This window comes from Amborella trichopoda, chromosome 5 (genome assembly GCF_054954075.1).
Source record: "Amborella trichopoda isolate Santa Cruz 75 chromosome 5, AtrichopodaSantaCruz75HAP2 v2.0, whole genome shotgun sequence".
Taxonomy (NCBI): Eukaryota; Viridiplantae; Streptophyta; class Magnoliopsida; order Amborellales; family Amborellaceae; genus Amborella; species Amborella trichopoda.
Genome location: NC_142340.1, coordinates 18,131,946 through 18,204,034, shown reverse-complemented (window position 1 = coordinate 18,204,034; position 72,089 = coordinate 18,131,946). Strand labels below are relative to the sequence as shown.

General features: G+C 36.7%; 2 protein-coding genes across 2 annotated transcripts; both read left to right on the top strand.

Annotated features, from left to right (window-relative positions):
* Positions 1-23,975: 23,975 nt before the first annotated feature.
* Positions 23,976-25,631, top strand: LOC18448204 (alpha/beta-Hydrolases superfamily protein). Its single transcript, XM_011630225.3, is given in 1 exon segment — positions 23,976-25,631. A coding segment is annotated over 1 exon segment (1,302 nt). The 5' UTR covers positions 23,976-24,038; the 3' UTR covers positions 25,341-25,631.
* Positions 25,632-60,773: 35,142 nt separating this feature from the next.
* Positions 60,774-71,588, top strand: LOC18448202 (transmembrane 9 superfamily member 7). The gene is made up of 7 exons (XM_006858278.4): positions 60,774-60,933; positions 67,493-67,657; positions 67,771-67,880; positions 68,048-68,156; positions 68,236-68,348; positions 69,574-69,721; positions 69,900-71,588. The coding sequence occupies exons 1-7, from the start codon at positions 60,835-60,837 to the stop codon at positions 71,055-71,057; spliced, it is 1,902 nt and encodes a 633-aa protein (XP_006858340.1). The 5' UTR covers positions 60,774-60,834; the 3' UTR covers positions 71,058-71,588.
* The last annotated feature ends 501 nt before the right edge of the window (positions 71,589-72,089 follow it).

The following is a 72,089-nucleotide window of genomic DNA, read 5'->3' as shown; positions in this document are numbered from 1 at the left end:
CTATAGACATGAATGAAGAGACGTTCCTGATCCCCAAGTGTTAACATAATTTCATCCAAGATGACACTCACACTCAATTTTCTCATCCTCCTTATAGAACAAGCATACATTGATAATAATCATTCCTCTTCTACGAAGTTGATCAATAGTGAATAGTATTCTATAAGCAAAAATCCGTAGTAATGATCTAACTCTGAGAGGCACCTTGGACTTCCTGAATTTGGCCAGATATTTGTTTTTCCTGACTGTACCACTCCTTCCAAATTTATTTATAAAGAGATTTAAATGAGGAGGATCCTGACGGCTCAAGACTGCAGATTAATCTATCTTTGTTCCAAGGGTTAAAACAAAAACAATACAAGGCATCCATAAGTGCCAAGAACTAGGCTTCAAACTATTGGTCCACCCTTCTGATGAAGAGTGTAATATTCCAAACAGGTTTGCCTTGTAAAAGGGAAACTAGTAATGCAACCATAGCTCTTTTATGATTGAATTTATTATAACGATCTGGAAAAAGAAGTTTAAGAGGATAATATCTAAGCCACTTAGCTTGCGAGAATCTAATGTTTCAGCTATCTCCAACGAGCCACCTGGAGTATGCCAGAAGAGGCTTCTGATGCTTTGGAGGCCTTTTCAGACCCTAGAAAAATTACCAGATCTCAAGCTTCTTCTCGCATAGGGGCCATTAGGATCTTGTCTATACTTGTCGAGGATAACTTTAGCTCAGAGTTGGTCTCCGTGCATGGATAACATCTACCACCACTTAGTCAGCAAAGAATCGTTGATTGCCCTGAGTCGACGGATGCCCAGGCCACCCATCTCTTTAGTTTGGCACACCGAATCCCACCTGACCATGTACATCTTTTATTTTTTGTTGAATTCACTCCATAAAAAATTACACATTAGAGCTTCAATCTTGGCAATAATAGCGACATGTGCTTAAAAGAGAGATAAGTAATAAATGTGAGTGTTAGAGATAGTAGCATTAATCAAAGTCATTCTACTAGCAAATGACAGGTCTAGCCATCCAATTTCATCTGAGCTCTTTGAATGAGAGGATCCCAAAGGGATCTCGGGGCATTGCCAATAAGAAGGCATCCCCAAATACTTTGTGGGGAATTGCTCCACCCAGCAATCAAGCCAGGAAGCCCAGTCAGAAACTGAAAGAAATTGACATGGTGGAGCAGTTAAGCCCCAAGGTTTTGGATTTGTCCATATTGACACGAGCCACTAAAATTAATATACAACTTAAGAAAAAGCCAGATATTGTGGACATTAGCATTAGAGCCCTCCAAAAGGATTAGAGTGTCATCTGCATATTGCAGTTGACTAATGAACAAACCATTAGGCCAAGTGGGAAAACCCCTAATGAAATTAGAGTCCACCAAGCCTTGCAGCATTTTACTGAAAGCTTCAGCCACTATGGTAAAGAGGGAGGAAGAAAGCCCTGAACGACATTTTACTTTCTCTTACAGTAAATATTCATTTCTTATTTTATCTATCAAGCCTTCTTTATTCACAAGAAATTCTAAAACCATTAATTTCCTTCCTTTAATGCAAGAAGGTTTCTCATCACAAAAGGAAAGCCAACTAACATGGGATCCTCTCATCACAAATAGAAAGAGAGAGAGAGAGAGAGAGAGCAATCCCTATGGGTGGAGCGTGCCACCTTTTGGTGGCCTCTCATGGGCCCTACCCAATAGCCTATGTGTGAAATAGGCCTCCAAATATTTTGGAGGGTCCAACATATTTTTATAAAATATTAATTTTCATTTTAACGATATTTAAATATCTTAGATTATTTAAAATATCAAAAGATTCAAAAAAAATCAAATAAATATTCTGAAAACAAATAACATAAAATAAATTAATTTTGATGGGAATCAAATACGTATAGGTTAAGGATTTTATCAACGCATAGGAGCACTCTACCTTCAACTGTGGACCATGATCCATACTAACTTTCTCAAATAGACCTACCAGTTCCCATGGTCCACTGCATGGGCTCATGATTGCAACGCCAAAGTCAATCAATGGGCTAGAGGATATAATCCCAATCTGTGGATTTCAGGTTCTCCCCTAAAGACAAACTATGATCCGTTAGACCATGATACAACCACAACTGTATGGTGCATAGGGGTACTCTCTCGCGCATCTACATGATTCAACTTCAATGTTAGATCTCTATCTCAATATGGCTATGTACATGTCGTGTGATGATACAACGATGAGGTCTTAGCTTTGTCTCTATATACTATTCATGACACACAAGGGTCATACAGTCCCTTAGCTCTTACTCGGGCTTACTTTAACCTCATCAAGGGCCAACCCATTAAACTCTTCTCGGTTTTAACTCTATGCCCAGGTGCCTTGGTTTTCTTCAACTCGGCTGGCCTAGAATGTCGAGCCTAGTCCGAGTATCAGTAAAAAGCTTTTGCCTAGTATGGTCCACAAGAAGACCATACTCCCACTGAGTTTATGATTCATTTATTCAAAATGTTTTATACAATCTCTCTTAAAGCCTTTAAAGGCCACATAAACCTAACAAGTATTGCATTATAGTTTTCATTATTTTACTCAAAATATATAAATATTGTGAACATGTCTTATGTTTTTATTGTTTATTATCCATTATATTCATTTTATGATCAAAATAAAGTTTAAAATGCAACTCATTGCAATAAGATGGATCTTTCTAACTCAAATTTTTATAGTGAAAAAATGAAGCGTACATTAGTTTTGGACCTTTTGATTTAATAAGGGAAAAACAAATTAGGATTGTCACAGTGACCTATGAAGTTTTTTTTTGCTTTTTGTTTTTGTTTTTTTTTTAATTTACATACCATTTTACTTTATGATTATTATGAATAAAATGGTATTAATGATCATGAAAAAATTTATAAGCACTTCTTCTTATAAAAAATAACATCATGAAGTTCATAAAGTAACATGTTGCTACCGTCCTATTTTTAAAATAACAATTTGTTTTTTCAAAGGAAAAATACAGAACGCAACATTTACCTTTTATACAAGGTGGTCACAATACTTTTGACAATTGGATGTAAAGTTAGGTGGCTGCAATTAAGCTCAAACTTCAAAAGAATTTTTCTCGAACTTCGTAACGCATCCAACCTATCAAATTTCACATCAAATCGTTATAATGAATTCTGACCACCCTGTATAAAAGGTAAATGGTCTTATTGTATACAATCCATTTTCGAAAGATCTGTGTAACCGAGTTTCAAATGAAAAAAATCCTCTTTAAGTAAGCCTCATGCTTTACAGAGCATGTGCATAATATGAATGTGCAACTGCTTGACGATGCTCTAAGCGTGAGTTTGCCTTAAGATTAAGATAAAAAAATACTTTAATTTTTTTTAAGCCTATGTTGTTATTGTTATTAGTATTATATATAAATGATTTAAAAAATCTAAACTTTTAAAAGTTGCACCTAAACTCTTCACACAAGTTGAGTGGGCGTCACAACACAGTGTCGCCAAAAACATAACAACACATTGCGATGCTTTAAGCAACATTTACTTAAGTTTGTGAAATGGAAATTAAAGGTATATGCGTGAGACGCAATAACTTAAAACTTCGGAATTCTCCTAAAAGGGTTCAAATCACATATGGAACACGTGTTTCTACTAATTAAATGTTAACTTTGAATCTCAATCAATTTATACAAACAATATTACCTTATCAGCTTAAAAAAAAAAACAACTTATCACTCAAATTAGAAAATTTTAACTTTGAATCTCAATCAATTTATACGAACAATATTACCTTATCAGCTTCAAAAAAAAAAAACAACTTATCAATCAAATTATAAAATTTTTGATTCCTAAGTTTCATCTGTTCTTATTCAATATCAGTCCTATTAGTTGTTCTCACATGTTGTTAAAATTGAAAATATTCCCTATTACCGTTTCTTAAGTATATTCAGAGCCACTTAGAATTGATCCGACACAAATTGAGGGCAGTACAATATATTACACCTACAAACATAATACATTGTACTACTCATAAACAATATTTTGCTTATGATTAATATAGATATTATATTTTTAAAAACCTTGTGATTTCTCTTAAAAGAAATTAAAAATCAAGTGCAGAACACACTCCACCTTTTCCGGTGGGGAAGGGGTCCCAACCAATATGGCACGGCATGCCGTCTCTCTCTCTCTCTTAGGTTTGAAATAGTCCTTTCGCTGTTTGTTGTGACTCGTGGTAATATGGAAATTTCCTAACTTGTGAGTAGGGTTTGGAGTTTTGAGTAAAGTCCCATACGAGAAACTTTTTGACTTGTGAGGATGCTGCATAATAATAGACCCATAAAGCAAGACACAAAAACGAAATGAAAAAAATGTGATCCACAAGAGAAAGGAACCCAGTAACTCATCCTCTCCCTCCTAACCCCACAACCACAAAGGTCTGGTCCTTTAGCTTCTCCTGACCCACAATAATTTGTTGTTATTGTGACCAATTGTGCACGTACTTGAACACCCACAAGTTCAATTTCAAGCAGTGTAGGAAAGCACGACTCGGCCATGGGCCATGCTAAGTAACTCGAGCAAGAGTTGGGTAGGTCTTGTCCAGGTCAAAAAATGTTAAAAAAAATTAAAAAATTGAAATTAAATAAAACACCTCTAAATTAGGTTAAAAAATAGGGGAAAATAGATTCTGAAAAAGCCAATTTATAATGAAGGGTATTGTAAAAATAATCTAAAAAAAATATAGAAATTAATGTTCATGGCCAAAACAATTCTCAATTTTTACCGAAAGGATAGAAAACATCAAAAAAATTAAAAATAATTCTTTTTTATTTTTTTAGTTTTTCTGAATTTTTTAAAATGTCAAGCTTGACCACCAAACTCGAGATACTCAGGCTCACCAAGGTGGCGAGCCAAGTTACTTTGTCGAGCCCAATTGCCTCACTCGTTGGTCAAACAAAGATATCAAGCATGGGCATTCATTCCATAAAAAACAATCGGGTCCGTTACTTTCCCAACTGGGCTTGGGAGCTATCAGGGAAATTGGTCGGGACAAGAGAAAAGAGAATCTTGAGGTGTAGGATTGGATTGGATTTTCAGTTCTGTGAGGCACCACCTCTTTCCTACCGAGAAATGAGTTTCTCATGCTCCCATGGAATCTATTCACTAATCATAGACTCGTTATTCTATCAAGGCCAAATATGAAAGGAATTCCAAATTGATCATCAAAAAATTTCAAATATATGAACCATAGTGGGGAAAAATCAAGACCAGCGTTCGACTAATCGGCAAGTCTGCGTGGACTCACTTGAGTAACGGGGGCTCTCTACGGTGGTGACCACGAGTATCCCCAAGTTGGGTGTTCAATTCGAGGATCTTAAAAATAATTCAAAAACTTATAAAAAATTAAGAAAAATAAGATATCCATTTCTAACATATTTTTGTACGCGTTATATCCTTTTGGTAACGTTTGGAAAGTATTTATGCCATGAATATTAATTATTACATTTTTCCATATCTTTATTATTATTTAAAAAATATCCCCATCACAAATTAATTTTTCAAAGTTTTTCTTTTTTAAAAAATATTTTTTAACCTCATTTAGATTAGTTTTCTTTATTCTTACTTTAAACATGTATTTACTGTTTTTTAATTTTTTAAGAAAATTTTAATAGATTCTTTGCCTAGCTTGTACTTGTCCGATTCAGGCCAGTTACCCATACGATTTCTGGGTTATGTAGACCTGGCCCATGGCCCATGGCCTGTTTCACTTGACGTTCTCTCTCTCTGTGTCTCTCTCATATGCATATGGAATACGTTCATTTGACGAATTTAATCTAAAAGACAATTCCAAGTCAAGTATAGAAAGGGACGTATGCACTTAATTTTCTAACTCTATTGTCCATGTGATGTAATGTCAAACTCAAGAAAGATGACAGATGCTCTATTTTCCAACTAATTACTGCACCCACAAAATTTTCCAACTCTTTGGCCTACTTGTGTTGTAATGCCAAACTCAAGAAAGGTGACAAGTGCTCAATTTTCCAACTCATTACTGTACCCACAAAATTTTTCAATTTTTTGGCACACTTGTGTTGTAATGCCAAACTCAAGAAACGTGGCTGGTGTTCAATTTTTCAACTCATTATGGTACCCACAAAGATTACATTTTAGTGGTGATAGAGATTTTGTGACTGTACATGCATTTTTAAACTCTCTAACATGTCTGCTAACGTTCTCTCTATCTACATTTGCATTGCTCTTTTAACATTCTACAATCCACATTGCTCTTTTAACATTCTACAATCCACATTACTCTTTTCCCTCAACTGAACCGTAATTTGTGCCTTTCTAATTACAAACCCAGTAGACAAAATTACTTGTAAATAATGAAACTTGACTAAATATTTACTTGCATCATAGAACTTTTCTTAAAAGCTGCACGTGCATTTTTGAGCCAGTTACCTTGACCGATTGCAATAACTCCATGTCCGGTTTCCTCGGCCTGTTCATGCAACCGAATACCAGTCGAGATATATGTGGTGGAAAATTTGTGAGATAGCTACAATCCAAGCTCTGTAATTTCGTTCTCTCAACCGTCGAACACGGCAATCCAGAGTCAAAAAGATATACATGGCCTCTCTCTCACTCTAAAATCAGCCATGCTTACAAAAGCACGCGGCTATCTTACATGCTTAGCAAAATATCATACCCCTCTCTCTCTCTCAGCCTGTATGCTGCTATCTTACATGCTTAGCAAAATATCATACCCCTCTCTCTCTTTCAGCCTGATTGTGCAGATGGAAAGACCAATAAATGGTTCTGGCATTGCTATTTTTCTCTCTCTGCTCATGCACATGCAGATGTGCAGTGGGGAGTATTGCATAGAATCTGAAAGGTGAGCTCTTCTCCAGCTAAGAGATGGCTTTCAGGACCCAAAGAATCTATTGTCATCATGGAAAGGTAGAGACTGCTGCGAATGGAAAAGAGTTGACTGCGGGAACAATACACATGTCATCAAACTCGACCTCCATGGTGCTTATTACCCCAATGGTACGATTGCATGGTTGAGTGGGCATACAGACCCAGCATTGGTAGAGCTCAAACATTTGTCTTTCCTCTCAACTTAAGCGTTAATTACTTTTCTTTTAATCCTATACCAGAGTTATTGGGTTCTTTGACTGAACTCAAAACTCTAGATCTGTCTTATGCGGGTTTTTGGGGCAAGATTCCTCCTCAACTGGAGAATCTCACAAAACTCCAACATCTTGATCTTTCTGATGCTTATGGATTTCTTAATGTGGACAATCTTGAATGGCTTGCTAATCTCTCTTCATTACATCTCCTTAAACTGAATCGAGTAAACCTTTCGATGGTAAGCCTAGATTTTTCTAGATTGATCCTTGGGTTTCCTCTTCTCACGGAAGTAGAAGCACGATACTGCAATCTCTTAGACTCCATCCCAACTCCTCATTTACCAAACTCTTCTTCACTTCGTTTACTTACAAGAGTTCTTCCTTGGGTGGCTCATATTGGTAGCCTTGAACACCTTGAACTCAGTTGGAATCATTTGCAACATTGGGTCCCATATTGCCTTGCAAACCTGGAGAACCTAAGAGAGTTGAACCTCTCCTATAACCAATTGAATGGGACACTCTTGGAAATCCTTGGAAACCTTTCTAAGTTGCATGTACTTGTTGTCACTGGTAACCAATTGAGTGGAACACTCCTGGAAAACATTGGAAGCCTTTCTATGTTGAGTGAACTAGAGCTTGGGTGTGTGCTGATGCAACAAGGAAAGGTTGTAGCCTACACCTCCAAGCAATTAAAGTCGTATGAACAAAACTATCCCACACATGATACTTGTTTTCTCAAAAAGAGCTAAACATGAGACAAAGAAGGTGGGTGGACTTGCTCAATGATTATGATTGTACCATCAACTACCACCCTTAAGTAGGAAGCATGTGGTGTCAATGGCTCACATGATGGCCCAAGGGATGAAACTATTAGAACATGCAGTAGAATGACACCCAGTTCTGCCCCTTGAGGATACGAAAGGAATAATCTCCTGTATAAGAGTAGAACCCCATCTCTTTCAGCAAACCAGAGTAGCACAAAAAGAAGATCCTCAGTTCATAAAGATTTTCAAGGAAATAAAGTCGGAAGGTAAGGAGGATTTTTCTTTGGGCAGTGATGAAATATTAAGATTTAAATGTCGGGTTTGTATCCCTAACAATGAGAAAGTAAAAAGGGCCATTTTGGAACAGGCACATCACTCTCATTATACGGTACATCCAGGGAGCACAAAAATGTACGAAGATTTAAAAAGAGTATTCTGATGGAATAATATGAAGAAAGATGTAGCGCAGTTCGTCTCTAGGTGTCTGGCATGTTAAAAAGTAAAGACTGAGCATCAGAAGGCTGCTGGACAGTTGCAACCCGTGCCTTTGCCAGAATAGAAATGAGAACACATAACTATTGATTTTGTATCAGGCTTACCTAAATCAAATACGAGGCATGATAGTATTTGGATTATTATGGACTGACTCACTAAAGCTGCTCATTTCTTGCCGGTCCGCACTACCTATGCCCTGAACAAGCTAGCCGAGTTATACATCAAGGAGATCGTAAGACTGCATGGGGTGATTGTTAGTATTGTATCCAACAGGGACTCTAGATTTACTTCAAGGTTTTGGAATAGTTTGCAATCAACCATAGGGGCCAAACTCGCTTTCAGTACAGCTCTCCATCCTCAAACTGATGGACAGTCAGAAAGAATCATTCAAACCTTAGAAGATATGTTGAGGGCCAGTGTTACAGATTTCAGAGAAAACTTGGATGATCATCCGTCTCTAATAGAGTTTGTTTCTAACAACAATTTCCAGGCCAATATCCAGATGGCACCTTTTGAGGCACTCTATGGGAGAAAATGCAGATCACCCATATGTTGGGATGAAGTCGGTGAGAGAAGACTGTTAGGGCCATAGATTGCTCAAATGACCTCAGAAAGATCGCTCTTATCCGAGAAAGGCTTCGAACAGTTCAAAGTCGGCAGAAGAGTTATGCCGACAACAAGAGAAGGGACCTCGAGTTTATAAAGGGTGATCGAGGTTATGGATCATGTTTATGAAGCATGTTATACTACTGTGAAATTCCAGGAGCATGTATGTTTTTAAACGAGGCTTTTAAACAGTCAAATGAGGTCCGAATGACCCCAAATTGCTGCCATTAGAAATATATATGAGTCTAATAAAATGTTCGTGTTTTCCCTTTGCTGAAATTCGTTACTAAAAAATGAAGTTATATTCCAAAGTGTATGAGCATGTCACTGTCGACTATTTTCCTGGATTTTTCATTATCACTGCTGTTTCTATTAGTTTTAACTAATCAAACGAAGTCCATTTCCTATCATACCACCTCCATTTCAAAGATCTTTGAGTGGGATAAAAATTGCATGAAGAAGGTATTTTGCCTCCTAGATCGGAAGTTATGTATCTTTTTATGAAAAGATGTCACTGTGGACAATTTTGATAAAGACCAAAACTATCACTTCATTTGACACGGACTTTTGGACAACCAAATGGAGTCCAAATGATTTCAAATTGGCTTTATTAGAAATAGATATGTTTTGGCTTGAACTTTTATTTTTAAAATTGTCTCAAACTCTTCACGATTTAAGAGTTATAATGATACAAAGCAGGGTATCTCGCTGTTTCATGTACACAGCAGGGTACCGCAAAAAAACCCTCAACCTCTTGAACTTTTAAGAGGGCCAATGAGACCCAATTGTCTTCAAACACCCCCATTTCAAAGGTGGGTGTGTCTAGTATAAAATTCATGTTGGAACCATCTGTAAATTCCAAATGGACCAAATTTTATGATCCTAATTATGGGTACATGACATTGCCTATAGTTGCAGGAAATTGAGCTGTAATACTTTACTGTGATACTGCCACTGTTACTGTGATACTGCCATTGTTACTGTGATACTGCCATTGTTACTGTGATATTGCCACTATTAGTATGATACTGCCACTGTTACTATGATACTACCACTGTTATTGTGATAATGCTACTGTTACTGTGATACTGCCACTGTTATTATGATTCTGCCACTATTCCTATGATACTGCAACTGTTACTGTGCTACTGCCACTATTACTGTGATACTGCCATTGTTACTGTGATACTGTCACTGTTACTGTGATACTGCCACTGTTATTGTGATACTGCTACTGTTACTGTGAGTCAGTATGTGACTGACCACTATGCAATAGGACACCTATTGGTAGTGGGGACCATTATTCTATGGCACACTGTGGTACTGGCATACTGTGATATACTAACCGCTGCGCATTGGGGCATCCATTGGTAGTGGACCATTACTGAGGAAAGCATTATGCAACTGGCAAACCATGATATATGATTGTAATCTGTTATACTGTGACTGACCACTACGCAATGGGTCATAATTGGTAGTTGGATACTGAATGCCGACAACTATTGATTGTACCTCTACCCCAATGATAGAACTGGGATCGAGAGGTAACTGAGAGATTGAGGGGGTCGCACCCCCTAATTATTTCTGGCACTATGCATTGGGTCACCCAATGGTAGTGTAACTCTCTCTCGCCGGAAGGGCACATGAGAGGGTCGTGTCTTGCAAGGCCTCTGCTTATCAAATACCCCAAAGGGCGCTAGGGACGTGTGTGTGTGTGAGGGCATTACGAAGTGGGGCACCCACTTGTCATTGTCCTCCCTTCTAAATGAGGGTAGAGGTTTCAAGCTACAGGATTGGCTTACCCTGAGCAATGGGACCTCTACTTCAGTAGCAGGCCTCTCTAGTTTTCATAATTGTGATTGGCTAACCTTACTATTCAGCCTAAGGTGTAATGATTCATAACTTATATGTTGTATATTGAACTGCTTTTGCCTCTTATATGGCTAGAATACTGAAGGGAATTCTAGAGGGTTTCCCCTTGATACTCTGTGAATAAGGATGCACTACTTTCTGTTATCACTGTTATTATAATTGAGATGCAATGGTGTAGATCTACTTACTGGGCTGTTAGCTCATCCCATCTTATTTTCATGACTTTAGAGTGAAAGTATTAGTCCATGTGTTGAAAGCGAGTGTTGTAGGGTGCTCGGGTGGCTGAAGCTCGAAGTCTGAGGAGCAGAAGAGTCGTCTTTCGAAGACTTTCATGGTATGTTTTCGGCGGGCTTACCTCTAGGATGTAAACTTTACTTTGTGTATTTTGGGCCAATAGTGCCTTGAAGAGAATTGTAAAAACGTTTGGATATCAATATGAATGGTTTGGCTGTACTTTCGAATGTAATACTTGGCTTTATGTGCAATTTTTAGTTTTCTTTTGTGGTTTGCTCATGATTTCGGCTGTTATATGTGTTGAGCCACTCCCACCTGAGTAGTGTGCTCCACCTCATGTCGCGGTCCCACACCCTATCGTCATCAGCTTGTACAGTTTCAGGGTCAAGGAGTGGGGTTGTGACACCCACTTTCAAGCTAATCCGACATCGAGGCTTCATGATGTGACTATTTGATCAAAGGAATCTCCTTCTTCCAAAACTCTACAACACATGATTTTTTTGGGCAAACTCTATCTAGGATTTTTTCCATCTCGAGCCACTTCATGGGTTGTGCCATATATCAAAACGTGCGCTTCAACGAGACAAAGGTCCTCCAGAAATTTGGGCTTGTTTCGACTTAAGATGGAGAAGATATGACCAGTTGAAGGCGATCCCCAAATCATAAGACATAGTTTCCATAAGTGGAAATTGGTTCACCGAGGGTGCACCAGAATAGCGTGAAACCTACCCTCTTTGGGTAAGTTGGCCGCATAATAGTTCTGAACCTTCCAAATGAGCCGAAATTTGGTATTTAGGGGTTTTTGTACCTTCTAAATTCAATGGAAGTGGTCTGGTGTTCATTAAAGCCTCAGTGATAGGGTTGTAGTTATAAGGTGTCCTTTCAACATGTTAAAGGCAGAATTTGAAAACTGATTTTGCGTTTGATCCACCTTAACTTCATCGGATCGCGATGAAACTTGGCAGACATTCTTAGAGCATCAAAAACCATTTTATCATGCATTATGGGGCCAAGCCAATATCATTCAAAATTCTACTCCAGATCAGGGGTTTATTCTATTGGTGCTTCGGTAGCTCGCAGGTATTTTGGTACATATGGTCCTAGGTCGCGAGTAGCTTCTTCCTAATTCACTCCAGGGAATTGAAGAAAAATACCCTATAACATGAGCGAATTCATGTGTTTGTCTTTCTCGTTTCCTTTTTATCTTATTTGTGTCTTTCAAAGAGGATGGAGCAGTCCTTTCTTCATGTGCTTTTGATATATGTTCTTGAGAAAGCATTGTCTCCAATGCTTATAAACCAGCTCTCCTTAAGGCTTCAACCTACATTCGTTTCTTCTCCTTCTGACTAACATAGGTAGTCCAACTGCTATCGGTAGCTTCCTCCGTGCCAGCTGAAGAGTGAGGGTCTCCAAATACTCTAAGAACAACTCAAAGAGCTCCGGGTGAGAGCATCCTTCAACCTTCTCTAAAATGGGGACTTCATGAACATGTCGTTCGGGAAGGGCATGACGTACGGATATAGTCCCACAGTCTATTTTCTCTTTTATGAAGTCCTTTACAGGCCAACAATCTTCTAGCCAGTGTGTACGGGAATCATGATATCGGTAGTGCAGAGTACCCTTTGAGGAAGGTTTCCTCCTTGAAGCCCAATTCTCCTCTGAGGGGTTAGGAGTCTCATAGTAAGGAGCTGATCATACATGCCGGACACCATGGCTCTGTGAAAACCATAAGGCCCCTCATATGAAATACTCTTCTCCATCTGCAAGGGCTCACTTTCTTGGGTCACAAAAGAGACTATATTAGCTGCGGCAGTTTCGGAAGCTGGCTCCTCTGGTTCATTTGGTTTATGTTTTCCCTTTGTGATGAGATCTTAAATAATGTCTTTCAAGGGAAAGTAATCCATCACTACATGCCCAAACATTTAGTGGTATATATAATAATTAGGCTTATCAGTCTGGCCGACCTGATCATGATATTTTGGTGGAGGGAACATAATAGTCCCAGCTGCCAGGAGCTTTTTCAATATCTCTTGGACTTGCTCCTTATCAAAAAATATTCTCCCTCAAGGAGTTCTTGGAATGTATGTTGTCTCCCTCTTTAGCTCCTCACTCATGCTCAGATGGCCGTGGAAAGTCATAGCTTCTTGAAAGTGGGATAGCTGCTCCTTTTCCCTTTTACCACCATGGATATGGTCATAGAATTTTTAGCTTGTGTAGTCCTAGGTTTGCCTTTATGGGGCTCTCTTCTCATGATTACTGGCTTGGGGCCCATGCCAAAACTCTCCATGAGATTCTCAAGGTTCACAGCACTCGAGACTAACTCACTGAAAGTAAGTAGAGGTATGCAAATCTATTGCAATCTTGGGTCTCATATTTTATTGCACATGTGCACTTCTTGTATTTCAAGGAGTGGGGTCGCCTACCCCACACTGAGGCTTCCCATCGAGTGATGTATTGTTGCATTAGTTCATGAGCCCTTTGCTTCATGATAAAAAGCTCAGGTAAATAAACAACCCTTCCAGTACTGTGGAAGCGTGCTAGGAATGTTTCCTGCGTCTATCTCCATGTGAATATCCTCCTGGCAGGTAACCTAAGTACCAAGAAAACACCGATTCAAATAATGATTGGACGAACTGCTTCATCAGCAGGTACTCATTATTGGTCGTATCTACATATAGGATAAAAAATGGGCTAAGTGCTGGTGGGGGGATCTCTGCCCTCAAATTTAGGAAATTTGGGGCGATGGTACCCTGTAGGGTAAGGTGCCTCATCCACATATGTCGGGTACGACTTATGGTATTCATCTACTAGCCGTAAACCAGGGAGGTGCAGTGATTGTAGACTTTCCATAACCATGTTGCACACCGTCTCAACAGTAAAGGTTGTATTGGGGAGGTGCAGAAGCAGCACCGGTTCGTGCATCTCCTGGGTCCCCTTCACGAGGTTTGAGGACTGTTGCTTAGAAGGGTTCGCCGATGCGGTGGCTATTTGGGCTGCTCTCAATGTTTTCAACTCCACACCCTGTGTCTGGACCTCGGCTTCCCTTTGGGCCAGTGCAGCCCTTTGGACCTCGGCTTCCCTTTGGACCTCGGCTTCACAAATTCATCTGGATTATTTCCCACACCAATCATCATCACATTCATGATAGGCAGCTGTTCGGACGATATGGTAGACTCACTATCTGATATTAGCACATCGGGTTCTTGTAATCCAAAGTGAAGAGTCGGGGTTCCCACGGTTGCCGACAAGGCTTTCGTTGCCTTGGTTATACTGTGGGTAACATGCAGGTTTGGAATAACTTGTCAGTTCTTGTTTGCCCTATTTTTCCTTTTGGATGGCGGCTTGATGGGTGGAGGCCTATCATTAGACGATAGGGATGATACATCATCGAGCCAACGAGTAATCTTCTCTCCTGTTGCCCGCTCCTCTTGATTAGGGAGCACCCTTGTCATGTTACATGGCCATACCACATTGAGATAGTCCCTCAGGTCATGTAGTATCTCGTTAGGCTTTGTGTTGAGGAACCCGATTAATGTCTTAATCATTGGATCATAGTTTGGTCAATTATCCACTTGGGCTCTTTCGCAAACATACCTGTCGAGGACCTCTCAGGCATGATTGAGAACTGCCTGGACATGTGCCTTTTGGGCTCGCATGGATCTTCAACTGTGCTTTGGGGATACCGGGAAGGTCATCATCACCTTGACTTAGATTCTAAAAGTCGAGGTCATGGAAACTATTAACCTTCCGGGGATGATCAACCCTGGGCCGATCGATGCTCCAAGTATTGGTACCCACAAGTGGTTGATTAAGGCAATTAGGACATGGGGAGTTGACATCATGAGCATGTACAGCAGCTATGGTGTGAGAAAAATAGCGTGAGTCGACGAGGTTAGTATCATGAGGAAGACTAACCATCAGTAGATAGTCAGAGTACTTGGGACGCTATCCGATGGGGTTGGTAACACTAGGAAGACCAACCATCGGTCGATAGTCGAAGTACTTGGGACACGAGCCGGTGGGGTTGGTAACACCAGGAAGACCAACCGCCAGTTGATAGTCGAAGTACTTAGGACGTGAGCGAGTGGGGTTTGTAACATCAAGAAGACCAACCGTCAGTCGATACTCAGAGTACTTGGGACATGAGTCGGTGGAGTTGATAATGCTAGGAAGACCAATCGTCGGTCGATAGTCAAAGTACTTGGGACACGAGCCAGTGGGGTTGGTAACACTAGGAAGACCAACCGTCGGTCGATAGTCAGAGTACTTGAGACATGATCCGGTGGGGTTGGTAACACCAAGAAGACCAACCGTTAGTCGATAGCCGGAGTACTTGGGACGCAAGCTAGTGGGGTTGGTAACACCAAGAAGACCAACCGTTAGTCGATAGCCGGAGTACTTGGGACGCAAGCTAGTGGGGTTGGTAACACTAAGAAGACCAACCGTCGATCGATAATCAGAGTACTTAGGATGCAAGCCAATTGGGTTGGTAACATTAAGAAGACCAGCAGCTAGTCGTTATTCAGAGTACTTGGGATGCGAGAAAATGGGGTTGGTAAAACTAGGAAGACCAACGGTCGAGCGATAATTGGAGTACTTGGGATGCGAGCTGGTGGGGTTGGCAAACTAGGAAGATCAACCGTCGATCGATTGTCAGAGTACTTGGGATGCAAGCCAAGGTTTCCACAAGGTCATATAGCAGTCAGAACTGAGTGCACGACCTACATACCCAGCAATGAAAGCCAAGACACTGTAAGCAAGGGGCCAAAAGGCCTAGGAACTATGGCTTTCTCCAGACCTCCTGAGGGAATCATGCAAGGATTGTACTCGCGAATGGAGGTAGTGGGATTTGCGAAAGGCAATGAAGGAATGTGCTCCCGCGTGAATTATCCACTTCACGGCCGCTACTCCCCCTTCTTTGCCTACGCACCCAACAACTACAAATCCAGTTCTCACACCCTCCTCTCCCAATCTCTCTCATTCTTTGATCCTCCCTCCTCCTTTGCAACTCCTCATATAAAGGAGAAACCTTTACCCCATTTACCAATCTCTCTAATTTTACAATCCTCCCTCCTTTGCAACTCGTCATTCAAAGGAGAAACTATTAGTATTATTCCTACTCAAATTATGAACAGATGAAGACCTTTGGTCCTTCAAAACTTGCTAGCTCCAGACCTATGTGGTCCACGCTTACACCATCAGCAAAGGCCTTCAAGCTAGTCTCTTGAGGTAACAACAAGGTTTTGAGGTGGAGGGCAAGAGCCACGGTCAATTCAGATCCAAAATAAACATGAACTTACTTTCGATAGCCTTGAAGGTACTCTCTCTCTCTCTCTCTCTCTCTCTCTCTCTCTCTCTCTCTCTCTCTCTCTCTCTCTCTCTCTCTCTCTCTCTCTCTCTCTCTCTCTCTCTCTCTCTCTCTAACTTATAGGATTGAGATGGACAAGCTCGAATTGCATTTTCTCTTGCAAATTGATTGAAAACCCTACACTAAAGTTGTTGGATTATGCATGGTATTGCATCTAATTGTTTTGTAACCCAATTGTGTGATATGAGAAACCATGGATGGATATTATTAATTTTTCCATGAACCCTACTGTAGGAGAGATTTCAGAAGCAATATTGTATTATAATTCGATGAACCCTTAGATTGAAAGTATTGTGATGATATGAGGATGTATAGGAATACCCATATATGTGACTACACTCCCTCTTTCTCTCTCTAGAATACCCACTCTTTGTCTCTCATTGGAAACGTGAAGCTTCTCTATTTCTCCATTATCATACTATTTTTTCTTCAGTTCCACTTTCTCCCTCCTGTTCTTCGAATTTCTTTATTTTTATTTTAGGAACATATTGATTCTCATTTTCAAAAATATGTTAATTCTCTTGAACGTGACTCTTATTTGCAGTGACTGTGATATTTATAGATTTGCGAGAATGGGTTTGCTTCTATTTTAAAAGGAATATAGACTAATTTTTAGGGGATTATATGTATCTCAAATAAGTAAAATTTTATAGCTTTATGATTATGTATTGAAACAATGAATGATGCCTTGTTCTCTAGTCCAAGGACTTAATATTTTTATTAGCTTAAATGGGGCTACTTTGCACTTGAAATGATTATTGAAGAGTTGGTTTTGGTTATATTGTACTTGTATTGAAAATTCATGTCCTAAGTTGACATAGTTATGAATTTTCCTCGAGACACTCTGTACTTTCTTTTCTTAGATTAGGGAATGCACACAATATTATTTCGCATGATAACGACTTATACTTATAAGAAGAAGTAAATTCTTGTGATGGTGAGTATAGACTGGGGTTATGTTAACTTGTACTACAAATACTTTGAAATGAGCATTTGATAAAACAAGAAAAGAGAACTATTGTCAATCTAGAATTTCACAATGAGGCCCACTACAAAGAATAGGGCTTGATACCCAGCTAAACTTAATGACCAATAGAAAAGATATACATATTGTCAATCAGATCTTGAATTCATAAATATTTTCAACCTGGATTTAAATTCGACAAGAAAAAAGAGTTGAATATCGTGATTGATGCTAGTAGGGCTATTACGTGACCAACTACTATTTAGCTTCCTTGAATCATTTATTAAAAAACATATGAAATGTTGAAGTCATTAATTGAAATATAACAGGTGTTTTGTCAAGTCCAAACATAGTTTGAACTTCTGTAATGGAACCGCCTTTGTCAACATATCTGCAGCATTCTTCTTAGTGTCAATCTTCAGTAAAAAGATATCAATTTTAGTTACTATCTTACAAATAAACGGTACCTGACATCAATATGTTTCATCCTTGCATGATATACATAGTTCTTCGCCAAATATATTGCACTCTGACTATCATAATAAATAATAGTATCACCATGCAGTAACTCAAATCTCTTACAAGTCCTCTAAGACATGTGGCTTCTTTCAGTGTCTTGGTAACTATCATGTATTATGCTTCAGTAATAGGCAAGGCAACCACGGTTTGTAGCATCGACCTCTAGTTAATCGGAGCTCTTGTAAGTGTAAACACATAACCTGTAGTAGATCTCTTACAGTCCAAATCACTTACAAAGTCAACATCAATATAACCAATAACCTTCTCACCAAACTTGTTATTTCGAGCAAACACTAGATCCACATCTGATGTACCCCTTAGGTAAAGCGAAACCCATTTTACTGCATGTCAATGCTCCTTTGTTGGGTTAGCCATATACTTATTTACAATACTAACAGTATGAGAAATATCTTGATAAGTGCAAACCATTGCATACATGTGACTTCTAACTACACTTTCGCATAGGGAACACGTGATATGTGTTACTTTTCAGCATCCGAAGAGATAATGTTGCTGACAATCTGAAATGTGCAACAAGGGGAATATCCACGGGCATTGAATTTTTCATCCCGAATCTAACGAAGACCTTCTCAATGTACTCCTTCTAAGTCTAAATCTTTCATCTCAAACTCTGTAGCAAGCTGAGTCTTCAATTTACTGATTTTTGAAGAATTATTCGCAACAATAAGCATGTCATCCACATAAAGCAATAACTAGATGAACGTACCATGAATAAATATCTTAAATTAGACACAATTGTCATACTGACTTCTGACATACCTGTGTCCAATTATGAATGTATCAAAGCGCTTGTACCACTTCTTAAGATACTGCTTTAGGTTGTACAATGACTTTTTCAGCTTGCAAACATGGTCCTCCTAGCGTTTAACGACAAAACCTTCTACTTGAATTATATAAATTTGTTCTTCTAATTCTCCATGAAGGAATGCAGTCTTGACATCAAGTTGCTCTAACTCCAAATCAAGTAATGCAATCATGGCTAGCAATACCCGACTAAAAGTGTGTTTCACAACTTGAAAGAACATCTCATTCTAGTCAATACCTTATTTCTGCCCTTAGCATTTTGCAACCAAACGTGTCTAAACCGATTACCACCAATCTCAAATGACCCATCTTTCTTCTTATAAGCCCATTTACATCCAATGGCTCTCTTACCTTTAGGCAACTTCATGAGATCCCAAGTACGTTCTTTTGAAAAGACTTCATTTCTTCATCCATGGCATCATTCAACCTGCTATTGTCACTATCCTGTGTAGCTTCCTTAAAAGTCGATGGTTCTTGGCTTGTGGTAGCCAATGCATAAGCTATCCCTCAAAATCATACGGCACCACTAGCTATTTTATTCTCATTTCCTTTCTAAGTTGAGACTCTTCCTTACGTGGAGTAGGCTTAAAGACCTCCTCATGGTCAACATCTTCTTCTACTCTTTCACAAGGACTTTCTAGCACATATTTTGGAGTATTTTTTAGAATTGTTAATTCCACCTCAACTGCATCGCTACTGCTGCAGTTTTCTTTTTCCGCACTTTTCTAAATGTCTTTAACATGGCAAACTCATCAAATTTAACATCATAACTGATAATAAACTTAAGCGACTTAGGATCTGCGCACCACATTCTATAGCCCTTAACTTCGTCTACATTACCAAGGAAATTATACTTCTTTGATCTGGGACTTAACTAATCATCTTTCACATGAACATAAGCAGGACAACAAAACTTCTTAAATGAGAATAATCAACACGTTTACCAGACCAAACATCTTGTGGTTTTTTATCGTTTATTATTGTGGATGGTGACCTGTTGATGAGGTAACACACCATATTGACCGCTTCTATTCAAAATTCCTTTCACAAACTAGCATTACTCAACATGTTGCAGATCTCCTCCAGCATATCATGTTCATGTGCTCAACAACTCCATTATGTTGCAGTGTCCTCGGAGTGGTGAAGTGACAAACAATTCATATGCTCTTGCAAAAATTCACAAACTCCATTGAAGTGTACTCTCCATCATTATCAATCCTCAAGCACTTGACCTTCTTTCCAGTCTGTCTTTCGACAATAACTTTCCAATGCTCGAATTTGTTAAATACATCTGTCTTTTTCTTTAATGTTTAGATCCATACCATCTTTGAGAAACAATCTATGCAGGAAACAAGTACAAAGATTCGCCTTTTGAGGCACCTAATGTAGGGCCCCATAAATCCGAATCAACATAGTCAAGCATGTCTTTTGTGGCAGGTTTTGATGTGTGAAACTGCACCCTACATGTCTTATTATAGACAATGTGCTCACAGAAGTCCAACTTACACTTCTCCAGACCATTGATCAATTGACATTTGCTAAGTTCCGCCAAAGCTCTCTTACCCATGTGGCCTAACCGCATATGCCACAACTGAGTCAAGTCATAATCATCAATATCATATACTAAAACTGCTGCTCTATTTGTGATCGTATTCCCAAGCAACTAATATCAGATACGAAAACTACTGCTCTATTTGTGATCGTAGTCCCAAGCAATAGATATAAATTCGGTCCGATCTTCTTGTCTTTCATCATAACCAAAACACCATTTAGAACCTTTAGAACTCCACCTTCTTTAAAAAATCTGCAACCATTAGCATCTAAGGATCCCAAAGTGATAAGATTCTTCTTCAGATCTGGAACATGTTAACATCAGTCAATGTTCTCACAACTCCATCATACATCTTGATAATAATTGTCTCAGCACCAATGCTTTTGCAAGCTACATCATTCCCTATCAAAACTGATCCACCATCAATGCCCTTGTATGTGGTTCACGAATCTCGAAGATGGCACATATCATAAGAACATCGTGAATCAAAAACCCATGAATTTTTAGAGTTATCACAATTAGTCGATACTGACAACACATTATATGTTCCACTTACCAAGCTTCTATCAACTATATTGGCTGCTTCAAATGCTCGTTTTTCTATCTCTTTGAGTTTCTGACAATCATTCTTAATAAGCCTCTTTTTCTTGTAGTAATAACTATGAATGTTACATTTTCCTGATCTGGATTTGGATTTGGAGCTGCCCTGACTTTCGTGTCCCTTTACACTTCTCTCAACAGATTAAATCATTTGCATGTGGCTGAGCATTATCTTGGCTCTCCCTCAATTCATTAGAGAGAAGAGTTGAAGTCACATCCTATATCTCTAGGGAATCTTTTCCATAAAGCAATGTTGTAACAAGATACTCATACGAATGAGGGAGTGAGGACAATAAAATTGTAGCCTTTTCGTCATCATCCATTTTAATACCAATATTCAATAATTTACAAAGAATTTTATTAAAATGATTTAGGTGCTCATGGATAGCTTCCTTCATCCACATGTTGTACAATATTTGCTTAAAGTTGTACAATATTTGCATAAAAAGTAGTCGATTTGTGAGAGACTTCGTCACATACAAACTCTCAAGCTTCAACCAAATAATTGATGTGAATCCTCATTGATGATATTAAATAGCACTTCACTCGATAAACACAATCAGATAGTGCTCATAGCCCTCAGATCTAAGTCTTCGCAATCATCATCTGACATTGATTGCAGTTTCTTCGACTTTTCTTTCAGAGCTTTATGTAGACCTTGTTGCACTAGAAAATCCCGAACATTGATTTGCCAAACTTCAAAATTATTTTTGCCATTAAATTTCTCCAACTTGAACTTTGCACTTGAGACCTTTACCGCCATATCGACAACCCCAAACCAGGCTCTGATAAAACTTGTTGTGTGAAAAAGCTCGAAGGGTTGATTTTTAACAAATAAAGTACGATAAAAATAGAATATGCAACAAGCAAGAAAAACAAAGTAAAAAATAAATAACAGAAAAAAGAACACCAGAATTTATATAATATGTCACAGATATGACTACATCCACAGGAGAAGATGATCAATATTTTTCCACTAATCAATGAGAGAAAATTACAAGAAACTCATATATGAGAGAACTTGAGAAGAAACCCAATCTCCTATAATGCCTTCTCTCTACAATTTTCTCTTTGTACAAAAAACCCAAAAGATCCCCTTCTTTTCATTATGTTTTCTCTCTCTACAATACACTCAATATATAGAAAAAGTAATCCCCCATAAAATGATACATGATGGCCTCCTCTCTACTTTTCCTAACTTTATGGATACTAATTTATGTTTTATCCATAAGGACTCAAGCCCCATCCTAATCTAAATAGGATTTCAAGAGAAGCTCCTATAATAGTAACTAAACAAGAGTACCAAAACAATATAGAATTATCTAAAAATATAAAATCTAAAAGATAAGGGAACTAATCCTATAAAACAAGGATTCGAGGCATAACTATCAACACTATTTGTTTTTTCTCGACAATGCACTGTTGCTCTTTACTACTAAATGAAACAAAGACTGTAAGGTGTTACCATATCAGCGCTAACACTCCGGATCTCATCAAAATTCCAAAGTTAAAGCATTAGGCAATTTTATTTGGCTTGCATCTCTGAATAAGATTTTAACCATTGACAACTTGATAAAAAAGGGGGAAAATCTTACCCAATGTCTGTTTACTGTGTAAAGCTGATGGGGAGTTGGGTGCATACTTGCTTATTCACTGTTCTTTTACAACACAAATTTGGAACCAGTTGTTTGGTACCCTTGGGGTTCATATGGTGCTTCCTCAATCGGTTGAAGGGATTGTTTCTCAATTTTCTATCGCCCATTTTCCTGTGATAGGTAACTTAATTTGGAAAATCTCTAAAGGTGTCATCCTTTGGGAAATCTAGAAGGAGAGGAATACAAGAACCTTTGAAGGTAACTCCCTACCCTTTGAGAAACTTTTAACAAACATCAAGCACTCGATTTGGTTATAGTTGTCTGTGACAAAAGAATGATGGGGGATTCCAAAAGCTGATGTGATGGCAAACCTTAGCAGCCTCTTTCTCCTTGGGTATGCTCGTAGTAGACCACGATGTTTTTGGACTACTCCTTCTGCTGGATGTATTAAGCTTAACTTTGATGGGAGTTCTCTGGGAAACCCAGGTATTGCTGGAATTAGTGGTGTAGTACATGATTCCTTGGGTTCTATAATTCTCTCCTTTGCTGGTCCGATTGGGGTCAAAACAACAAATTATGTTGAATTAAGTGCTTTTTTGTGTAGGGTGAAATTTTTGTTTGAGAAGAATCTGAGAACGAATATTTCGGTTGAAGGAGATTCTTTGAATGTGATTAAGTAGTGCAAAAAAGAACAACGGGTTTCATGGGAGCTCCGTTCTATTTGGTTGTAAATCATGGACCTGGTCGAACGTTTTTCATTTTCCTTCTCCCATGTTTACCGAGAAGCAAACTCACTTGCTGACTCTTTGGCTAAGGGAGGTGCTTCATGGCCTTTGCTTTTGATCTCCTTTAATGTAATCTTTTTTAATTAGTCATCAATAGAAGTTTTGAACATCTGTCCCAAAAAAAAAAAAAAAGCATTAGGCAAGGTACAATAAAAATAGGAAAGTAAGAGAGAGAGTAGAACCGAAAATAGAGGTGGTTACCTGATGGTAAGAGCTCTTAACACCACAACTGCCCATGATCACGACCATTTTATGCTACCCTTTGGAGCTTCTTAAGGGCAACCCTGGAAATTGATTTTTTTGGTCTAATAATATGCATGGTTGAAATTGATTAAAAAAGGTGCAGCATTATGAAGGTGGTGGGGCAAGCCTTACTCTTGGCCATCCACCACTTCCTTATCCCAATGTGTAAAATATGCACTAATACGATGGGGCCATTCTGTCACTATTAAATCTGCATATATTTTAAAAATTAATTAATTAATTAATTAAAAAAAAAAAAAAAAAAGGAAAAAACTGCACATACTGCATTCAGCTTTATTGTGCAAGTGATCTTATCTTTTATGCGTACCCTGAGGCCTCTCATATGAGATAAGGCTTTCAAGTCCCCTTAGAGAAAAGAAAAGAAAAGTGAAAACCTTTTATGCGTACCTTGAGGCCCCTCTTATGGGATAAGGCTTTCAAGTCCCCTTAGCGAAAAGAAAAGAACAGTGAAAAGACAAGAGAAAGCATGGGTTCACATGAGAAGGCATGGCAAGAGCTACATGGAAGCAAGCAGTGGGAAGGACTGCTTGAGCCCCTCAATGAAGGCCTTCGAGAGATAATCCTGCGGTATGGCGACCTTTGCCAGGCCACCTACGACGCCTTCAACAGTGATCCACACTCCAAGTATTGTGGCAGCAGTCGCTGTGGAAAGAGATCCTTCTTCACAAAGGTGGGCTTAGCACCACCTCATGTGTCCAACACTGCTGAATCATCTGATGCTGCCTCCGGCACCGATTATCGAGTCGCTGGTTTCCTTTACGGCACTGCAAAGATCGATATTCCGGCATCCTTTTTGCTCCACTCCCTCTCTCGTGAGGCTTGGAGTAGGGAATCCAATTGGATCGGTTATGTGGCGATATCGTCCGATACTTTTAGCCAGAACCTGGGCAGGAGAGACATAGTGGTCGCTTATCGTGGGACAATCCGGGACTTGGAATGGATGAATGTGTTTAGTCCCTCTCTCGAATCCATTGCCTCCCTTTTACCCCCTTCCGAGGACTTCGACGATGATAGCCCCCTCAAACATCGGTTCGAGAGATTCCTAGGAAGGGGGGAGGACGACGATGAGCCTAAGGTCATGGACGGTTGGTACACAATCTAGACCTCTGATGACCCCAAATCTCCATTCACCAAAACAAGTGCCAGGGTCCAACTCTTTAGCAAGATAAGGGAGCTTGTTCAGAGGTACAAAGATGAGGAGTTGAGCATAACCATGGTTGGGCATAGCCTTGGTGCATGCCTAGCCATACTGAGTTCCTTTGATGTGGTGGCCAATGGGTTGAACATGGTGGGCAGCAAGCCACCATTTCCGGTGACCGCCTTTGTTTTCGGCAGCCCCGGAGTCGGGAACAAAGAGTTCAATGACAGGGTCAAGAGCCTCCCAAGCCTTAGGGTTTTACATGTGAAGAATGCGATAGATCTCATCCCACTCTATCCAGGTAAGTTCCTAGACTATGAGAAAACTGGTGTGGACCTTGTGGTGGACACAAGAGCATCTCCTTATCTAAAGGATTCATTGAACCCAAGTGATTGGCACAACCTGCAAGCTTTGATCCATGTGGTGGCTGGATGGGAAGGAAAGAAGGGGTTTTCCTTGAAGGTGCCTCGCAGTGTGGCACTAGTGAATAAATCTTGTGATTTCCTCAAGGATGAGTGCTTGGTGCCGGCTTCATGGTGGATGGAGAAGAACAAGGGAATGGTGAGAGGTGAAGGTGGGGACTGGTATCTTTCTCCTCCAATAGATGATGATATTCCTCTGCCTGAGTGAGTTTGATGATGCTCTGCTGATTAAAGTGCCTCAGGTAAATAAATTTAAGCCATCCATGTGTTCGCTTTATAATAAGCATGTGGTTGCTTTGTAACGAGAGGATTATAGTTTTAGGAATGGTATTTAGAAATACTTTAAAAAACGGTGATCCAGATCCGAACCGGTCCTGTCAATCCAGATCTTATAATATCAGAGCCAGCTTGCTTTGTTTTCATTTATCTTTTTATTTTCATTTGTCCTACTTTATATTTGTTTCCATTATTTTTATATTGCATATTTTATTACATAAAAGTGGTCCCACATCTGTGTTGATTTTTTTTCTAAAGCTACTTTATTGCATATTCTTATGGCATCCCATTAAAGACCTTCCATGGACTTCAAACTTTTATGCCTTTTATAAGGGCTTGGCCCCTGACATGCAAAGATGAGGGATATTTGTTTGTGAACAAAAAAAGACCGAACTTTATAAGGTTCTAAAAATGCACTCCATTTGTGCCTCGTGTGGTTATTTTTTTGCCTATTTATTCAAGGGTGCAGTTGGCATACGGATGCATCCGTAGCTGTAGAGATATGGTGCACCTTCAAATTTTATTATGCTATATAATTTTTATGTAAAATATACTTAGGATTATCTCAAAATCTATTTTTATATCTAATTATAAAATTTTAAAATTCAAAAACGGTTAAAATCAAGTAGATCTATAAACATATGAAAATCTTGAAAATGGACTGTGTAGATAATATGTTGTAAAATGCACTATTTTTGAGACTTAAAATCTTTTTATTTTTCACGGTCATACATCTCGATGTCGAGATGATCAATCAAAAGGTTTTTCAACATTAAAACTATTTTTTCCAATGGATATTGAGGTGCATCCGTAGTTTTACATTATAAGGTTGCATCTTTACATAAACTTTTTCCTTTATTCAAATAGACTTAAGTATAAGCTCCACGGCGATTTTTTTAAAACTAAAAATTTCAGAACATTTGTAATGACTACGATAATGCTCCAAATCATCCTATTGTGAAACATTTATTTGTGGACAATTTATCTAGGTCTTTTTTTAAGTTTCATAAGAGATATAATGGGCATGGCTCACCAACATTCGGCTCATAAAAAAATTGCAGAAAGCATTAAATAGGTAAAATAATAAAAGGAGAATTAATGCAAAAAACAAAGAGATTCAGTAGGAACTATTTATACACTGCATTGCTTTATTTTTTTTTAATAAGGTATTTCTTATATTAAAAAGCCAACAAATTATTTACTGTGAAATGAGTGCAATGATCACCAAAAACCCATTAGATAGGTTTTCAGTATTGACGCACTTTCGCTAAAATAATTAAAAACCATAATGGAAATTGACATAATTTCTTTAAGAAACCTAAAAAACTAGATTTTTGAGAAATTATTATGTTTTTTTTAATTCTAATAATTTTTTAATCATGTTTATTATAATATTATAATATTATAATATTATTAATAATAATTATACATTGATAACCAAATCTTCTATTTTATTTAATAATTTGTTTGTATTCTAACTTACGTAATATATTATTTTTCTTATAGCTTTAAATAAAAAAATTTAAATTAGATGATATTGGAAGATATTTTAGATTTATTTTTATTTGTATAGTAAAATAATTATAAAATATAAACCAACAATTTAAAGATCAATATATAATATTATAGTTAGTGAGGTTGTGATAATTTTGGATGAGTAAAGTGAATTAATAAATGTTTGATACTTAGATGTGATATTAATTTCACTTTATATGAGAAATTATTTTTTAATCTTATAATATGGAAGTTCTTTCTAATATTTTTAAATTATTTTGAATGTTATCATACGATCTTATAATTAATAATTATACACACATCCAGACTGAAAAACATCTCAGTATTTATCTACTTTTACAAATTAATAAAAATACATAATGCAACACTCCTAATTTCTTTTAGAAACTAAAAGAACACTATTTTTAGATATTTATAGTGAACTTTTAAAAATATTTTGAGATGAAACTTGCCAATTCGGCCGATTCTCCGTTCCGACATGCCGATCTACCGATCCAACATAATTTTTGGGGTTGACGATCCAAGTCGCCAATCTGTTTTTTTAAAACCATGATATTCAAGGTGGTGGATGCCACATCTTATAACTTTATGGTTTATTAAAATAAATATTAAAAAAAAGAAGATCTCGATTAGAGGATTCTTGTCATGACCCCTACTGGTTGTATGCACCTTGGTTAAGGGGGAGATTGGCAAACCTCCCTTGGTGCCAGCTTGAAGCCTTGCCTGGCCCTTCTATTGGCCCTAGATGCTACCCTGCTAGCCTTGCGCACCAGTCCGGTGCATGACCAAGCCTCAGGTGTGCAACAGGCAAAGTTATGCTAATTTGATGCTAGGTGCGAACGCATTTCAGAACGGAGCGATTTAAGACTCCACCTATACTTGAGCGTAAGGTTTGAGCCTTGGGCCACGTGGCGGGCAGCAGTGGACAAGGGCATCATAAGGTGCACAGGTGCAAGAGCCTACGTACCACAGCAAGGCAAGAGCAGTCCGTGGGGTTTGTTGGCTCTTGTGAGCTAGGAGGCGCCAAGGTTCGAAATTCAAATGAACCAGGGTGGATGATGTGGTGTAATGGCATGGACATGGCAGAACGGCTGAGAGGTGGACTATAAAGAGGGGCGGCAGTTACGGTGCATGACGGTGGTGGTGTGTCAACCAGGCCTCACCCCAAGACGTGGCTGAGGCTAGATGCCTCAAGGTGTAACCGCTCAAGACGTGGGCAGCATGCATGCCTGCCCGCTGCTCAAGACCAGGCCCTAGTGTGTGGTTGGCTACGACATGTAGGATGATTCAAACTGGTGTAGCTGATATAAATGGGGCTATATAAGCCCCTGGCCCAGAACCTTGAAGGGGCATCTGTTGCAGTATATACAAGCAATTGTAAAGCTTAATAAAATGGGCTTAGCCCTTAGACCCTTTTGTTGTGTGTGCTTAGTGTGAGTGTGCATGAAGTCCCTAACTCAGGATGTGTGTAGAAGGCTGAACTTGACCCTTAGCAGCCAGGCTAAGAGTCAAGGTTGCACGGTGTTAGTTGAAAAATTACACCCCATGACAATTCCCATACTATTACGGCTTGAGACCTTGAGTATTTACCCATGAACGCACTGAGATGGAAATGTACAAGATCCACAGTGGTACACATGTGACATACAACCATCCCAACTGTCAAAGATCAGAAAAGTATAGGGTTTAATAAGCACTATCATCGTCAATATTAGCTAGAGCTGCTAGCAACTACCTAAGCAGCTCTATGCATAATATGCTCATAGGACCAACACTGCATTATATCAAGATATGATAAACTATAATTATTTTTTAAAACTAGTCTAAACCATTACGCTTATGTAAGATATGAAAATATAATTTATGTGCATGAGAGTGGTTGAACCACAACAATGTCTTCGCTTGAAAGTACAAGCCTTTCTGAGGAAACGATATAGAAAAGCGAGGGCTGCAGCACCCCAAGCATATATGTTAGCTTCCTCAATATCCTCAAAGAATTTCAAATACCTGGTTGGCATTGTTACTTGCAATGAATCTGAGAAAATGGTGACACTGATGAGGAAGATCAGGTAGGCACGGGTGTACCTAAGAACTCAGGTGGCAATTGTTGAAATTTGGCTTTCAACTATGAGTGCTTGATGACTGCTAAGTTACCTCCAGTGGGGACTTCACTCAATTGGTTTTCTATAAACTTTCGGAGGTCACTAATTGGACGACATATAACATGATCGTCATCCACAGCCAGACCCAAGATCTTGTGAGCATTAAATAATGTAGGTGTCATCTCACCAATTTGAACATTGTAATGAAAAGAATTGGTCTCATAATGCCACCTCTTTGCATTGGCTAGGATCAAGGGATGGTCTATTCGACCTGACCGGATAATAGATAGAGTACCTATTCACTAATTGAACTTGCTCATTGGTTAGATGCCAATCGTTTAATTGATGAGTTTTTTCATCAATTCTTATTTCTTTGTTTTTCCTGAAATACAATAAATAGACAATATATGGGTCACAACACATATACATGTACTTCCCGTATGATGTTTAAAAAGACTACAATTTATTAAAAAATAACGAACTAATGGGAAGAGAAGATGAATATATGAATATACATGTCCTTCCCAAATATAATAGGATGAATGATCAGTATTCAGTTGTAGCAAACTAGGGTCCTCAAGACCTCTTGGATATCCTCCTTCTGGAGGGATACGATCCATAATTACTGGAACCCCATGTGGTCATCTTGTTAATCGCAAGGTTACATATGCAAAATTTAACTGAATAATTGATAAACAATAATGACATGCTATTATTTAATGGAAAAGGCGGTCAGTTTTAGACCATAACCTAGTGTTATGAAACTCTTCAACTAAACCTATAGGTTATAATACAAGTCCCATACTTGGCTTATCATCATTTTCCTTTCTTTACCATTAGCAATTACAATAACAAGAACTAATCTATGAAAAGAACAAGATAATACAAAGGAATGAACATCGGGATACCAAGAACTCATCATGCACTTGCATATAGAATCAAAAAAACAATGCTAAGTCATAGATTAAACCTCCAAATAAGTGGTCACAAATTTACATATTTAATGAGCTCTCAAATAAATCTAGTCACGATTTATTCTATCCAAAATATTGAAGCATAAAGCATAAAGTTATTTATTTCATGTGTACTCCTAAAACCACAACCATTTGCACAATGTTCAATACATGCATCATAAATCAGATAGAAATTTTCATTTTTAAGATACTCATTCTATCAACAAGAAAAATCAACCCTTTTCTAAGATATCACTATATCTATCACAAATATGTACTTAAAACTATCTAAGACTATCAAAGTTAATACACAATACAATATAATCATAAATCTGCCCAGCATTCAAAGCAAAGCAACACATCGACAATATATGCAAATGCATTACCTCACAGACATGATCAATCACAGCTTTGTAAATTTCCTTGCATACACTAAAATTTACAGATAAAAAGCACACTTAACCCAATAGCGTGTATAAATTTCTAGTTCTAAAAAAAACCCCCAAATTTCTAGTTCTTAAAAACCCCAAATATCATTGAAACACATTTCCATGCTTATACAACCGTGAAATCTGTCAAATAAACCCTAAATGGACATTTCATACTAAAGTGTGAAACCCTAAACCAAAATCTTATACAATCTAAATATCTAAAATCGATTCACAAATCACTTTACCTTCATTATGGATCAAAAATCCGTGAAATACCTTCAAAATTTGAGAAATGCTATACATAGCTTCACTATAGATCAGAAATCCGTGAAATGCCTTCAAAATCAGAGAAATGCCATCAAAATTCTTAAAAAATCTGGTGCTTATGAGGTAATCCAAAGCTATAGGGTTAGGTTTTTTGTGAGAGAGGTTTTTTGAGAAACACACAAAGCAATAGCTTCTAGACTTAGATACATAGAGAGCGTTAGACGCAGAGCATAATGTTTTAAACTAGTGTTTAAAAATACGGAACGGTGACGCGAATCGATGTCACCCATACTCGTGTCAGATCGGTAGATTGGTAGATTGGTTCAAAGAATCAGCTGAATTGGTAATTTTGTCCCAAACGTTTTTCAAAAAATCACTATAAATCTCTAAAAATAGTATTTTATTAGTTTCTAAAAGAAATTAGGAGTGGTGCATTATGTATTTTTGTTACTCTGTAAAAATAGGTAAATATTGAGACGTTATTTTCATTTCTAGATAGATAATTAATATATAAAATACAAGATTTTGTTATCAATATGTAATTATTAATTATAATAAATATGATTCAAGAATTTCTATATAACAACTCAATACAATTCAAAATTATATCAAATTTTTATTATTGTATAAAATAGGTTATTGTAATAATAACAAATTAACAATAAATTATTTATTAATATTTTGTAAAAATTAAAATATATTATTTAAAAATACAATCTAGACTAAATATGAAAATAACATAACCTATATAACAATAATAATTTGTTAAATACAAAGCAATTTAATATATTAAATTATGTGATGTTTGAATGTATTTATAATAATAATAAATTTAATATAAAAATAACAATTTTAACATAATTATATTAAATAAGTTAATAATTTTTATATAATTATATTCTATTCATTCAACATAATAATAGTAAATTAATTTTAATGTGACCATATTCATATAATTAAAATTTTATAGTAGATTACTAGATAGACACATGCTAAAGTATTTGAGCAGGGGTGGAGGCACGAGGCGGTGGAGAGAGAGATATTAGTTAGCTGTGGGTGGCTTGAGGGGGTGGAGAGAGAGATATATTAGTTAGTCAGGGTGGTCGGGGGTAGAGAGAGATAGATATTAGTTGGTTAAAAGGAGAGAGATATTATTGTGATTTGAAATGGGAGGAATGGGACTTGTCCAACATCAAAGAGATGCAAGAACTTCAAAATCTATAAAATGCTCACAACTAGCCTCATAGCTTGCATGTAAGGAGTCAAATGGTTGGGGCTACATTGTTGGAGAAATGGCCCATGTGATCCCACTTGGATAGGGCCCATTCTTTTATAAAAAATAATCAGAAGTGCCCATTCCTCAATCCAATCCAGTTTCAAAACATCAAAACCGGTAGAAACTGGTAATGTGTTTGATTTATGATGTCAGCAATCCGATTTATGACATCCAATTTATGATGTTAGCAGTCCGATTTATGATGTCAGCAAGCGATTTCCAATATAAAAAATGGTTGAATCCCATATTTTCCTCGGATCCAACACGGTCTCGGTGATTCCCGATTCCGAATCGAATCACCGATTTTTAAAACAATATTTTAAACTGTCAAGGTCATTTTCGGTCTTTCAAAAACTAAAATCTAAAAAGTGAAAATGGGCAAAATTGTATTTTAAAAAAAAAAAATTATGAAGTGAAAAAAATGGACATACGAGTAATAACATAAAATATTTGGTATTTTGATAATAACAATAACTAAAACGAATATTTCCGCAATTTTTCCATTCAATACCATTCAAGTTTTCATAATTGCACAAGTTTGGCGATTACACCATCATTCCTAATTGGTTGGTTTAAATTAAGAAGCACCCAACCTTTTATTTCTTTAATATTTAATTTTATTATTGAGTCACGCTAGGAAAAAAGAGCGCCCATAACCAGAAAAACACAAGGATAAAATAGTGCACGCACTAGAGATCAGGTGCACACGGCCACTCCAAATCTAGAAACAAAAAATATTTCATTTATTTATTTAAAAAATAGCATACAAAAATACTCAAGACTCTCTACAATTCACGCATTACGTCGGTCCCTATAATCCATCTCCGTTACACTAACACCCACGCCTCCCTAATCTCAATGGACTGGAAAAAAATAGTCTCTCTCTTTCACTCTCAGTAGCTTACGCTTTTCTGTTTCGATATGGAAAAAGTTCATGTAAGTGTAAGACTCTAAACAATCTAATTAGGGTGCATCTCAAAAATTTCACTAGAAGAGGTTGCTTTGATGCTCAAATATCCCCAAATTGATCATCTCAATCTCAATATGCATAGACATGAGAAAAAAATAGATTTCAAGTTTTGAAAATAGTACATCTTATAATGCATTTTTGGACCATTAATTTTCAAGATTTTCAAGTTTTCGTAAATCTAATTGATCTACACTATTTTTGAAGCTTTAAATTTGATAATTATATATGAAAATAAATTTTCAAATCATCACAAAGATATCACTATTAAAACATCTTTCGACAAAGATGTACCTTATTTTGATGGTTTAGAGCTTTACACCCTTTTTATTCCGTTATTTGTAGGCTATTTCCCTTTATCCTTGTAGTTTCATTATAATTTATTTCCTTTCGACCTTTTCAGGAGGAAGCCATGACCTACCAAGTTTCCAAGAAGCCTTTTTAAATATAAAGCAATGGAACACAAACGAGGCGTACTTTTTTTTTTTCTTTTTTTTTTTCTTTTTTTTTTAAGACTCTAAAATGACAAAATCAAATCAACGCCCATTAAATGGAACAAGAGCTCCAACCCAAGAGGATACCTGCAGGGCATTATTTGCACCCTTAAAACTTCAGAAAATTACAAAAACGAGGATAAAAGGAAATGCGGAGAAAGAAAGATACGGAAAGAATGTATTAGACAAAAAAAGAGTTTTGTTTATTTCTTTTCTCATAGCCTGAATAATTAAAAAACTAGAGAGAGAGAGAAATGCCCTGCGTCGACTGTCACGAGAAAAGTTGCCCATATAAAAACTTTATTGCAGTCAGTATTCATGAACAAACGAACCATTGCTTTGATACCACATATGAAATTAATTAAATATTTATAGTTTTAAGAATCTAAAAAACATATAAATCTTTCTCATATCGTTGTTCATGATTACCAAAAAAACAAGAATGTAAATTAACCCTGACGACACGGCTTCTGGTGCTGATCTAACGAGTGATCTAACTTTCACATCTTTTCCCCTCCAAGCTTGATAGAAAACTTTCTTATGAAGAATGAACCAGAACTACCTTATGTCCTTCTTTTATTTTCTTAACCCTAACACATCATAGGGAGTTATTTTTAAGAGAGAGTGGGAGAGATGGTTATCAATGATCCTTATCTTAATATTGAATAACCAACCCACTTAATATTGTGGATAATATTATCTTTTTATAATTATTTGTTAGACTACAAATTAGAATTTTTTTTTCTAACAGTAGATTCACAAGCTTTCAAGCTTTATTTAATAATATATTTTATTTTACTATAATGCTTTCTCTCTTTGGAAATCTCTACACTTCTAAGCTAGCAAATGATATCCAACCCTCAAAATAGCTTAGGGTTGGGTTTTATACAGTGTTTCAAAAAGCACTAGGTGGGTCCTAGGCAGCCTGGGGGATCCAAGCCACCCAGCACCTAAGCGGGCGCCCAGAACCTGGCGGCTCAGTTGAATCCAAAAAGGATTATATAGTTATATATTGTATAAAATATAAGAATTAGGTATTTGGGACATATCAGAATTTAAAGTATATTATACATTAGCACACATTCGATAAGGATAACCATAAGTCGGTCCATATTCCACATCCAATTAAAATTTAAAATTTATTTTTCATAGTTCAATCAAAGTTCAAAGTTTAATAATTATTCAACATTCATCATTCATCATCAGAAAAATTATGGTTCATTGTACTGGCATCATATTCATCGGAGTCGCCACCGTCCTCGACATATTGGTCGTCCTCGTCCGTCACTTCTAAACCTGCCTCTTCTTCCTCCTCTTACTCCTCCACCCTCGTTCTCCGTACAAAAGATCTAGTGGCCCTAAGAAGGTTAGCTGATGTCCCTGAAGCATCTATGACCATAACCCATGTCAATCCTTCATGCCCCTCGACTTCATCATCATCAACTAACTACTCCATAATATTGTTTATATTTTTTAATATGATGGGATCTCTCTTATCTCTCTTAGCAAACCTGTCATTCAAGAATTGATTATACTTGGTATAGACTAGGTCATTGAGCCACTTTGATTCAAGCATGTTCCTTCTCTTTGTATGAATCTAACAAAATCAAATGAAGCTAATGAAAATCTATGGTTCATGTATTATTAATGCAACTATACAAATTACCCTTATGGCCTTACCCCTTCAAAAGTAGTCCAATTGCGCTCACAACCGGATGAGAAAGTGGTTAGGTTTGAGATCCGAATGGCCAACTTTTGTAAATTTGGAGAACTACACCCATGTTGGCTCCACCAATTGGCTGCAAAGATATAGAATAAAATCATAAATAAATAAAAATTATGAAAATGAAACTTTATTACTTAAACTTGATGAACTTAATAATATTATTACTATCTGGATCAATTTTGATACTTTGCTTCATCGCCTTTGGACTCCCAAAAAACTTTAAAGAGCACCTGTAATTTATTAGCTCATCAGCACATATAAGATCCTGGATATCAAGATTAGGGACTAACACATCTACAAACTTATTAAATCCAGTCATAATTGTGTTATTTGTGTGTATATCCTTATCAACATAAAAAAAAATCTGGGTTCAAATAATAACTAGCTGCATGCAATGGCCAATGTAGATGCGTATCCCAATTCTCATCAATAATCTCCCAAACAAGCTTGTAGCAGTTCTCATCATCATCACAATTTTGGGCTATCTCTCTTTTGTATTTCTCTATAGCCTCATATATATAGCCCATAGAAGGCTTGTCACTATCAACCATGTGAAAGACTTTGACAAGAAGCCCTTAGAAATGATAATGTCTCTCACCTTCTTCCCAACTTGATCCTTGGACCACTTGCATGATCTCCAGTCATCCGAGGTAAACATCTACCTCAACTGCACTCTCCTCGAATGTATGATATCTAGCCATAAGTACCAGGTCGTAAATCTCATGACCCCAGGCCTCACAATCTCTTTCTTCGTTGTAAATTCACGCATCATGCTGAGGGTGAGATGGTGGTCATAAATGAAATTTGTAATTGCTTGTTCACTGCACATGATATCTCGATTAAACCGCCAAGAGCCTCAAGCATGAGGTATATACAATGTATTACATATGGTATCTAAAAGATTTTAGGATAAGCTATAGCAACAAATTAGTTGCAACAACATTTATGAGCAGCATTGTCTGTGACAACCTATACAACATGATGCTCCCTGACCTCCTTAATGCTCTTCTCTAAAACATGGAATATGTAATGAGCATCATGGATATGATCAGAGGCATTAACAGACCTCAATAAAATAGTCCTAAGGACAATTCACATAGCAAATGCATCTAACATCTTCTCTTCATATCACTCCAAGCATCAGTCATAATAAAAACCCCATACTGAGCTCATGCATCCTTCTTAACATCTATAGCTTCCTTCGTGACACTCATCACCATTTTCAAAAGAGGCTCTGAAAGCTCATATGGGATTACGGGTTTCATCCCATGCCCAAATTGGCCAATTGCCTCTACCGTGGCATAGAAGCTGCTTAAGCGAGCGGTATTGAAAGGAATGCTCACCTTATAAAACCATGTAGCAAGATAATAAGCAGTTTTATATCTCTCTTCCTTCTTCATTCTATTTTCAATTGTGGTTTGCTTCTTTGTTTCTCTCCTGCAACCTCAGGGTCAAGCTGAAGCAAAAAGTATCCATAGGACCTCTAACCCGAGGCTTCTTACTCTCAGAACCAGAAAAGAAGTAATCACAACTCCCTTTCGCTTTCCCCTAATAATGGATTGTTCTACTTCTACCTCTTGACATCTCTCCCCAATCCCATCCTCATCACTATCATCATCATCATAATTGACCCAAACCTCAGACCTAATCTCTATGGAGGTAAATCTCTCATCTTTTTTTATTTTTGCCATATTCAAAAAATTGATTATTTCATTTTTAACAGCATCAGTAGTCTTTTTACATGGGCCAACATCCCTCATGATACCGTAAAGATGTTTCTTGAACCGGTTTATGCCCCCTTTTGTATCATTCTCACAAAAATTGCATCTTATGCAATTTTTATCATTAGGATCTAGGTTGTAGCTATATTTATAACCAAGATCACCATTCCTATTAGATTCCGAAAAAGACATCTCAAAATAATGCAATTTATACAAGCAATAAAAAAAAATCACTTACTTTGAGTTTGATTGCTCAATCTCCAAACTTCCACCTCAAAGATGCTTCCAATGACTCAAAATCTTCTGAAAAACCCCCTAATAGATTTATAAAACATCAAAAATTAAATCTAATATCAATAGGTGATGTTTTGATCAATTTATCATAATTTTGAGAAACCCTTCAATCCTAAAGAAATCACCAAAAAAATAGTTTTTTTTAGGCTTTCTCTCTCAAAAATGGGCTCCAATAAGTTTTAGGTTTTAAATTAACCTAAAATCCCCATTTTTAGCCCCTTGGTATCAAAAAAATGGATAAAAAATGCCCCCATCGAAAGCAATTTCTGCCTCTGGGCGGCTGCCTGGGCAATTTCTTGGGTGCCCAGGGACCACCATGTTTTTAAGGCGCCTAGGCCTGGGCGATGTGCCCAAGCCCCCAAATCCGCCTAGGCAGCCACCCAAGCACTGGGTTGTCTGCTTTTTGGAACACTGGTTTTATACAGAGATGATTTCAAACTTGGGTAGAAAATTAGCTTTTAAGATGGTAAATAGATGGAAAATCAACTTTATTTTCTCGCTTTCCAAAAAGGTAATTATGTTGGTCAAGATTTTACCTTTTGAAACTTGGGATTCTATATGACCACCATGTTCATTGTTTATTCGCCATTTCTTGCCAATATGTAGCCATTTTTCACAAAAATATAGTAAACCATCACCAAAAGAACATTTTGCAATAAATTTCATCCAAAATTTTCAAGATTTGAAGGAGTTTTGGGATTTTTGTGGGCTTTCAACAAAACTATGTTTAATTATGGTTTTAGTGGTATTACAAAAATGAATCCCAATTTGGCCTCAAAGTCACCACCAATCTTGAAGGGGATCATGACATATAATATATGGTTGGAAAGTGATTGAACTAATAATCCCTATGATCCAGTCTCATCACAAAAGTTCCCCCCCCCCCCCCCCCCCCTTCCTTCCCAAATAGGGAGAAATCACTAGAAATGTGACCAGAGGTCATCCTGATTGCAGACTGCACATCCCAAATTCTCTCTATATGTTTTTCATGATCCAAAGTAAGAACCCCCCAAGATATATAACTTGATTGAAATTTCTCGCATCAAATAACAAATATCCATAGCCCGGGTCAATTCTCCTTGGGGTTTGGGACATATCACCTCTGTAAAATTGTTGATTAGCATACTGCACCCCCAAACTTTTAGTAAATGATACTATATGATGTCAGATTGACCCCAAATTTTGAAAAGAGTTTTGAACGATTTTCCACCTTTCTTAAGAGTTTGGGATCTGTTGAGTATCATTTCCTAGGGTCTTCATTTTAGTTTTACCCCTTTTCCCATACAACACATATGTTTCCTCCATATCTTGGACATCTGATATCATAACAGCTAAGTGTTTAGGGATATCTTGGGGTATATTAGATAAGTTAAATTTGGTGACCTTCTGCACTCGTTTTAACCTTGTTTTAAACAATGACACTTATTGGCCATCCGATCATGGCTTTGTGTCACAACACCAAGCTCACTACTTTTATTTATGAGGCTCTTCATCACCTGAAATGAGGATCCTCCTAAATAAACCCTAGTATGTGTTCATTTTGGGGTATGTTCACCATCTTTTAGTATTTTTGCAGTTTTCTTGGATACAAGTTACCAGATTCTTGTCGAAGTAAAATGAATGGGTTGTCCAGCCCTTGACTTTTACGAATTTTTGTGGTAAGATAGACCTCAATGGCCGTCCCTAGGTTTTAAGCCCAGGTTGCCATATATGCTCTAACTCCATACTCAATATAGAAAAGAACTGGTGTTGGGTACTATGATACAAAAATATGCCTAAATAGTAAACAACCATTCAAATCTCTTCATGTGAATTTTCTAGTTGCCAACATTTGAATGTTATGAAAGACAGGCGAAACTTGATCCCACACATGGCATGGATCCCGCCCTCGCAGTAATGTTGTCGGGCCCATGGTAAGGTTAATACTAATTTTTCAAAAAACTTACATATTTTTACTTACCCAAAAAAAAACTTGATCCCACGCACAACCAGTTTACCAAAAGGAACCCAAAACCTGGCAAAATGGTTATGCATCCCATGAGATAAGTGGCCACTTTCCATAAACCAGTTCGTAACCTTCCCTAAAAAAATAAAGTATAAAAAATAATCTTTTTTGTCCAAAAATTTTGAAAAAGTAGTCAAATTCTTTGAAATCTACCATCCCTGATTCCTCATATTATTCTTATTTTTGCCCCATATGCCTTCATGCACCTGGTTCCTCTATCAAAGCCTTGATAGCATCACGGCATTGTTTGTGCCGTAATAAAAATAGTTGTGATGCTTATAGCACCCACTCAATGCCCCTTGTAGGTGCTAGACACATGTCTCTCTCGCTTGTGTCCCTCTCTCTTGGTTTTTTTATTGTTATTTTTTTTCTTTATTGTTTTTAAGGTGTGGTTTGTATAAGGCTGTAACCGTAAACAATCTTATTAAAGCGCACACCTAATTTTTATCATAAATGTAATGTTGATATTAAAAATTCTTAACATAGCTTGAGAGTCTATTTTCATCTCTAATTATAAAATTTTAAACTCTAAAACTGGTTCAAATCAAGTAGATCTATAAACACATGAAAATCTTGAAAATAGACGGTCCAGAAAATGTATTGCATGATACACTATTTCGCGGATTCGAAATCTTTTTGTCTTTTCATATTTATAAATTTTGATGTCGAGATGATCAATTAGAAGGTTTTCCAACATCCAAACAAAACCTTTTTATGATGGATTTTTGAGGTACAACTTTAATTCTACATTTTAAGGTTGCAACCTTATATAAACTTTTTCCTGGTTTTTATCATTGTTTTTTTTATAGTTTAGTTGTTTTCAAGCATTCACATTTTCATGACATCAGGTTCATTCTAATATTTCTATTTGCAAATTAGCAACTTATGTATCGAAGTTGATAGGACTTTTCCCTAAAAACGGCACATAAATGTCTCTGAAAGCAAGTGCACAAAGAACTCAAGCAAAGGTATTAGCGTGGAAAAATGGGTGTAGACCTAGATTTTTATAAGATTTAAGCCTTTTTTTGGTAATTACCCAAAAACAAATAAATTTAACACTGCTTTTTTCTCAAGCCCCATCAAAAAAGCCCCATTCTATTGTCTCTTTTTTGAAAAAAGTTTATATAAGCCTTGAACAATCAACCTAAAACGAACATCAAAAATTCACTAGAAGAAGTTGTTTCGATGCCCAAAAAACCTCAAATTTAATCTTCTCAACCTTGAGATACATTGATATAAAAAAAAAATTTAAAATCTTAGAAGGGAAGTAGTATATCTTGTAATGCACTATCTAGACCGTCAATTTTCAAGATTTTCTAAGTGTTTTCAGTTTCTATTGATCTACACTAGTTTTGAAGCTCTAAATTCTATAATTAGAGATGAAAATAAATTTTCAAGCTATCATCAAGAGTTACGATACAAATGATATCGTTCAACACTCTTTACAGGTGCGCCTTACTTTGATTGTTTTAGGGCCTCAGCCTTATACAAAATTAGGTGCAAAACCAATCTCTCTCAAGCTGCCCCCTGCAACTTGCTCTGGCACTCTTAAAGCTATGAACTCACAAACACCCCAAATAACGCTTTCCTCTTTTTATGGGTTTTGATCTATTTTTTCAATCCATGGATGTGCAATCGATGCAGGGGATTCAGATTCTGATTGTGTTAGTCTTTCATGGTTAATGTGGAATATTTGTGAATTGTTTTTTACATTTTAGGAGATGCCCGCTATAAAGTGAGAAAAAGGGGATGCTTTGCAAGAAATAGCATATCAGAGAGTGGAAGAAAAAAAATCCTTGGGGAGAGAGATTTTGGAGATTTCAGAGAGAGAAGACGAAGTGCATTTTACATTTGTGGGCATTTGGGTTCTTGTTTTGATCCATGTTTTCATGGTGGGTAGTGCTCTTAGGGATGAACATTGCAAGGTCTAATGTCAACTCAGGTAATAACAAGAGCATGAGTTCAGGTTGTTGCCTATCAGTGAGCACGGTTTTCATTTTCAATATGTGGGTTTGTGGCTTTTTGAAGGCACCCATTTGCCCCATTTGTTGAAACCAGTGTGCGACCATCCAAAGTTGCAGAAGGTGGGTGGAGCCATTTAGGTGAGGCAGGGTTTGAATTAAGGGTTACTAAACCTTTTCCTGTTGGGTTTTCTGTTATACCTAATAGGTTCAGACCCACTTCACCTAGGAATAGGTCTCATGGACCTATTGGTCCTACAGATGTGGGGGGGCTCAGAGTAGCTTAGCTGTTGAAAATGGCTTCACATTCAAACAAGTTCTTCTTTTGGTAAAATGTTTTTTTGGGTTTTTTGAGCTTGATGATGAATTAGAGAAAAGGAGCAATTGTTTCTTATCATGTTGTATGTCTCTACAGTGTGCACATATTTTCTTTTTCTTTTTTTTGTTTACTTTACAGATTAATAATATATCTACTACTTTTTTATATAGTGAGTGATGATTTGTGACATATCTCATTAAGCACCAAGTTTTGCTATTGTGTCACTTGTAGAAACCATATTTGATGTGCTCTTTCACCAGAATTTAATTGGATGTTTGACTTGATTCAATTGTTTAGAGAAGGTCAATGAGGACATAAACAAATACTTAGCTGTCATTACAGCAGTTCCAAACTTTAAGGTGAACTTAATCAGCGTGTTTGATAAGTGGAAGTTTATGGAAGTGGGAGTTAAATGTCCCACTTTCATGTTTGATATTATTGTGTGGAAGTTGAAAAGTGGAAGGGCGACCTTCCATACAGTTTTTTTTAGTGTTAAAATGGATTCATTTTTTAGAACCTTTCTTCCATAAAAAATGATGAAAGAATAGTCTTCCAAATTTTGTGGGTGAGTCCCTTCCACTCCCAAAAACTCCATGTGTCAAACATACCCTTAACGAAATTGGAGGAGAGTTTTTATGTGTCCATGTAGAAATAAGTCACCTCTTAAAAATCTATTTTTGAGATGAATTTTTTTGCCTAATTTTTAAAGACATGTAATCTCTAGATGGAGATCATGAATATGAAAAATAAATAAATTTTGAAAATTAAAAATAATAATTCTTTCAAGAAAATATTTGGACAGTTAGTTTCAATTGTTTTTAGATGGACCACATATTTGCATCTATCTTTAAGGTAAGATGGATGATTTATACTTCAGGCACCACAAATGTAGAAATGCAGTTCCCGTCGCATGAAACAATTTTCCCAAATTGGGAATGTACTTTAGCATCTGTAAATGGAATTCTCCTTTCAATGTTTTTATGCTTCTGATTGCAGATTAATCACAGGTACGTTAAGTGGAGCCCAGACCACCTGAGCTCTTTCTCAGAGCCCATTAAGCAGCTAAAAAGGGAACATGCCCAAGATATAGCCGAGTCATATATATAATAACAATTTGTTTAATACTAATATTTTTCACAATACCAGTTATATGGATCAAGGGCCTTTCTATGGTGCTAACTAAGAAATCCAATAAATGAAATATATCCTCAATATGCAGCTCATTTATTGTTATAGTTAATTTTGGCTACTATATAATGTTGTTCAGTGAGAGAAATGTGCCGATTGAAGGAATGTGAAGTAGTAAAACAAGCTATTCGACATCTTATTTTTCGATAAACAAGTTGATCGAAAAAATTTCAATAAATTTACTATTGTATCATTTGTTAGAATAATCTGCAGTATCTTATAGTTGTATTGCAATCTTATTATTAAATTTATATGTCTAGTAAATATATCAGTATCTATTAAACATCTTGCAATATTAGAGGAAGGGAGTGTGTAACAATTAATACAATGTTCTGCTATCTATAATATGAACCGCCCATTTTTATTGTCATATTAGTTTTTGACAAGAAAAAAATAGTAAATATAATGTCATATGATGGAAGAACTATTTTCAAGAAATTGCCTTGATGGTAAAAATGTCAATATCTAATCAACAAAATTTAAAATGTACATTTAGATGCAGGTTTCCTTCTAGATCCATGGATCACAATTTACCAGATAAGGTACTAAACATAAGAAATTGATTACATAGGGATCTCCAAACATGTTTACGAAAGATGAAAAAAAAAAAAAAAAATTCAGAAATCCTTTCAAGTAAAATTGTTTTTATATAAAATATGAAAACAATTTTAAATTAAGAAACTATTTTACAGGAACCAAACGTACCCTAAAGGCTACGTATAGGGTATATAGAAGAAAGGTCATGAAGAAAAAGAATAGAATGTTGAAAATAATGAGTTTAGCATAGAAAAGATGTGCACATTTTTTAATAATTTTATAATGCGACTAAGAAAATACCCATGAACTGCTTTTTAGGGAAGTGTAGATGTTGAAAATTGTGAAAGCATTGCCTCACAGCCAAAAAGACAAAATGCATTGCCTCACAGCCAAAAAGATAAAATGGGAATTTCTCAAAGAGATGGACTTTATTTCTATGTTGGATAATAGCATATTTTTATGCACTACACTTGCTCACTTGGGCAAAAGATCTGCTTCAAAGGCTTTTTTTTTAGAAAAATTTGGAACCACTTACTAAGCACTAACCGTATGAGTATTCCTAAATAACTAGATCATACAATTTTTTAAAAAAAACAAAAATTAGAAAAGAAAAAAAAAATTCTTAAAAACAAAAAATCAAAGGATTTTTTTTAGTAAATTTTTTTTAAAAAACAAAAATTAAAAAAAAAAAAAAAAAAAAGAATTTGAGCTCCTAAATAACTAGATCATACAATCAGAAATTCGAACAGTCTCTATTCAATCTTAGAGTATTATTTTTTCAGGCAAATTAGGAATGCACATTCACTTTTTTTTCTTATAGGTTGATCCAAGTTGAGGAGGCTGTATGGCCAAAATTTGGGGTCCCAAATTGTTCACAACTAGGCTTTATTGAGGGAGCAAATGTACATTATGCTCCCATTATATAAACTTTTGACTAGGGCTTTAATTCATCCAAGTTTCTCAACTTTTGACTAGGGCTTTAATTCACATGTCATTGTGATTCAGGCTTTGTGAGCTTGGCTTGGTTCTCTCGAGAGGATTTGAGAGGAAGATTGAATATCAATACATGAGAACAACAAAAACTACACTAAAATTATCAAGGGATTGTATGTTATAGGACCATTCACTTTTAGTACAAGGAGGTCACAATTATTTTTAGTCACTTGATTTGAAATCTAACATATTGTAGACACTCTATTTCGAAATTGGCTATTTTCTCTATTTTTCTCAATTTGTTTCCTAAATTTAAAATGCCTAGTAAACCTGTAAGGATCAAATTAACCAAGTACACCCTAGATCACCCTTCCTATAGTCCATAGCCCTTTGATCCAATGTCCTAGCATTCTAGAACATCCTAGATAATCTCCAAAATAATCCTAAAACACTAGTAAACCTTTCTAAAATTTAGAAAGTGATCCTAAACACTATAAAATAGGAATATCGACTTAGGATATAGGATTTCGGGATGTATTTGATTAAGAAATAATAAAATTTATATAAGAATCAAAAGGAACAAAAAACCCTAAAATTTGAGTCTCTCGAGTACCAGACGCCACGTATACGCCACGTTACGTGGCGTCCGTACCAAAAAGCCCTAAACACCATGGTTTGTGGCATCTAATCTTAAGACCCAAAAAAATCATCTCTCAAATACTTAAGAACCCCAATTCGTGGCGTTTAGACCATAAACCCCTAAGTGCCACATAACAAGGCTGCTAAAACCTCGGACCCCGAAAATTTTATGGTTGAATTTCTAGAATTCTAGGCACCACGTACCGTGGCATTTGTCCAGTTTTGCCTAAATGCCACATACCCTCGGTGTCTAAACCTAGTTGACTAGTCAATTAAAATTTTTGTAGGAATCCAATAGGAATCATTCCCAACGGTTTACAACTACCTTTAGAAACTTATATAAAGGTTTTATTTCAAGTCATTCTGGGAACACACATAATCTTAGAACTGGGGACTTAACTTTAAATAAAAACCTAGAAAGCTTAACACTCTAGAGCCTTAAACCCTAGTTCTTTAAAGGAAAATTAACGCAGATATACCTTTAGTTTAAGTTTAATTGGAAAAACAAACCCAAACTTTCGTTTATCTCATCTACACCCTTTTTTCTTATTTTTGATTTTTTTTTACCAAAATGACCTTCACAGTAGTTGTATTACCGTAATAGTTAGTGCATGTAATACGATATTTTAAGTACCGTAATACTTACAGAATTTTATACAGTATTTTAAGTATCGTAATACCAAGGGCATTTTATAGGGTACTTTAAGTATCGTAAACTTACACTGACCCTTATACAGCGTTTTAAGTACTGTAAACACTAACCCATGTTATACGACAAATCTTTTTTATATTTATATAATTCATCTCTAATTTCTTTTATGTTGATCTATTTTTTCTCTCTGTTTATATTTATCTATTTCATCTCTAATTCATTTTATGTTTATCTATTCTTTCTCTCTAATTCTTTTTCATATTTATCTGTTTTTTCTCTCGCATTCTTTTTTCTCTTCTTTCTCTCTCTACAATCTTACTCATCTCTTCTTTCTCTCTCTACAATCTTACTCTAGGAGCCAATTTGGATACGGCCAAATATTCCAGTTAGGAAGAGAAAAGATTTAGAGAGAGAAAGAATAGATAAATATTAAAAAGAATGAGAGAGAGAAATAAGAGATAAACATAAAAAAAAATAAAGATGAAAGAGATAAATATAATAAGGATAAAGGGTTTTTTGGCATTTTAAGTGTCGTATAACATGGGTTAGTTTTTATGGTACTTAAAATGCCGTAAAATTGGTTTTAGTTTTTACGGTACTTAAAGTACCGTAATTGGCTTCACGGTCATAGCCATAGTACGGTACTTAAAGTACTGTAATACTAATTGAAGTTACTATGGTATTTTAAATACCGTAATAAGTTGGAGTATTATGGTAATTAAAATACCGTAACACTTTAATAGGTATCATTTTAAAAGTACCGTAATATTCTTTACGATAAAAAGACTACCATGAAGGTTATTTTTGTCCAAAAAAAATTGAAAATTGTGAGAAAGAGTGTAGGTGAGGTTTTGAAAAATTAAGGTTTTTTTTCTGATTATAGTAAAATATATTTATATTAGCGATAATTTCATTTCTTTAAACCAAATTCCAGATAATAAAGCCCTAGCTTAGATCTTCGTAACCTTAGCTTAGAGTTTTACCCTTGAAACCTTAGATCCTAGAAGTCATGACCCTAGATCTAAGCCACAAAACCCTAGAGTCAATTTTAACCTCTCAATTATTCATAGCCAATATCTTCATGACCCTATATCTAAGCCACAAACCCTCGAGTCAATTTTAACCTCTCAATTATTCATAGCCAAAATTTTCAGCGAATCTCAAAGGGAGAATTCAACCAAACTCAAAGAGAAAAGTGAAGGCAAGCGGCATAAATAACCTATGATCCTGATACTGGTGATATCCTCCAATTTGGGTGTCCCCAGCCAACCAGCTCGAGTAGTTTAGTTTCCTATCCCTTTCTTCTTTAATTTCTAATTAATTTTGTTTATTTTAGTTAGATTTAAAATGTAGAGAAATTTCTTCTATTTTTTAAAAAAGATCTAGTTGGCATTGTCGGCGATTTAAAGGAGAACTAGCCAACACATATTATTTGGTTTTTAGATCGTAATTCAATCGACATCCACGCAATCTCTATAGAATTTTAAATTACCTAGTTTTATAGCAATAGATCAAAGGATCTCAAATTTGAAATCCTCTCGATTTCGCGCTATAAATAAGTATGCACAACATTTGAGAAAATTTATTTTGGGCTTTATGCCTAATTAGGGACACATTCCCAACCACCCAATTTCACATCTAATTGTCAAGACATGTATGTAATATAAGAAGAAGTTATAATTAGAAAAAAAAAAAAAAAAGTAAAGCTACACCATATATATCACAAGAATTGTGATTTGTTTTTATTTTTATTTTTCTGACATAAGAACTTTATTGATGTACTTGCTTTGTACAAATTATTATACTGCAAACAGCAAATAATCAGAGGTTACAAGACTCGATAAAGAGCATTCTCACTTTTCTAGAAAATTATCCACCTCATTCACCTCTAGAAAAATATGGCTAAAGGTATATGTCCATAGAAAGACATATATATGTAATTTACAAGTTATTAAACCCATGGTACCTTTTGTTCCCTTTTGCACCATTTTATGCATTACATGAGTCTCCTTCTACTCCACAATTCCTATTTTGTGCAATTTTCAGACCTTGCAAAATAAAGCAGAGTTTAGCTTGATTTGTTGTTGTCGTCCCACATGGCCCGGCCCAGCATAGATAACATTCCCTCCTGTGTCTCTTAAGATACCTCTCAAACCTGCCAATCTCGGATTTCCAAGGGAACTAATATCATAATTTAACTTGTAAAATCCTATTGACGAGGCTTCTAAATCTCAGCAGGCTCGATCTTGGAAATGCAATTGTTGATTAGGTGCATCAAGTTTAGGAAAATATCTACTTCTGAAACACATTTTCTCTCTTTCGTGATTGAGAACCATCTCCACACAAATTGTAGAATTTATATTGGAAAATTGTTTCATGCGGGCTGGACCGCATTTCTACAATATGTGGTCCAAAGATATAAAGTATCCATCTTAAAGATGGATGCAAATAGGTGGTCCATTTGAAAACAAGTGTAATTAATAGTCCAAATGTTTTTTTTAATATAATTATTATTTTTAGTTTTCAATTTATTTTATTTTTTTCATATTTATGATCTTCATGTTAAATATTGTATATTATCTAAAAAGTATGATTAAATGCCAAGCCTGCATTGCTATAATATGCGGGCTGGCAGCAAAGAAACTATGTCCTTTTATATTTGATTCTCGCAATATCCATCACCTCATCTCAAAGGTCATCCTATTTCTCTTTCCCTAACTCCCATAACACCTCCCCCCTAAATATCTTCCGAATGACATTGTCTATCATTGATAATACCAGCAAATTCAAGTGATCGATGATATCCATAAGACTTCTTGGAAGCATCAAAGGGACAATGCAGAAAAACTATGATCTCTTGTATCCTCATTCCCCTTACATATTAAACAAAAAATTGAGCAATATTTTATCTCTTCTTTGCAAGTTATCTACATTGAGGACTTTCCTTGCACATCAACCCATAAGAAATGCTTGAACCTTGAACAGAATTAGCCACATCCAAACTTCGTTCAATACTGGGCTGCTCCACCTAACTTGATCATGGAATAAAGCAATATGCTAATCTAACAGAAAAGACACCATCACACTCCCTTTCCCCAAACAACATCATCAACTACACTTGAACAAGATGCAAAACAGTATCTAAATCATTTGGTAAGCATTACAGCTACATTATAAGAACATCAATTATCTTGTTATAAGAACATGCCATATTCCAATCCTTGTGAGAAATTCAGGGTAGCACACTTTCAATAGCCTGTCACCTAACTATTTATTGAACCAAAATGAATTTTTATCTTCCTTGTCCAACCAGCTAGCATGTGTTCCCAACAACAATGGATCTATGGCTATAAATCCCCTTCCACATATGAGACAGGTAGATGCCACCCTTCCTCTTTTAATTAGCTATGATTGTTGATGGATGCCGTATTTCAAACCCAAAACTTGTTTCCACAATTGGTTTTGTCTTTGAATTATTCTTCACCGTCATTAAGATAGTAGAACTTTGTTCATAAGTTTAAACTTTCTCATATCCAAATTGCCATCTCTCTTGGGAGTACAATTTTTTTCCCAATTAGCTAGATGGAACTTCTTTCATTCATCAGTAGACCCCCATATAAAATTCTTCATGAAACATTCAATCATTTTTATCACAAAACTCTACATTTGCAACAAGGACATCTAGTAGATAGGTATGTTTTCCAAGGAAGATATTATCAATATTATATGACCTCCTAAAGATGAGTATCGATAGGCCAAACCAATGGAGACGGGTATACAATATGAGCAAATCATCTCTCTTCATCCTTTTTTTTCATTTTCATTCTTTAAGAAACCCTCTATTTTATAGAGTCCCTTCCTCATATAATTAATTACAATAGCCTATAGGCGTTGAAATCCAAATTGTAGCTCCTATCTTTATTCACCTTAAAAGGGATTGTGAGTTTTGACAAGTTGTCACCTAGTTGTTAAAACTCCCATTACGATTAATTAGGCCATTAAGAACCTAGTAATATTTATATTTATATTCATATATGACTTTTTTCATGTCAATGTCATGATATTTTAATTAATATGTTTATACTCATAATAATTGGATATCTTGAATAAAATGGCCTCAAAGGCCAAAATTTCTAACATATTTAGACTTTCATAAGTCTAGTATAACTTAAAATCTTTTAATCACAGGATCCCAGGTAGCACGAGGTAGTCTTGAGTTAGAAATGGGTAAGCCAAGATACTTAATTGGGAAATGTTCTACACTACATTCAAAAGAAGATGTTGATGGTTCCAATACATCCACATCACATGCCATTCCCACCATTGTGATTTTCGAAATGTTGACTTTCAACCAAAGGGTCAGTTCACATCATTTTAGAAATATTAGTAACATGTTCCAGATTTGAATCATAGAAAATAGAGTATCATCAGTATATTGTAAATGAGATATAGTTAGACCATTACGAGAAATCCTAAAGCCAGATAACCTTCCTTCTCTTCCACATTCTCTAACATCACACTAAATACCTCAACTATCAAGGTGAATAAAAAATGTGATATAGGATCCCCCTGTCTAATCAATCTAATAGTTTTTTTAAAAAAAACCCTTTACATATATCCCTAAAACCCATGCACCTCATGATTTCGTGAAGCACCAGCCAATCAACTCTATTATGCGTACTTTCCAAATCAAGTTTGAAAACAATCCCTGCTTCTCCAATCAAAGACCTAGAATGAATACACTCATTCGCTATCAAGATTCTATATGTGATCATTCTATCTCAAATAAAAACTAACTGCAACCTAAAAGCCATCAACAGTAAAACTTCTTTCTATCTCTCTACCAATAACAGTGCAATGATTGTATAACATCAAAATACGTATGGGTCGAATATCCACTAGGTCTGAAATTACAGTCTTGTTTTGGGAAAAAGAGCAATATATGTAAAATTTATTCCTTTAAATAGCATTCAACTTTCCATAAATTCCTTAACTATCTATAGTTGTTCTCCTTTAACCATCCCCCAAAACCTTTGGGAGAAGATTAAGGGGAAACCATCAGGTTCTGTCGATTTGTACCTAGGCAACGCAAAGATAAGCCTCATTAACTTCTCTTTAGTAACATCTACTTCCAAATTTTCTGCCACATATATCTTAACTCCCAATTGATTTTTACAAAACAAAGCTTTGAGAAAGTGAGCAATTATTTCATCACCCCCTTTATATGTGCCTCTATCCTTAGCACCTTTAATCATAGTAGTTAAGATGTCATTTTGTCAATTTAGTATTACGATCGCCCTCTTTCAAGCACTTGAGTTTTAATCTCTGTCTCCAATACATCCCCTCCAAACTCAAATTTTCATGTAAGTCATTCAATAAATAGCTCTTCTTTAGCATTAACTCCTCTGTTAACGTAATCTCGTTTTGTACTTTTTTCTCAAGCAATTGAATTTCCATCAAAGTATTATCAATTCTAGCTCTAAGCTGATATGTAGTGGCCTTCTTCCAAGCAATTAATTTATAGGGTAAATATCTCCATACCCCATATTTTTGCTATCTATTTCTTAGCAGACCCAGGGATTTAGATTCTTTCTGACTATATAAAGTCTTTATGTTTTCTATCATCCAACCTCTTTGACCATGTATTCTTGTCCTAAACAATTTAGAGAATGACTCCCTTTCATTCAAAAGTTAACACCCTGTTAGCCCCTTAACCTTTGTTCTCTCTCTCTCTCCCTCTCTCTCTCTCTCTCTCTCTAATTCCCCAAGCGCAGAGCCCACCCTCCCATCGTCTCTCTTTATCAAAACTCTGACTCTCTCTCTTTCTCACCCCACTTTCCCTCTCTCAAGTACCTAAATTGCAGAGCCCACCCTCCCATTGTCTCTCTCTTCTCTCCCTATCAGAACTCTCTCTTTCTCTCTAAAAATAAGAAAGGTAATTAACCCAACAAAAGCTCAAATGCAGCTGAAGATATCATACAATTGTGCTGTGTTGCACAAAAGTTAATGTAAATCAGGGATTCAAATGCAAATTTGTTATTTGATGGACGAAAATCTAAACCTATGCTAATAAACTATGAAACAAACTAGGTAATGATATAAAAACCAGAAAAACAGAACATCAATAAACATCTTTCCATGAATCCTCTAGCATAGGTTTAGGTACGGGAGTTGAAAGAAGCAGAGGGGCTATTTGTGGAGAAGCACTAGGAAGATAGCCCCACATAAACACTGCTCTCTCCTTCTCCTCTGCACTGACCTTGGCTCCTTTTCCCAAACTCCTTCACCTCCACTCTTGTGCATCCCAAACAAGTAACTCTACCCTAATTTTCAGAGTAAAGTGAAAACAAAAGACCCATGCTTTGAATCATAGGTGAAAAGCATCAGTTATTTCTATAAAAAAAACAAATGCACCAGTTCCTTCTGCAAAAAAACTCGACTCTCTGAAACTAAAGGGCTCAAAATACCTTAATTATTGGAAATATAGAACTCTCTCTCTCTCTCTCTCTCTCTCTCAAAAAGCACTATCTCTACATTTTGGATTTGAGAATCAAATGTGCTCTACAATTTGGGTATTTGAGAGAGAGAGACTTCTGATAGAGAAAGAGAGAGACAATGGGGAGAGTGGGCTTTGCGATTTAGGTATTTGAGAGAGAGAGAGAGAGAGAGATAGAATTCTAATAAAGAGAGAGATGATGGGGAGGGTGGGCTCCACGATTGGAGTATGAGAGAGAGAGAGGGAGTTTTGAGAGAGATGATGTAGGTTAAGGGGTTAATAGGGCGTTAGCTTTTGAATGGAAGGGAGTCATTCTCAAAATTGTTTACGACAAGAATACATGGTCAAAGGGATCTAGAGGGTTCGAAGATAAAAAACATAAAGACTTTATGCAGCTAGAAACAAATCTAAATCCTTGGGTCTCCTAAGAAATAGATAGCAAAAATAAGGGGTATGGAGATATTTACCCTAATTTCTATATAATGTTGATCAATTTTTTATTCAATTGAAACCCACCCAAAGTTCATGGTATTAGTACAAGTCCACTTAATAAGATCTATCACCTTTGGTTCCTCTAGCCAACCAATCTCCAATCGAAAAGGCTAAAGGCTAACATTCTCAATATATGTGCTTAAAGATGGGGACATGATTGGAGAATAACTTTGACAAAGCATTTACTATAGCAAATGGAAATATCCTCTCCTAGTTATCAGATACCAAAAATCAATCCAATTTTGACATAATAAGATTAGACATGCAGTGATTGGACCAAGTATACTTCCAAGTGTTCGAAGACTCTCAAATTGATGGCCTTGACATTGAGAACTAAAGATCTTAAAAAAAAAAAAAAAAAAAGGATGTCAAATCCTAAAAGTAGACAATCCTACAACAAATTATCTAAATTGTCCATTTCTCAAGGTTCATATATCCTGTCAAATCGGCACTATTTTTAAAGCTCCAACTCGGCAAAAATAGATTTTTAGTTCATCAAAAGACAGAAAAAATTCTTAAAAGATTAATTTTGTGAAATAGAATCTTCCGAACCTTCTGAAAGGTTTCTTACATGAATGGTAGGAAAAGTAGGAAAGCGAGCTACATTCCAAAAATGTAAATGTTTAATGCCTACCATTCCCAATTGCTTTATCAACTGTACACAAAATGCCTACCATTCCCAATTCCTCATATATATGATATGATACATCCCAATTATCCATTATTGACATCATAAGGTCTTAGAGCTACTAGCATATTCATTGAAATTAAATAAGTAACATTATATGCATTTCCTTGTAAGGGGTCATTCGTTTCGCGTGAAATAGTATGATAGCAAAATGTTTTAAAAAATTTACACAAACAATCTAAAGGGGAAGAATTATTCATAACTTTCGTTCACATGTTTAGTAAATACACTTGGAAACCGACAGAAAGAGAGAGCGAGCGAGCGAGAGAGAGAGAGAGAGAGAGAGAGAGAGAAAGAGAGAGAGTGAGCATAGCGACAAAAATGTATCCACTAAAATACATTATAAACCATGCGTAACCCTAATACTATTTATTTACACCCCTAAATAAGAAAGTAGTTTTTTAAGACAAAAATACCCCAAGTGTAAACTAAAATTTGAGATAATTTTTCTCTCTAAAGATTTTGAGATACTTTCTCTCACTAAAACTTAAACTTTGATATAATTTTTCTCAAAAAAATTTAAGATAATGTTTTACCTCTAAAACTTAAAATTTGAGATAATATATATCACTATGAATTTTGAGATAGTTTCTCTCTCTAAAATTTGAAATTTGAGATAGCTTCTTTCTCTAAAAACTTAGAGATGGTTTCTCTCTCTAAGAATTTAAAATTTTTGATAGCTTCTCTATCTAAACTTTGATATGGTTTCTCTCTCTAAAAATTTTAAGATAGTTTCTTTCTCCCTAGAACTTCAAATTTGATATAATTTCTCTTTCTAGAAATTTTGAGATAGTTTCTCTCTCTAAAATTTAAACTTTCATATAGTTTCCCTTTCTAAAAATTTTGAGATTGAAAGGAAAGAAATAGAAAACCTTTGAAGGTGTGATCTTGAATTGGGAAGATGTCAAAACAAGATCTTAAATAATGTATAGAGCTAGGTCTCAAAAGTGGATATTGTAGTGAATTTGAACAGCACTGTCAATAGTGCCTCAATAGTATCGAAACCAAGGGGAAGATGGAGCCCGCCATTTTTTGACAGTGTTATGAGCTCTTTATTAAATAAATGCTTAAGAAGCCTCATATTACATCAAGGAAATTAAAGTATTAGAAATAAGCAAAGAAGATAAAGAAACGCTATGCTTTGCAAGTTTGTTAGCCTAATGATGCGCCTCATGGTAAGTATGAATGAAAGTAAACCGCAATCCCAGAGTGGCACATAGATCATGGATTTTCAGCCAATAAGCATGTAAAGACCAAGGTACCATTTGTTTTTGTATACACCATTTAATGGGATAAAGAGAGTCTCCTTCAATGAAAATCTCTCTTGAGTAACCCCTATAAACATTAATTTGTAGCCCTTGTAAAAGAGAACAGATCTCCGCTTGATTAGTCGTGGTGGAGCCACTGGGTCCAGCATATGAAAGAAAGAATTGGACCATCATGATTTTGAAGCAGACCACTAATACCAACAGGAACTGAATTGTCTAATGAGCTGCCATCAAAATTGAGTTTTAGACAATCCAAAGGTGTCATATTCCAAACCATATGAGGATGACCTCTATCAGAGAAAAAGGAAGCTAAGTTCTTTAGATTGATAAAGATGTCAACCCGCGAAACACCAAGACCCTTCGGAGTAGAAGAGAACCAATCCCATAAAGACTAAAGAATCCGATCTGCAATATCTTTAGTGCATGAGGAGATCCCATCAAATGTTCTCTTGATATGTTCCAACCAAATCTGCCATACAAAATGATGACACCTTTTTTAGGTAGACTTGCAATACATAAATGGTTAGTAGTTCCAAGAAGGTTCTAAAAGAGTTCCAGTTTTGAAATGCCTAATACCAAATATTGGTAGCAAATTGGCAATGCAAAAAAGATGACTGCCAATTTTCTCATTACTTTTACACATAAGAAAAATATTCGAGAAAATTCTACCCCTTTTGCGCAGGTTATCGATCATGAGGCACTTATCCTATGTAGTTACCCAAATGAAAGCTTGGATTTTGACCAGGACTAACCATTTCCAAATCAAGCCAATGGTAGGATTCGTCCAACGAACACGGTCATGATAAAGAAGCATATAGGTTGATTTAACAGAGAAAAGGCAATCAGATTCAAATTCCCTAATAATTTCATCTGCAGTAACAAAAAAAAGTTAGACATTATCCAAAAGCTTTTAGAAGCTCATGTAGTTGCAAAATAATATTATTTGGTAACCTGTTATAAATGCACAAAAGATCCCAGACCAAACCCGAGAGTATATGTAGCAAGATCTGAAATTTTTGTTGATGGAAGAGAAACTTTGGTGAAAAAGATCTGGAAAAAGAGAAGAAAGAGACCCCTCTCCCATTTATTTGTTAAACAAAAAATAGGTATCCTCCCCATTATCAACTAACCAACACATATTGCCCATAACAATATTTTTGCAGCTAAAGACATCTTTCCCAGTCTGTGAAGTAAATTTCCCTCTTCTGCCTTTCTTGATAAAATGAGAAATATGATCGAAATCATGTTTTGCAGCCAACACGTCGTTCCAAAGATGACGAGTTCTGAAAAATTATTCACCACCAGTATGATAAAAAAACCCAATTTATAAGCTTCAACTTTTGACTACCCAGCTTAAAAGTTGGATTAACTCAGGCAAGTGTACACCGATTAAAAAGTTTCTTTCTTTTATTTATTTTCAATTCTTGGATTACTTACAGATATCCAAATACATTATCATAAATAAATAAAAACTCAAATAATCCCAAGGACTCTCACTTCTTGTCACTTTAACAACGCTTTTATTACACAAATAAAATTGCATATACTTGATCTTGAGATCATGAAACACATAATAATCATAGGAATAAGAGATCACTAGAAAGCATAAAAGAAAGATGTCGGATATTACTTCAACCGGGCTTAATACACCCCACTCTGGATCTCCTCCTCTAATGACACAGGAATCAATGGTCTATTTAAAATATTCAAACAATGAGAAAGCCTTGGTTACAACCCTTAGCTAAATCAAAGAGCAATAGTGGAACTATGTGCTAAGTCTCAATACTAGTTTGATGGACTAAGTCTCAATACTTAAGCTTGGGGCATGGCCCTCTTTTCTTTTCTCGAATATAGCTCTATCTTAGAGAGGTTAGAGAGGTAGAGAGAGATCAGTAGATAGAAAAGAGAGAGAGAGAGAGAGAGAGAGAGAGAGAGAGAAAAATAAAGAGAGAAATATGAGAGATGTAGAGAAAATATAAAGATTTGGCCCTTATTTATAGATTTTTTCTAGGGTTAGGGTTTCCTTAGGATTAGTCATCCTTAGTAAGATTTGATCTAGACCATTGATCATAGAAGACCAGTGGGGTAAGAGATATGAACCATTAATTCGTAATATGATACTTTATCTTATTTTTCATAATCTTCTCACACATACTTTAACTTGAAAATCAAATCTCCTAATTTTCAAAACTTTCTTTTCCTTTTTCAATCAAAATCTTTGCACAACACTTTCTATAAATTTGTTCTTGTTTGGTTGTCCTTTTGTGGGCCCCACACACATCATGATGGTGGACTTGATAGGCTTCCATGGGCCCTCTAAAATATTTATGAATTATAAAATTGTTAAAATGATTTTTAGAATATTGAAAATAATCTTTATGTTCCTCTGAATATTTAAATGCAAAAAAAAATTATCTTCAGATTTATAAATCCATTTTTAAAAAAAAAAACATCCATAGATTCGTAAAAATTCAAATAATCAATCTAAAAATCATATATCATCAAAATAATTAAAACCAAATATTTTTTATGGAAATATGTTCCAACAAGGTTTAGAAATTATAAAATTGTTGGAGCACTCCACCTTCTACTGTGTACTATAATGCACACTTGCTTTATCAAACTGTCTCAGCCGTTCCTATGACCCACAGACCATTGCAAGGGCTCCTAATTTAGTCACCAAAGTCAGCCAATAGGCAAGGATTACAGGTTCTTCCATAAAGACAAACCAATGTCACCTAGACCTGATGCAACCATCGCTCTATGGTGCATAAGGATAATCTCTCGCACGTATACACATTTCTCCTTAAAAGGTAGCTCATTTTCCCTATACAGCTATCATATGTACATGTCATGTGATGGTTCAGTGACGAGGCTTTAGCTCTAGTTTTTAAAGGTCAACTATCACACCCAATTATCACATAGTTCATCGGCTCACTCATCTGGACAACTTCGGCCTCATCAAGGGGTGACTTACAAAACCCTCATCAGTTTAGCTCCATGCCTAGGCACCATGGGCTTTCCATTTGAACTGACCTAGCACGTCAAGCCAAGTCTGAGCAACGGCAAATAACATTTGCTTATAATAGTCCATTAAGAACCACACTCCCATTGAGTTTGTTTCACTATATCAGAATGTTAGTTACATGCTCTCATAAGGCCTTTAATGGCCACAGAAACCCAACACATCTCACCCATTTTTACCAATGTGTAAATCTTATCTTAACCAACCAAATGATATTTCTTATGATTATCATCCACCGTCCCCCAAATAAAGTTATGCATATATCTCTCAATTAATTTAATCACTCTTGTTTGCATCAAACTAAACTTTGATGGAAAGTCATTAGAAAATTTGGTATTGGTAGGTATTGGTGGGCTAGCGAGAAATTCAGATGGACAGATTTTGTTCGTTTTTGCTGACCCTTGTAATTTCTCTATATTAAGCATGGTGGAGTTATGTGCTTTATTGCAAGGACTAAAATTATTGAAGTAAAAGAATATTGGGGGTTGTTATATAGTGGAAGGAGATACACTTAATGCAATTAATTGGCGCAATAAGTGGAGTAGACTGCCTTGGACGTTGCTATAAGTATGGGCCGAAGTTTTGGGTATTTCTATTGGATTTGAAGCTCTCGTTTCAACATGTTTACAGATATGCCAATGATATTGCAGATGCTTTGGCCAAAAGGGGGGTAAATTTCTCCAGTGGTATTAGATGATTTTCTTATATGAATTTTTGTAATTTTCAGTGATTAATAAAGTTAATTATTATTGTCCAAAAAAAAATGGTCCAAAAGATAAGATATAAAAGTTTTGACTTTGTACTTTGAAGGATCGACGTTGTAACAAATTTCTTGATGTCGGATCTTCAAGATCCGAGATCAATTATTTAAACTAAACTTTAGATCTCCAAGGTCCAAAGGCAATATATGAATTTCACAATCTAAAGACATCATTTTGGAGCTTCCAAGTTAGAAATGTGACCATTTTGGACAAACATGGGGTCTTAAAACAAAGAAAAAGCTTATATAAGGTGTCAACTCTATACTAGAAGTAAGGTGTTCCCCAAAAACCTAACATAAAAAATTTGCTCTTATGCTAGAAAACCATTCAATTGATCGTCTCAACCTAGAGATATCTAGATATAAACAAACAAAAACGATTTTAAGCCATGAATATAGTGCATTTCATAATGTATTATCTAAACTGCCTATTTTCAAGATTTTCAATTGTTTGAAGATTTTTCAATTTGCACATTTTTAGAGCTTTAGATTTTATATTCATGGACAATAATAGATTTTCAAGCCAAACACGAGCTTTCTATACTGCAAATTTCAGGATGGTTTAGACTGCACCTCATTGATTGTTTAAGGTTAATACCGTATAAAATTCTACAAAAAAACAATGGTTGGCAGCTTATACAAACCAAACCCTAACATGAAGGGCATGGTTGTTTCACGTGAAAATATTTACAACAGAAATATTTTCACGTGAAAGACTTCTCTTATGTTGTTACGTATGGGAATATTTTTACACCAACGGATCCCATTGCATCATTTTACACTAATATGTAGTTAATTGGCGTGAAAACATTTCTGTACCTAACTACATAAGGGAATCTTTTCAAATGAAAATATTTCCTAAAAAATATTTTTACACGAGCTAAATATGCCCCCCTCCCCCAACCCAAACTAAAAAAGAAAAACTTACCCAAACATTTTTTAAAAAAATTAATCTTCATCCTACAATAGGATCTCCGGCATGATAATTACATTTTCTTAGAAGATACGGCTGTCCTTTTACATGTAATGAAGCCTCAGCCATAACATGCGAATGAATGAGAGATTAAGGTTCAAGCTTTCTCTCGCATGCACAGGTCTCTCACGCATTTATTTCTATATATGATGTTATTTATAAATAATTAAATCGATAAAAACGCTCTCTTACCAAGTCTCTCGCACCGTTATTTAAAAACAAGAGCACATGTGATTTGCTTTTTCGGGAGCATAATTTATTTTTACTCCTTCGGTCAAAAAGTATTGGGAGATTTTTTCATTATAAAATTTGGGCACTATTAAAGAACTATTAAATGATTATTCAAAAAAAAAAGAGTTGAAATTTGAGTTTTCTAATAGAAAATTGTATCATGGAGGCTGGACCACATTTCTACATATGCGGTCCAGAAAGTGTAAAGCATCCATCTTAAAGGTGGATGCAAGTAGGTGTTCTATCTAAAAAATAATGAAAACTATCGGTCCAAATGTTTTTTTAGTTTTTAAAATTTATTTATTTTTTCATATTCCATGATCTCCATGTTAGAGATTACATGTCTTTAAAAAATAAGTCTTAAAATTCATCTAAAAAATAGGCCTGCATTTCTATATATGCGGGGTTGGCCGCATAAAAACCGGATCCTTTTTTTAATACTTTGATCATTTGATCTAACAATCTAAAAATTAAATGGTCTCTATTTGATCTCGAGATGTTATTTTTTCAAATGTATAAAGGGTACAATTAGAATTAATTTTTATTGTGGTTAAGAAGTTACATCTTCAAAAAAGTCCTAAAATTAATTCAAATGGGGTTTTACTTGAGGGAATAGATTTAAATTCTACTCCCACCGGTAAAATATCTTTCGGCTAAAACTAAATTAAATGGAAAAATAAAATAAAATCTCTCACAATTAGGGGTGGCAATGGACCTAGACCTGACCTAGGACCCATCGAGATACCCGAGACGGGTGGGTCCAAAACTTGGACCCGAACACTATTCAGGTTTGGGTTCAGATTTGGTTGGACCTGACCCATATCCGTAAACTATTGGAGATAAAATACTTCAAGCCCTATTCATTTGGGTGTATTAAGGATCATATATAATAAGAACCGGTAGTCATCTTTAGCTATTAAACGACAAGTCTTGAAATCTAATGGCAGACGGTTGTGATCTTGTTGCCAATAATAATATGGGTATATAATAGTAAAAAAAAAGAAAAAAAAAGCAGGGAGGGTGGCAATGGACCTGACTAGACTAGGATATGACAGGATAGACCCGCGACCCGACAGGTACAAATTTGGGTCTAACTTTTGGACATGCGACTCGAGTCCAGATACAAAACCTGGACCTGAATACTATGGGTTTGGGTCCAAGTCCGGTCCAACCACCCCTACTGGCAATATGCTGGATCCGACCATATTCGACCCATTGCCACCCCTATTAGCGATAAGCCAGACCCGACCCATACCTGACCCGTTGCCACCCCTACTCGCATCAACGAGAACTTGATTTCTCATCCTCTCTCCTCAACCATCCCACTCTATCACTCGCTTTGAGCACCCAAATGAAGCAATGTTGGCCGCGGACACCAAACCCTCGATAAAAACGATCCAAAATAACAGCAACGACATAAAACAAATACCCTTACCCCATTCTCACTCCTCTGGTGAGAGCTGCCACTCTCTCTCTTCTCTCTCCTCGCTCTCTCTCTCTGAGCGCAGCAGAAATGGGTGCTCGACTTTTGCTTCTCTTCTTCTCTCTTCTCTTGTTATCTCCTGCCAACTCCTTCTACTTGCCTGGAGTTGCCCCGCAAGACTTTCAGAAGGTGAGCTTCAAGGGCCCTCTCTCCCTCTCTACGTATTTTTTTCTCACTTGTGCGTTTTACGTTTGTAATTGGTTAGGAATTCGGAAACTAAGTGGATCTCTGTTATTAGTTGTCATTTTCTGTGATGGATGGTTGGATTTGAAGATCTCGTTCTTCTCTCTTCATTTGCTGGTGTGATTTAGGGTTTGGGATGCAATTTTTGGTGGGGATTTTATGGATCTGCAGTTTTGGATTGATTTGTATGGTTTTTTCATTTTCTTTTGAGGTCTGTGCTTCTTATCTGCTTTTTTGACTGGGATCTAGATTTGCACTCTTTTCTCTCGTTAATGTGTGATTGTGTTTCGCGTTCGCAAAAAGAAAAAGTGATTTTGTTTGAATCTGATTTTTTTTTCTTGGATGAATGTTTGATTTGAGTGTTCACTTTTTTATTAGGGGTTATGTGATGCATGATTTGTCTTTTTTTTTTTTTTTTCTCGGGCGAGAATCGAATGAAGAGGATCTTCAAATTATTGTTATGATTTTAAATCCTTTTCTTTTCTTTGGAGAATGAGAGTGAATTTTTTTCAAGGGAATGAGACTTTCTACTTGTTTTTACCAGCATTTTCCTTTTTTTTTGTTCTGTCGACGTTTTTTCTTTTATTTCATCTGTTCTAAGTGGAAAACCTGCATCTGGAACTTCAAATGATGCTGATAGATGGTCGGTTGCATACTGCATCAAATGTACCATATTGTAGTTCTTAACTTTGTTATGAATCAAATATTAGATTATTATTTATTGATCCTTGATCAATGCCTTATATACTTATTTCATGATCACTGGAAGTTGATATTAAGGATGTCTTGTGACATATTTGGGTAAATTGGGGAAATGCTCTTTATGATTTCTCCAGTGCAAATGATGCTTTTTTTTTTAATAAAAAAGTATATCACTTAAGTTCAGTGAAAATAGATAATAAGTTATGGGTGTCAAACTATTATACTAGGTGACTAATGTCTAATTCTTTGAAATTTCTTATTGAATTAGTTCCCTAGTTATATTTTATTATTATTTTTTGATAACTAGTTCCCTATTTAAAATTACCTTTTCATTCTTGGAAACTTCATGTTTATTGCTCCCCGTACTTAGATATGCCAAATCTTCCAGATTCTTAATCTTTTTTATTTTTCCATCTTCTAAATGAAATATTTGTGTTCATTTCTTGATAGAGCTTGTTATTGGCCGTATAGAAATACAATTTGTGAATGCAGGAGTGGTATGGTTTTCTTAATTGTTGATTGTGTTATAGCCTTTGTTGTAATGAACCTGCTGGCACATAATTAGACTTGCTCGTGCCATGGTTGAATCATGTTTTGATTATTGGTGTTTATGGAATGAGCTGAATGGTATACCTTATGGTGTGTGGGGTGGACTTGTTATGGTTACAGGATATTCCTTATAACATTTTAATTTCACGAATCTAACTTTTGACTGAATCCTTTAATTTTGGATGCTTGAGCAACCTTTTATCAAATAAATGAAGAAGGATTACTTCCTTCGGGGCATAATTGGCTTAATTGGGAATTATTGATTAAAAGGTCAGCTTCAGGAGGAATAACTGAAGAATATAAGAAAATATCTCCCATCAATCAAGCAAACGCAAGAATTATTAGATGCAAACCGGCACTGGGTTGTCTTGGTTAGAGGGAAAAGTGAAATATGACTATCTCACTTGAAGATTGAAAGGCTTATCCTATATATACAAGCTGTAGAACTTGCCAGCCATTATAGATGGATGGTGATGGATCCCTCAATTTCATCATTGATGGCATGCCTCAGCTCCATGCAGCGCTTTAGTTTTCCCCTTCTTTCCGCAATTCACTCCTATACCTAAGCCTGCAAGGACACCATACTTGGTTTTTATCACCCACTCAATTCCCCTTGACTAATAGCCCAACCAATGTGGCGATTCCTCTCCGGAATCTCGCTCTAGTGGTCCAGGAGAGGGGTCTTAAAGAGATCTTGATTTTTAACTTTTGGATCTCTGTCCCCATTGTTAGGATTCACGTTCCCGAGTTACTTGGAATCCTGATTTTATAACGTCATTGTGTGTGTGTGTGTGTGTTCCCCATTATTAGGAATCATGTTCCTGAGTTACCTGGAATTCGGATTCTATAGCATCATAGTCAGGGTGTTTGTGTGAGTTTGTGCATGCATGCATGTGTGCATGTGTGTGCTTGTGCGTGTGCTTACATATAGTTAATATTAGCATGTTAAAGTATAGGAGTATGGTATATAGTAGTACAATGTAGTATATAGTATAAAGTACATTCTACATAGCATTGTTATGCTGTATTTACAACATAGAATATAGTATTGTATTATAATATATTTTATAATACCTTTCTATAGCATAAATTGCATAGTATAGCAAGATTGGGAGTGAGATCCTCAGCGAGAAAGAGATAGACAATGTCTCTCCCTCTTTCTTTCTCTATGTCTCTCTTGGTTCATATCTATGTCGATTATAGTATAATTGTATTTTTTGAAGAAGATCCTGCTCACGCGGAGTGGTAGCTTGTAGTCTGGCAGAGAACCAAGGTCAGAGGAACAACCACCCAAAAATGACAGGATAGCTGGAAAGACAAGAATGACTTGGCATGTAGCTGGGCTCCAAAGAAACGACTATATGTAGTAAAGGCCAACCATGATGCACCGGCCCTCCACGTCACCTGCAAAAATCTCCCATCTACAGTGCACCAACTTACCCAAATTCAAATTCATCCCGAATACAAACTCGAATGCAAATTCAAAACCTATACCCCCTATTGGGACAACTTCTGGAGTGAATTAAACCAAGCGCAAAACCTAAACCTCCTTCCTTGGTGTTTTGGAGCATAGTTGAGGGAACCTTGGGGATAAGGCCACAGTCCCACCTTAGGAACTCGATCTCGTGATTCCTCTAAGGGATCTTAGAGGGTGCTGGGTTTAGAGAAATAGGGATCTCGCTCCCTATAAAATGGGATCTCAGTCTAAATGCTTGTAGGATCCCTTCAAGGAGAGGAGTTGTACGATTAATTGAACTGCTGGTCTTCTCCTTGGTATTATAGATTTATTTCTTTAGAATATGTTAAATTGTGGTGCATGTCACATCGTGGTATACTAGAATTACAGTATTACAAAGTTACAGTTTAATATCATAGTAAGCCAATTTATGATATTATTGAACTATGTTGTTCGTAAATTGGAGTACAATAGCTATGACATTGGTAATTCGCTAAGGTGTATGATAATAGATTGAGCAGGCATTGGCTGGATCCTAATTTTATCATATACCATTAATTTATCTCATTTTATATATAGTGGAGCTTAGATCCCTCCAAGTCAAAACCTTGATCCCAGTGGCATGGGATCTCGTTCCTAGGTATGCTAGGATCTAGCTCTTTATCTTGTTGAATGTATGGGCACGGATCCTAACCCCAAGGCGCTTCCACCCTATGGCTGTTTGGCATTTTCCCGCTCTTGCCTCCAACAATTATGTTTTGGAGATTTAAGTGTTACATGAAAACAAATGGGGAAGCCACATCACTGCAAGCATGAGCAGTTTCTTAGATTTTTTTCATGTCGACACAACCTCTCTAAGATACCTTTAAATGGGCCAGCCTAAACTTGGACGATCCATTTAATCAATCCTATTCTCACCAAAATTGGTTGATTCTTGATTTCCCCTGGCTGGGAGGGGGTTTTCTTTGGTGCATATTTTTTCCATGAATGCATTCATACCAGACTCTGGCTGGTTAAGCTGGTGCCTCATTTGTAAACTAGATTTCGAGAAGGCCTATGATCACGTGGATGGCTTGTGCAGACCAGATCCTGGCCCCCATGTGTTTTGGTGAGAAGTGGATCTCAGGTTGGGTGCCTCTGCCTATTTCTCCATTCTCATCAATGGCAGCCCCCACGATTACTTATCTCCTCTAGTGGGATGCGCCAAGTTGACTTCCTCTCCTCTTCTCAATCATTGCTGAAATTTTCAGCTTGATCACCACCAAGTTACACAACCATGTCATGCTTAAAGGCTTTGCCACCTCTTGGACGGGCCCAACACTTATTACAACTTGCAGATGACACTCCAGTCTTTTCTGATGCTACGTCACAACAAATAGACCAGCTGTGGCTTTCTGTCATTTGCGCTCCATAACCCAAATTTATTATGGAATAGCGATAGTGCATCACACGTATTCCACCTGGTTAATGGGAAAACGATATGCTTACCCAAAATCCAGGGGCTTTGGGTATAAGAGGCCTTAGAAATGGTAACATGGCCCTGCTTTGCAAGTGGCTGGTCATCATCAGTAGTGGCTCCTAAATCTCAACCCAGCTGCTCTGGCGCTTGGAAATCCATTATTAGCCGCTTCCCAGAGTTCATCCTATTCTCTGCAGAAACAGGGGCCACCGGGTTCATTTTTTAAAGGACCCGAGGCTGTACCCTCACCTTTGGGAGGCCCTGTTCCCGAGCCTATTCAATATGACGTCCAACCAGGAGGCCACAATATCCTATCCTGTCAATTCTTGGAAGTAAAACTATGGACATCAAGGTTTAGGTGAAACCTTGACGACAGTGAGTGCATGACCAAGCGAGCTTCTTTGCTGGTTCAATTCCAAAGCTATTTAACAGGCAGATATTGGATTGGTCAGAGCCCTACCACCTCCAGGTCCTTTTCTGTCTCCTCCATTAGCAAATGTCTAATCCAAGGGTGGAAGGATTGGCACCACCTGCGTAGGGCCTCTTTCTACCATGTTCCACCAAAAGTACAAGCTGTCAACTCGTTGGATTTAGCCAATAAGGCCCTAACTCAAGATCATAGCCAGGGGCAAGGCATTCCACTACAGAATTGAGGACCCATGTGCATGGACCACCGATTCCTCTTCTCTTCGTGTGTCCCACGAGGCTTCTATTCATCCTAAATTTCTTTTGATGGTTTTGGCCGACCTCTGACATGCTTGCTTTGCTATTCACTTCCTGCTTTCTTCCCCCTTTTCCCAACTACCAGCCTTGTGCTTGGCATATCAGTGCTTTCATCTCCATTGGGCTAGAAAGAAATAGGAGGGGATCTTTGAGGGTGAGGAAAGCAACATTGACTCTTTCATGGACCGATTGCTTTCCACAATCTTCTTACAAGCTATGAAATCACTTATTCTTGGTCACACTCTGCCAGAATTGGAACCAAATGTCCGAGTACACCAGAATTCGAAAAAATCATTTGGTGTACCGAAATGATCTAATTACAATCATCGTTTTGGCAACTTCCAAAGTGAATTTTGACCGTTGTTCTTTGGGGAACCTTTCTATGGCTGGCATCGGGGGTGCCTTTAGCAAACACTTAGCACCTAATTCCGTGTAAAAGAGGGGGGAGAGGGGGGGAATAAGGCCTATAAAGGCTTAAGGCCCTTCTCTCTCGCTCCAGGCCCATGTGCTCTCTCTCTATATATATGGAAAGAAGAAGAAAAAGAAGATGGCCTCCAAGTGTTCAATGTGAGGCCTCTCTCTCTCACACACACACACAGACAGACACCCACATGGACCTATATGCTCTCGCTTTACATGTAAGAAGAAGAGACCTCCAAGAGGTCTCCCTCTTACACATACGGCCCCATTTTTTGGCCTATATATACACTTGCCCCGTTTTTTTAACATTGGCCTTAAGAGATCATACAGGTCAAATACTAAACTTTTCAGGTCCATTTGACTTCTCTGATGTAACTTCTGTGGATGCTCAGGTACTACTTATGGGACTCAAACTGTTTGATGGTGGAGGTCGAGTTTACTGGTCGAAGGAGACATAAAATGTGATGAATTACTGGATGAAGGAAATGTTCCAGTTTACTTATAAAGTTATAAGCATCCACTTTGCTTATAAATGGGGCTTAGGTTCCATGAGAATGCCGCTGTACCTACCGGGGTTGGGAGGGGGGGCGGGGGGTTGGGAATTCCCACGAAATTCACCAAATATTATTTTTCAATATTATAAGGCATATTTGTGCGCTGGAGATTTATCTTTTTAATTCTAATCTGGGGATACAAGTTAATTAGGGCTTCAGTTGAAGTATGAGGACTTCCTTCTGTATCTGTATTAATAGTTTGTCATTCATTTACCTTTGCGATATTGGCATAATTAAAAGATCAATGTCTGTATGCTTTTGGTTGGGTGCTTTGTTTTAACCTGTTAGCTTATGTCGCATGGATATGGGTACACACACTGTCTGATTCTTCGTGCCTCAAAAAGTAGGATTCGGCAACATGGCTATACACACACGTATACATACATCCACACACACACATATATTTATATATATGTGTGCGTGTGTGTGTTGGGATTGTATACTATGAGACTGTTTACCATTGTTACAAGGAGATCACAATCACCTCTAGCCATTAGATGCCAAATTGGATGGCTTGAGTTGAGTCACAAAGTTTGAGAATATTTTTTGAACTTTGAGTGTAGTCAATGACACAGCTGCTGGATTTAAAATATGACGGACGAGGCTGGTCTCCTTAATTTTGGATGTCTTTTACTGGTGCAGGGTGATCTTCTTCAAGTAAAAGTTAACAAGCTATCGTCAACAAAGACACAACTTCCATATGATTACTATTTTCTGAATTACTGCAAGCCTGATAAGATTATGAATAGCGCAGAGAACTTGGGAGAGGTCCTTCGAGGCGACCGCATCGAGAACTCTGTTTATACTGTGAGTCTCTTGTTTCTTCATCATACACTTATTGGGTTTATGTTACTTTAAACGTGAAGTTTGGCTTTTTGCCTTTTCATTTGCTGGTTCTAAATGTGTGAACATTTTCATAGTTTCGAATGAGAGAATTAGAATCATGCAAAATTGGTTGTATAATTAAGCTTGATCGCGAGTCTACAAAGAACTTCAAGGAGAAAATTGATGATGAATACCGGGTAAACATGTGAGTACCTAATGTTTCCTCAATTGCTCTTGAATAGTAATTCCATATGATTTATATCTTCTAGGTTTGTATTTGTAGCCATGAGCTAATTTGATATTTGCACAAGAAAACTCATCAGAGGGATCATTATGATGGGGTTATAACTGCTTTTCTGTTGAGTTGTACAGGATATTGGATAATCTTCCTGTGGCAGTTCTTCTTCAAAAGAGGGATGGAAGTCAATCTTCGACCTATGAGCATGGCTTCCGTGTTGGATTCAAAGCCAGCTATTCTGGGGTGAGTTGAAATGGCTTTATTTTGATTTCTGTCGGTGTCTTTGGTCCAGCCGAAATCTGACCCCTTCCTCCTGATACAGAGCATAGAAGAAAAGTACTTTATCAATAACCACCTGCATTTCAGAGTCATGTATCATATAGATGTCGAGACTGATTCTGCTCGTATTGTTGGTTTCGAGGTTACCCCATACAGGTGCGTTGCCATACTACTTGTTTGAAGTTTCTTTAGTATTTCACTCTAAACACGTTAGAAATAATGCCTATATAGTTATGCAAGTGTAATCTTTCCTCTTATTTTATAGCACTATTAGCTATGTGGGATGATACTGATTTCAGTTATTTCTTGAAAATGAGCCTGCACATCTGTTGGCTTTGATGTGGTTGATTAATTGTCCTCCTGTTTTTTTCCGGAGGCTACTTAACAAATTGTGGAATGAATTTATATTGGCAACTTAGAAAAAATTTAGATGTAGAAATTGGCCTGGGTATAAAGAATACTCATGAAATAAGTTTAGGAAAAAGTTATCAAGAATTCTGAAAATGGGTCCAAAATATAGGAATTAGAAACGTTAATTCGAAATGAGGGACAGCAGGAGGGTTGTGCACAGTTAGGACAAATGCCTTTGGTTATTTCATACTTTTAACATTAAGGAAAAAAAAAAAGGGACTTGCGCATGGAAAAATGTACATTGGCTTTGGCAAGGTGGGCCAAGTCAATTTAAGATGGGGATGAGTCTCATATGGACTAAATAAATTTTTAGAAACTGATTCAATTGCATTTGGACTTGGTTTCTTTACCTGCCAAATAGACTTATCGAAACTTTAAGTCAACTTAAGACAAATGGACTTGAATGTAAGCCAACCATAAATCAAGTCTGGGAACTAAAGTAATATGGAAAATGAAAATCTGCGTTGTTTGGGGGGGAAAAGAAAAGAAAGTAATATGGAAAATCTGTAAATATAGTAGTTCAATATGCCATGTACATATACTAATCTACATTGTTTGGTGTAGAGTTTTGGTGTATAGTGTGTGCCATTAGGCCCATTACTGTCACATCCTTGGAAGACAAGAAAGGGATAAAATTTTAAAGTAAAATATGTGTTGACTTAGGATGAGATGACAAGAATATCGTACCATGTCGTATAACATCTTTTCTTAGTTATCTTTATTCTATTGATGAATTTGAATAAATACATGCAATGTATTTGTGTTAGATTTTCTTCTTCTTGCAACCTGTTTGAGACCTATTATTATACATTCTTATTACTATCATCATCGTTATTATTATTTATTTATTTATTTATTTTGTTGTAGACATGGATATCTGCTCATCATTTTTAAATTGATCTGCTATTAAAACTCAATTTCTGGCTCTTAATCTTGCTTGTCCTGTAATCCCTTCTTCATCTTCAAACAGTGTGAATCATGAATATAAGCAGCCTTGGGATGGCAAGGGCTTGATTACATGTAACCCAAGCACCAAAAACATCATCCAAAGTAGCAATGTGCCCCAGGAAGTGGAGGCAGATAAAGAGGTTATATTCACTTATGATGTTACCTTCCAGGTATTGATTGAAATCCTCTCTCACATTGGCTTTTCTCTGGTTATCAGCAGTTGTATGAATTTTCTTTCTCATTTTTGTCACGATATCTATGCAAACTGTGTGCATTGTTATCTTTATGTACTGTTTTGTTATTTCAGTGTTATGCTTGTGCTTACAATTTGGCTCTCCTCTTCTCCAGGCTAGCGACATTAAATGGGCTTCTCGATGGGATACATACCTTCACATGAGCGATGATCAGATCCACTGGTTCTCCATCATCAACTCCTTGATGATTGTTCTCTTCCTTTCGGGAATGGTGGCCATGATCATGATGAGAACACTCTATAGGGACATAGCCAACTACAACCAGCTTGAAACGCAAGATGAAGCCCAAGAAGAAACTGGCTGGAAGCTTGTGCATGGAGATGTTTTCAGGCCGCCCATCAACGCGGGCTTGCTCTGTGTTTATGTGGGGACTGGGGTCCAGTTCTTTTGTATGACTCTTGTGACCATGATATTCGCATTGTTGGGTTTTCTCTCCCCTTCAAACCGAGGTGGTTTGATGACCGCCATGGTTTTACTGTGGGTATTCATGGGCATATTTGCTGGCTACACATCGGCCAGGCTCTACAAGATGTTCAAAGGAACAGAGTGGAAGAAGAATACACTGAAAACAGCCTTCATGTTTCCTGCCATCTGCTTCTCTATTTTCTTTGTCTTGAATGCTTTGATTTGGGGGGAGAAGTCATCCGGAGCTGTTCCTTTTGGCACCATGTTTGCCCTGGTTTTTCTATGGTTTGGCATATCAGTGCCCTTGGTCTTTGTGGGAAGCTACTTGGGCTTCAAAAAACCAGCCATTGAGGACCCTGTTAAGACCAACAAAATCCCAAGGCAAATCCCTGAGCAAGCCTGGTATATGCAGCCTGTCTTCTCCATATTGATTGGCGGAATATTGCCATTTGGTGCAGTTTTTATCGAGCTCTTCTTCATCTTGACCTCGATATGGCTGAATCAGTTCTACTATATCTTTGGGTTCCTCTTCATTGTATTTGTGATACTTTTGGTTACTTGTGCTGAGATCACAATCGTGCTTTGCTACTTCCAACTTTGCAGCGAGGACTATCACTGGTGGTGGAGGGCTTATTTGACAGCTGGTTCCTCAGCTCTTTACCTCTTCCTTTACTCCATCTTCTACTACTTCACTAAGTTAGAGATCACTAAACTGGTATCAGGGATCCTCTACTTTGGGTATATGACGATAGTGTCATATGCCTTCTTTGTGTTGACAGGGACCATTGGTTTCTATGCATGCTTCTGGTTTGTGCGCAAGATCTACTCCTCAGTGAAGATCGATTGAAGCTCAGTTTAGTGCAATGGGTAGAGGAAGCATTGATCGATCAAGTCTTATCTTAATAACGGAAGTTGTGGGTTTTGAGGAAAGGAAGAAGACATTGGGGAAGAGACCGAAATGAATTTACATTTGGCTAGAAGCCATCTTTCAGTGTGCGGGCTGGTCAGTTGGTATAGTCTATCATGAAAGAAGTATAGTGATATTAGTGGAGTTTTTAGTTAGTGTTGTAGGGTTTCTCCGTTTTTTTTACTTTGTTTTTTTGTCTTGTTATAATCTTTTGGCTTTGGCCTGTTTTTACATAGAGCTTTTTACACTGTATTTTGAATTTCAGCCAACTCATGCGTGGGAAGCTTACTGTTCTTGCGTAGCATAATATGAAGATGGCAGGACCCTACTATATTCTGCTATTTAGCATATAGATAGATAGCCTTGGATTGGAACCACCAAGGGCCTAGTCTACGGTGTTACATGCCCAATGAAATAGTTGAAGTATGTAGACAACATATTTGGGCTAAAAATAATCAGCAAGTTTATGCATGCCCATTTGCCCTATTTTAATTGTAGATGTCTGTTGCATGGAATCTTTTGGCTGCTGCTCAGATGAGAATGGTCATCGAACTTTCAAATTAGGAGTCATTGACCAATCAAATCAGAAGATATTTGATGAACCTTCTTCTCCCTTTAAGGCCGTTGACTCGCCACCTGGCTTGCCTTGTCAGAGGACCTTTGCTCCTCCATTGCCACTTCCAAGCATTTTTTCTAGGGCTTCAGTAACAAAACTTGAAGGTAGCACTTGCAGATGCATTTTGGATTCGAAATTATTAAAGCCAATGTTTTGGTTATCTGCTGAACATGGGTTTCAATGGTTTTAGGACCTGAAACTCATCTGCTGTCATTGCTAATCCTTTTTTACCTCGTTCCACTAAAAAATGGTAGTGCACTATTTTTTATGGTTCCAAATACATTCTTTCTCAGATTCTTGACTGATGTTAGAGGTTTGGATCTAAACTGGACTTCCAAGATATATGTGAGTTGCAC

Coding starts and splice junctions, on each gene's coding strand:
- LOC18448202 (XM_006858278.4), top strand. CDS start 60,835: ATGGGTGCTCGACTTTTGCTTCTCTTCTTCTCTCTTCTCTTGTTATCT. Junction 67,881..68,047: donor GATGAATACCGGGTAAACAT/GTGAGTACCTAA, acceptor TGAGTTGTACAG/GATATTGGATAATCTTCCTG. Junction 68,157..68,235: donor TCAAAGCCAGCTATTCTGGG/GTGAGTTGAAAT, acceptor CTCCTGATACAG/AGCATAGAAGAAAAGTACTT.